The 72,089-nt window shown below is 37.8% G+C and overlaps 2 protein-coding genes across 10 annotated transcripts in view; both read right to left on the reverse strand.

Annotated features, from left to right (window-relative positions):
- Nucleotides 1-5,835, reverse strand: part of PHLDA1 (pleckstrin homology like domain family A member 1) — a 5,969-nt gene extending 134 nt beyond the window's left edge. Inside the window, exons 1-2 of the mRNA XM_028105382.2 lie at nucleotides 4,665-5,835; nucleotides 1-4,218 (exon numbers count right to left, since the gene is read on the reverse strand). The exon at nucleotides 1-4,218 is cut by the window's left edge and continues 134 nt beyond it. Coding sequence (XP_027961183.1) covers nucleotides 4,691-5,824 — 1,134 coding nt within the window. The 5' untranslated portion in view covers nucleotides 5,825-5,835 and the 3' untranslated portion in view covers nucleotides 1-4,218; nucleotides 4,665-4,690. The remainder of the gene's footprint in view (nucleotides 4,219-4,664) is intronic.
- A 13,159-nt stretch (nucleotides 5,836-18,994) lies between these two features.
- Nucleotides 18,995-50,157, reverse strand: NAP1L1 (nucleosome assembly protein 1 like 1). Of its 9 annotated transcripts, none has more exons than XM_028105436.2 (16): nucleotides 50,041-50,155; nucleotides 40,372-40,408; nucleotides 35,792-35,877; nucleotides 34,226-34,328; nucleotides 28,552-28,693; nucleotides 28,207-28,287; nucleotides 27,196-27,324; nucleotides 26,171-26,242; nucleotides 25,233-25,372; nucleotides 24,449-24,594; nucleotides 24,335-24,354; nucleotides 22,608-22,730; nucleotides 21,850-21,879; nucleotides 21,288-21,338; nucleotides 19,857-19,900; nucleotides 18,995-19,112 (listed from the first exon to the last, which is right to left on the reverse strand). In XM_028105436.2, the coding sequence occupies exons 2-15, from the start codon at nucleotides 40,386-40,388 to the stop codon at nucleotides 19,865-19,867; spliced, it is 1,176 nt and encodes a 391-aa protein (XP_027961237.1). In that variant the 5' UTR covers nucleotides 40,389-40,408; nucleotides 50,041-50,155; the 3' UTR covers nucleotides 18,995-19,112; nucleotides 19,857-19,864. The 9 variants fall into 9 exon arrangements, with proteins under 9 accessions (XP_027961237.1, XP_027961236.1, XP_087881400.1 ...); XM_028105435.2 differs by having other exon boundaries at nucleotides 19,829-19,900; XM_088025274.1 differs by adding an exon at nucleotides 36,422-36,606 and having other exon boundaries at nucleotides 18,995-19,900.
- Between the last annotated feature and the right edge of the window lie 21,932 nt (nucleotides 50,158-72,089).

Consider the following 72,089-nt stretch of genomic DNA (forward strand, 5'->3'; position numbering starts at 1 on the left):
TTTTCTAAAGCATTTGGTACCTGGTGATGCTTGGTTTTCAGAAGCCGACATTTGCATATTCTAAAACTAAGCATAAGACTGACAGTGGAATGTAATGGACAATAGTTTTATCTTTCTTCTCAAAATAAATACAGTGATCCAGAAGGACCACCTATTATTAAACCTTCCCCAATGCCTAACTGATCACCGACAGGTCACTTCAAAGCAGGTTGCCGTAGGTCTCACCAGCTTTTATGCAGATGCTTCCAGAGTCCTTCTGCTGCCTTCACTGGACAATCGTGCCCTGCCAGGAAAACCCTGTTGGATTCTATCCTCCATTTGGCAAATGTCCTGCCAACAAAGTCACAGACCCCTTTGTCATCCAATCTTCCGTAAATCTAGATTGGCTGTTCAACACTGCAGATCAAAAAGTCACCCTTCGAATTGTGTCAAGAATTTAGAAAACAGATCTTTAAAACCCATTCAACAGAATTCCACAATTAATACATCTTAGGTTGCTTTAGGTAAACATGCATATTTCTCTTGAAAGAATGGCTGATATACTCAATGTCAAGCTCTATAATTCCCAAGTTTAAATTTCAGGCTGCGGCTGAGGGCAGTTTATTGGTAAAGCAAAAGCAAATTAGCTTGACATTTACAAAAGAGAAGAAGGAATACTCCGAGGCCCATTTTCACCTACAAAGCTTTGAGCTCCATGGGACTGTTCCCGTCTCACTCAGGTCTCAGAACCTCTCTTCAGCCTGCCCCTGCCCAGGACACTGCAAATGACTGGAGCCCAACAAAAACCAAGTCACTTTCTCTGGGGACAGAAAACATGCAATGTGCTTGAACTCACACACTGGCAACAAACTCGTGTAGTGTCCGATTTAAAGTGAGGGGCCTTAAGAGAAACCGAGTGTTGGTGTATGAGGGCAGGAAAGAGTCAAAGCAAGCCTTCCTCGCAGTGTTTACATGGGAAGGGAGCTCCTTTAAGCAATGAGTTGCTTTTTGGTTTTTGTTTTACCTCCACTGGAAAAAACACATGAAGTGAAATTATAAAGTTGGGCTGATTTCTACATGATGAGAGAATCCCAGCTTCCTCTATGACAGAAATGATCACTTTGAAAGGGCCCTTTATAGCCATTTACTCTCTGACCTCAGCACTCCCTGTAGGGCACACACAGATCCAGGTGCATTTCTGCTAAGAGTCTGTCTAAGGAGCTTCGTCATGAGGCTTAGCCTGCTCAGTGGTACTTGTCCTCCGGAACGACATGAAAGCCAGTGAAGGAAGCACTGTGTGAGGCAAGAGAAACCACCTCCTGGATACTGGGAGCTACATATTTTTTCTTCTTTCATTCATTTGTCCCAACAAATAGTGACTGAGCTCACTGTGTCCAAGGCTTGGTGTCAACACAAGTTCAAGGACAAAAGTTCAGTTTCCAGATGGGGACATTGCTTTTCATGTCTTCGTCCATTCCTTTTCCAGCTCTTTACATTGTGTTTATTTAAGGGGTGCATTTTCTATTGAACCTGTCCTTTCCTTTTTCCTTTTCTTGGACTGAAAGAATCATTTTTACCTTTTTCCATGATTTGTCAGGCCTCAAAACACCTTAGGTGGTTTGTATCATTTCTTACAGAATATGGTAGAATTTGGGCACTGACACATTAAGTGATTTGCATTTATACTTTGTTTTGTTGAGTTTTGGTAAGCCTGTTTTTTGATGTTGTTGTTCTGAAAAAAATGATTCAGCCATAATCATTTCAAAGTGTCAAACAACAAAAAACATCCTATTTCTCTCCTTTCTAATTTCTGAGATTTCACAGGTAAATGCTAAGAGGGGTTCAGACTAGAGAGCCACTAAGAGGGTCAACTCAATGTAAACCACAATAACAACCACAGCCATGGGGGGGTGGGGGCAGGAAAAAAATTTCCAGCAGCCAGGAGGGAGCCTGGGCATATTTTTTTGAACACTACCTAGCCTATATGTCAGCTAACAACATACAAATACCTTTTAAAAGCCCACGTGAATCTTCATTTTAAAAATATTTGGTATGGGCGCCTGGGTGGCTCAGTTGTTAAGGGTCTGCCTTCGGTCATGATCTCGGGGTCCTGGGATTGAGCCCCGCATCGGGGGTCCCTGCTCCGCAGGAAGCCTGCTTCCCCCTCTCCCACTCCCCCTGCTTGTGTTCCCTCTCTCGCTGTCTCTCTCTCTGTCAAATAAATAAATAAAATCTTTAAAAAAAATACTTGGTATGGACTTTACTTTTATAGCACAAAAACTTGAAAAACTATGGTTTAATCAGGGGTTATATGATCTGCATATATTAAAACAATACAATGAGACATTATCTAAAAAGCTCAGCAGTAGTCTCAAGAGAGGCCAAACCACACTTCAGAACTCCTCAGCTTTGCTGTCGGAACTGCCCATCATATATACATATATATGTGTGTGTGTATATATATGCTTCTGACCTTTGCAGCATATTTTCATAGCTGTGACTTAGCCACTGGAAGTGGGAGTCCCTTAAGTTTTTCTTGCCATTTGCCTGAGTTTTTGTTTTTCCCCACAACTTTGCAGATTAGAGTTGTGGTCTCAAAATTTCGTCATTTAAGTATTGCACTAAAAAGTAATTAGATCTAAACTCCTTCCCAGGTGGAAGGAGAATAAAGACATCTCTAGCGTTAAATTCTACTTTCGTTTCTGTACTACCTAACTTAGCAATAGCCTAATACTGACCATTCCCATTTGGATGCTGGAAAAATACTATCAAAGACTTTGTGGGAAAGAGAATGGAAAACAGAGATCGTCAGTAAAGCCTTGCAGATAGGAAGTGATTTTCAGCCCCAAGAGGATTTGTTATCAACTATGGCTCTTTTTAAGCTTAAGTAGCATCTGCCCTTGTGGATTTTGATCATCCTTTTGATTTGACACAGAAGACGGTTTGTTCCACCTTTTAAAAGCACATGCTCCCCCCTCCACCCCGCCCCTCAGACTCCTGAACAAGTAGACGCTAAAACAAGACTGGGTTGTTTTCTCACTGAAAATCCAGTGTTTATCCAGTCCTTCCTTTTTCAATTTCTGAGTTTAGTTAACCTAACTGGAAAACATAGAACCCTCAAATTTCTCACAGAGCAATAAAAAGCAAAACAGTTGGTTTCTCTCATCAACATTATTTTCAGTACAAATACAAAAAAGCTATGACTCCTAGTCCTTCAAAATATTTACAAACTGTATTTTAAACTATGAGATTCTAGAGTATATTTCTAGAATACAGTAAAAGGGTCAGAAAATGTGGTTCAAGTAGAGTGTGCAAAGCTAGAGAAGGGTAATCTCTAGTGTGAATAAGAGCACAAATGTTCTCTCAAACAAACTGAATGGTTCTCTTTTCCCCCCATTGTGTTTTTTGAAACGCCTAGTGCATTCATACTCAGAAATCATAGAAATCTCCTTATTAGTCTCTTCAAACGGATGTTATAAGCAAGGCTTTTCCTGCATTACACCAGCCCTACCATATATTCATGGTATGTCCATCCTGCCATCAGTTGGGTTACGTATTAAATATTTGGAATTAGACATCATTACTACGAATTTCCTTTTAGAAAAGCAATTAGATTTTCATAGTTATACAATTCTGAACATTTAGCTTTTTAAACTTCTATTCTACAGAAAATATGTCTAAGAAAAAAAATCTCAAAAAAAAGAAGTAATATCACAGACTTTAATTTCAACCACCTGGCATAACAATGAAAGTGTCAGACCTTCTGAAAATGCCCTAGGAATAATGAATGAATTCTTAATGTTTTCCCCTCCACCACCCTTCTACTTTTTTTTTTCTTTTCCAAGATTAGAATTTACTAGGGAATAGGTTTTTGAAAATAAAGTTTCTTTTTTGGAAAATGGCCTACATTCAGAAATGTCTTAAAACAAGCATTTTTTAAAAAAACTAATAAATAATCATAAATCAAAATACATTAAAATAAAATTACAGTACATCATTGCTCCTAGAAGGTCCACCATACTGGAAGATCCTTTCAAAGGTTCATAAATAAAGCCTTCTGGACTGAAACCGTTTCCTGCATTGTGATGAAGAGTATGCGGAAAACTAAGAGGAATCTCAAGTTATCAGTAGGGTGATGTCCAAACTACTTGATCTGGTGCGGGGCGGGGAGACTTTTGTTTTCGATTCAAGTGAAGACAATAGAAAGGTGCTCGTCCCACTTCCTCAAGTCCTCAAAACCTGGAAAGAAATGACAGGAAATTAAGTCATTGGCTCAGAATCCTCCAAAACCCAGCTCTCTTAGGCCAGTCCGGCGGACAAAGCGCGCTCAGAAAGACACGGGGGTCGCTCCCTCGAGTGTCCGACACTCGAGCGGCTCTGGTGACACGAACAGAGCCAGCAGCGTCGCTGGGAAGCGCACCACCGGACCCGCGCGGGCCAGGGTGCGCTGGAGAACGTCCGCGAGGCTGCCCAGCCTAAACCCAGTTCCTCCATCCTTCCCCTCTCTGTCCGGCCTCTCCTAGCTCCGGCTTGCTTCCCTTCTTTCTACATCTCCAGAAACTTGTAGTGACTTCTCATTTTCCCCTCCAAGCACCACACCCATGAATTAGGCTTCCTACTCCTCCCAACAGCCCGCGAGATCTCCTTGGAAAGGCTCTTGGTAGCCCGAGTTGTCGGGACCTTACCTTGTCTGGCCCGGGTGCTGCCCCCTTCAGGCAGAGTTGGAGGTGCTGCGGAGAAGCCTGTGCCCGTGCGGCTGCGAGAGCGGCTGTTGGTGCGAGTGCGGTAGTTGGTGTGGGTGTGGGTGCGGGTGCGGGTGCGGATACGGGTGGAGCTGCTGGGGCTGGGGCTGGGGCTGGGGCTTGGCATGGGTCTGCGGCTGAGACTGTGACTGGGGCTGGGGTTGAGGCTGGGGTTGGGGTTGAAGCTGCGGCTGCGGGGGCTGCTGCTGGACCAGGTGCTGCTGCTTCTGACGTGTGGACTTGACCGCCAGGATAGCCTGACGATTCTTGTACTGCACCATCTGCAGCGTGATCTCGGCGTTCCAGCCCTGGTCCTGCGGGCACCGAAAGTCGATCTCCTTGCCCTCGGCCATCACCACAGTGAAGTACATATACTTGCCCTTGCGCTCCACGCAGTCCACGGTCTTCATGTTGGAAAAGTGTAATTCCTTGAGCTTGACCGGCGGCTCGAGGCTGGCCACCGCGGGCCCTCCCGGTTGGGACGGTTCGGCCGGCCCCTGCCCAGGCTGTTGCTGCTGCTGCTGCTGGTGTTGCAGCTGCTTGGGCGGGATAAGCAGCAGCCCCTCCTCAGTGAGGATGCAGCACTTTTTCTTCCAGAGCTGCAGCAACCCGTCGCTGCGCTTCTCCAACACACCCTCCTTCAGCGCTTTGCAGCCACTGCTCTCCAACATCCTCCCGGCATAGGGAGGGGCGCCGCTCGGCTCGGCGTCTCCACTTCCAGCCGCCCGGGCCGGGGGCAGCAGCAGCAGCCGCGCGCCGTCCTCGCCCCAGCGGCTCCCGCGGCCGCCCGCCCGGAGCGCGCAGAGGAGGCTAACACGCAGGAAGCAGAGCGGCGGCGGTGGTGGCGGCGGCTCGGGATCCGGGCAAGCGGGCAGCCGCGTCCTGATGCGCCACAAGGTCCCGGAGCTGCGAGCCTCCGGGCCTCTGCCGTCCTCTTGCGAGCGCTCACTGAAGGCCACTGGCCGGGCCCCCTCGCGGCGCTTTTGAATGGGCCATCCCCCCCACCCCCGAGTGACACCCAGCGGAAAAGGCGGCTCCTGGCGCCCGCACCGCGGGGGAAAGCCCAGCTCGGAAAGGCGCTCTGCCGCCGGCGCACGCCTCATTAACTTGGGGCCTCTCCAAAGCCCGCCGCGTCCACGCCCCCCGCATCCCTCGCTCCGCCTCTCACCGCCCACTCGCTTCCGCGCTCCTTCCCGGCGCAGGCTGCAGGGACCCGAGCCCCGGAAACTCCTCTCCTCCGTCTGGGGCGACTGCCGAGGGCGCCCCAGCTGCCCGGCGACAAATGCCGACGCCCAGAGGGCGCCGAGAGGCCATCCTACTGTCTCGCCTATCCCCGGCCGGCAGGCTCTCTACCAGCATTAAATGAGGACGGGGGCTGCGAGGGTGGGTACGGCTACCAGGCAGTGCCTGGAATGCCGAGCTGTCTCGCTGCCCTCGAGAAGCGGCCCCGGGGATTCGCGATGTGCTCCGAGACCCTATGTAAACATCTGAGGGCACAAAAGCCGAGAGGACACGGTGTCTACACTCATGTTTGCTTCCAGTCATTAGCTCTTCTTGGAGCAGAGAGGGCGATTGTTAAGGCAATAGGGCTGCCGTCTGTCCCGTTTGGAAGGGCCAGTAAAGGGTGACCCACTTCAGAGGACGTCTCACCTTCCCTTTCTCGACCCCGGAGCTCTGGCACTAGCCTATCTTCACCCAGGACACAAGCTCTCTAGATTCCTTCTTGGCCCATCCGCACAGCCTGCAACATCTCTCAACAGTAACTCAACTGCAGCTACAGGTCCCGGGAATGTCCAGCGAGACCTCACACTTTAAGGCACAGCTTAGCCCTCCAAACAGCCGAACGGCCTCCGCGGGTCTCTCTCTTTGGAAACGCCTAACGGGCCAGATCGGTTTTGTAATCTCATTCATCTGTGACCTGGGAAAGGTAATGCTGTGCTCGCCCCTAGTTCCCTCCTACTACTCTCGCATCTTAAAAAATTCTGTAGGGGCGCCTGGGTGGCTCAGTTGGTTAAGCGACTGCCTTCAGCTCAGGTCATGATCCTGGAGTCCCAGGATCGAGTCCCGCATCGGGCTCCCCGCTCAGCGGGGAGTCTGCTTCTCCCTCTGACCCTTTTCCCTCTCGTGCTCTCTCACTCTCTCTCAAATAAATAAAATCTTAAAAAAAAATTCTGTAGATATTCTGGGAAGCAAGGCAGAATCAAGAGCACAAACCGAAACCAAACCTGTTGGCGGGGAAATTCATCCATTAGAGAGCCCCGACTGTGTACCGACCCCGAGAATACGAAGAAACACACGAAGAAGAAATAAACCAGAGTTGGCCGAAGGAAGAGGAAAGACTGCTTCTTGTGCCCAAGAAAGGAGGGAGGACTTCGCTCATCTGCTAGTTTACTTTGGCTGAAACAAAGAATTCAACAAGCAAAGAAATGAGCGAGGAGAGCGAGGAGCTTGGGGAGCAAGTCAAATCCTTTGTGTCATGCTGAAAAATTCGAACTCCAGGGTAATTGAAAACACAGAACTTTTAAACACAGGAGGGTCCTGAATCTTAGTATAAGAAACAATGTCTTAGCAAATGGGACCATTCCAGCACAGTCCTGAATCTGAACTGCACTTGGTAGGCTCTGAGAGCCTTCAAATTGTTAATGGATTGGGGCACCTGGGTGGCTCAGTCGTTAAGCGTCTGCCTTCGGCTCAGGTCATATCGAGCCCCGCATCGGGCTCCCCGCTTAGCGGGAAGTCTGCTTCTCCCTCTCCCACTCCCCCTGCTTGTGTTCCCTCTCTCGCTGTGACTCTGTCAAATAAGTAAAATGTTTAAAGAAAAATTAAAAAACATTGTTAATGGATTAGTTTTCTATGGAGAAAGGCAATTATTAAAATCACATAAAAATTTCTAGTAAGATTGTTTTAAAAAATGAACAATTCTATATACCAGTGACAAACCCTGCACCTAACATCTCAGTTCTTTTGCTGTCTTCGTGGGACAAGTGAGCATTCCAGAGAATTTCTACACGACCAGCTGTTCATCTTTTAACAGAATGCCATTCTTCAGCTTATGTGGATACTGTGCAACTCACTCTCTGAGGGCACGTGTAGTTGAGAAAGACATTTCATGTGGAAAAATGACACAATACAAACTTGACTGGGTAAAAAACTAAGATGTAATCTTGAAGTGCAAGTCATTATCTTAAGAGAAAATATGTTCAGTGTTACCTAACCTTCTGCAGTTAATCAAGATGCAGCAGATGCATTCTAAATTAATTCAAAATGTCTGAAAACCAGCACAATTTCCAAATTTCAAAAACCAGCACTTATTTTATAACTAGATACTTTACCACCCGATTTCCACCTAGATATTTCAATGATTTAATGACTTTGTGAGCAGCTCAGAAGTCACTCTACAATATGCCTTCCCTGACCACAGTGCATCGATTATTAGATATCAGGTATGTAGGAATCTTGTAGTTCAGTGACAACTTTGCTCTTTCAACAGTCACATCCAATTCACAAAAATGGCCATGTTGGCCATGTTTTAAAAAGACCATGAAAAAGTTTCACAAAAAAGTAACTGTTTTGCCCAAAATACCACAAACCTTTAGCTGTGGATATAATGAAACCCTACAAAATGTCACAAGTTACTGAAGTTTCAAAATTGAAATCACTGCTTTGGTAAACCAGTTTGAAAAGGCGGATTCGAATTGCATTATTACAGCTGTCTACATCACACTGTGTATCAGCAGCATCGGACAGTTGATTAGCTTTCCCTCTTGGAAGCAGTTCTTCACTTGGCTTCAAGGACATAGCTCTTAATTTTCCTTCTACCTCCCCAGTCACTCTCAGTATCCTCTATAGGTTCCTCCTCTTCCCCCCATCTTTTAGTATTAGAATGCCCCAGAGAGCTGTCTCCTCTTGTTGGTCTCATCCAGTCTCATTTTTAGGAAAATGCCAGAGACTCCCCAATTTGCATCCAACTTCTTGTTGACAAAGAATAAAACAAAGGCTACCGCGTTTTAAGAAATAATATTAACATGCCAGACGAGAACACATACTGGTGAAGATATTCATGGAGTAATTTCACTTCCTCTTCAAGAGGGAGGGCAAGGACCATTATTTTGACGTGTCCCAATCACTTTGTATAATTCTTGGCACATAGTAGGAACTCAATATATGTTTAATCAGTTGAAACTTAAACTGAATCAGAAGCCCATTACCTGTCATAAAAAGAAAATGTGTTCAAAGGCTTTTGACAGATTTTTCACAATGCATCCTTTCGAAAACTTTCAAAATGTAAGGGACTTTATGAAAAAACTCCCCAAACTTGCCATACCAATATGTATTTGGTATAATTTTTTAGGAATACTACACATGCTAGGCCTCTCTCTAGATCTTAAATGCTATATCCTACAGAGGCTATCTAAAATTAAGTCCTATAAACTTTTCTGAGCAACATGCAATCTAATATTATGAGAGGTACTTATACCAACTATCATCCTATTGGTTTTTAAGATAAGAGTAATCAAAAGAATGGAGAAACAATAATGGAACAGTTGATAGCAGTTTCTCCTACTTGGCAAATAGCCAAATACTTGTTTAAAAAGTCCACTAATCAATACTGGCCTAAAGACATTTGACTTAAAAGAAGTTGGTAATTTATTAAAAACTGTTTAACTTTCATTTATAACTTGACTTTAAGATTTAAAAATCTAAGAACTTCCTAATCTGCAATACACAGAAGATGCTCACAGCAATGTATTATTAAAGACTGGGATACAGCAAGGTTCAAATATATTTCAAAAAACAGCTAAAACCCCAGTGATCTTTGAAAATGTTTGGTCACTCTCACGAGCACACAAAGGTCCACATTCACGAGGCAATTTAGACTTTTTAGTCATTCAGTTCATTTTAAAATACTATTCAGCAGAAATACTTTATGAAGACTCTCATCTCCACAATGCCTGGTTGAAAAGGTTAAATACTAACTCATTAGATACAGAACTATCCAGACTTCTTAGGTTCATCTGCCTAGCTGCCTTTTTCACCGCACTAGTTGATGAAGCGATGCCTCCTAGTGATCAGTTTGTATAACACAGCTTAGAACAAGTCAGAATAGTATAGGCTGTTGCTGCTCTCTAGTCTCTATTCATGGGTTAAAACAATTACAACCCACTTGTAGCTGCCAATCAGCTACATCTCTGTCTTTTCTGCCAATAGCCTAACTCAGGTTTTTTCTCTCATCTACTCTTCTAATAGGCTAACCACTTGAATCTATACCATTCCATAAGTTACACTACGGCCAGTTTTACTCCTTGAACGATAGAAAACTTAATTACCTCTTACTGTATAGAACATTCCAACTCCTTAGCTAACATCTTAGATGAATGTTTTTATCATTGTACTTAGTAGCACAGTGGATCATGCTAGAGGTTGGTGATGGTGCTGACAGCACTTACACTGAAGGAGTTTAAATGTTAGTTCTGGTTGAAAATATATTATTCAAAATAGAGAGAACAGGTTGAAGACACTGAAAATGTCCAGCAAGTTAACTGACTTCAGGAGCATTAAGGTAACAGTAGCGTTGAAGTGACAAATGAAAATGAGTGGATGAAATGAAGCTGGGGTCCAGTTCTTTTTTGTCCTAAATTCAGAATGTAGGCGACACATTTAAGCAGAAGAAAGTAGCCCAATGAAGGCAGGTTAAGAGGGTATGATAAACTTGCATGGGTGTTGTAAAGAGTCTCACAAAATTGCTACTACTCGAAAGTACTGATACTCTAGAAGCCTTTGGGGCAGTAGCAGAGAAGCATCAGGTACTCCAGTGACCGACAGTGGGAGCACCGGTGAACCTGTTTTAAATTTGAGCACTGCCCTAGCTGAGTAACACCCTCCACCCCCCACTAAAGAGCCCGTGAGCACCTAATATCCTTTCCTAAGTGCACTTCTCAAACTAGGTAAATGCTGTGGTTGTTCACAACTCAAATATCCGATAGCCACTTGGGCAACTCTCTTCATTTAGACTAGGTTGCAAGGACGACTACCCTTTTTCAGTCTTCTATATACAACAAACACATAGTCTGAGAGACTACAGACTATTCAATTTGATTATTACTCGTTTAAAAAAAAAAATTCAGCAAATGAGCAAAGGCCTTTGTTAGGCATTAGAGGAAAGCAGAAGCAGTGAAATGCTTTCCAAAAATACAAGGATGAAGGAAAACAGATGGTATGATAAACTTGATTGAGTGCTGTAGATGGCAAGGTTACTTTACAAGAGGAATTCAGGCTGTAGGCCAAGAACTGGAGGGCAGAGGTTGTGTCACAGAGGACAGGACTGACAGGATAATGGATGTGAGACAGAAGACTGAAAGGGACAAAATGAAAGAACTCTGTGGGGTAGCCATGCCCCAAAAGGTGGAGATGCTCTTACCAAGAATAGAACCCAGGAAATCTTTTTATGGCAAGTTTCCACATTGCCAGTAAACTTACTAAGAAAATCAAATCTCACATTAAAGGGAACAAATTTGCCACACAACTCCTAACTACAGACTACTTAAGTAAATCAAGTAACAATGACCATCTCTTAATAAGTCAGAAACTAGAATATTCAGCAGCTGTTATTCCCAATGAGATCCCATTTACACTTTTATTTCAGTCACTGTCTCAAACTCATCTGTGTACCGTTTCCAAGGAAAGCATCATGCACGATCAACTGAAAAGCCTCAGATGAAGGACTCTGGTCAGTTCGCAATAAGTCTTTGGGCTATATTCCTAAACCTTACTGGGGCCTGTTTACCTATTTCTGAAATGTAGTTATTTGCCTCTTACGTTCCAGGATATCCTTGATCAAACAATCTTTTTCTAAACCTGAAGATCCTCAGTATATGTGACCAATGTGGCAGTCATCATAACCTCCCTCCTCCCAACTCCTACCAAACTCAGCTTCAGCTCTCGATGTCCAGGTCTACCCTATTTACCAGTCTCCATTTGGTGCTGTAACCAGGAATCACAGGCTCTTCTTTCAAGAGGACTGGATGCCAACAGTCTTTTTGCCTCCTTCAGTCCCACTGCTGCCTAAAAGCCCAGACACGATGGGCAGGAGCTGCAGCAGCCACTTCAGCTCATAAAGCAATTAAAAAAAAGAAAGAAAGAAAAGATGGAAGCCATATGCCATGGGCAGCAAAGCAAAAGCCTCTTTTGAGAACTATGAAGCTCCCAAACGAGCCTGAGTCTAATTTACACATAGAAGAAAACTCCTTTTAACCCACATTGCATTTGGTTTGTTGTTCAGCCAACATGTGCATGCAAAACAGGTGGGGGGCACGGGGCAGCCTATCTGAAGGCTGTTTAAAATTGATCTAGATAAACTCTTATGTACTTTAAAATATTTGATATTCTGAAATCCCTAGCTTAATGAAGGTGCCTATTTAACTAACCACTAGTGCACACAGGAGTATCACCAAGAAGCCAGTCAATACTTCTCTTAGAGTGGGTACGAGCATACGCAAAGACCAAACAAGTGCACACCACACTGGCTCCAACAGAGACCAATGCTAAGGATGTGTTAAAGTTATTCAACTTCTATCTTTATGTATAAAGAGGGTAATTACCATCCTCAGTATAAAGATTAAGTAAAGCATTTTTTTTAAAGACTTTATTTATTTGAGAGAGAGAAGAGAGAAACAGCATGAGAGGGGAGAGGGTCAGAGGGAGAAGCAGACTCCCCGCTGAGCCGGGAGCCCGATGTGGGATTCGATCCCAGGGCTCCGGGATCATGACCTGAGCCGAATGCAGTCACTTAACTAACTGAGCCACCCAGGCACCCCTAAAGCATTATTTATACTACCTTAAATGGGTACACATTTGGCTCTTTCAAAAATAATCAAGATCTATAATGCTATAAAAGCAAAGTCCCACCTAGTTTAAAATAGAAACAGTAGAGCAATGTTTTTCTCTGAACTCCTCACAATATATTATACCTAACCTTTAAAACTAAATCTATACTGGGACGCCTGAGTGGCTCAGTTAAGTAGCTGCCTTCGGCTCAGGTCATGCTCCCAGGGTCCTGGGATTGAGCCCCGCATCGGGCTCCCTGCTCGCCTGGGAGCCTGCTTCTCCCTCTGCCTGCTGCTCCCCCTGTATGTGCTCTCGCACGCTCTGACAAAGAAATAAAATCTTTAAAAAAAATGAAAATCAATCTATACTTAATGGTCACCTTATACTTACCATTTAAGGTTACTTTACTAATCAATCTTGAGATTTTTAGGATTAAGAATGAGCTAATTATGTATGTTTAGGAATCTCAATTGTCCAGAATAGTCAAATGATAAAAGATTCTAATATGATAGAGTAAAACATTCTTTCTCCACTAACAGGCATACAATATATAATTTAAACTTTCTATGTTTCTGGTCATTTTGAAAAACTCTTGTAGCCAACTGTTTTCATAAAAATAAAAAAATTGCGGCCATTATAAGATTTCAGTTCCTCTCATCCAAAATCTTATTATTCCTCCAGGAAGATGTAGTCCCCTTCTGTAATTAAACCTGGGTGGGTTTGTGACTGACTATAACCAATAGAGTAAGTGAGGACTTCCCAGATTAGGTCATAAAAAGGATTCAACTTTTACCTCTTGGAACCCAGCTACACTACTATAAGGCAGTATCTAAGTAGAGATCTGGCTACATCCCAGCTGAGGTCTCATCCAACATCAACCACCTGTGCATGAAAAGCCTTCAGATGAGTCCAGTCCCTGTCTTCCAAACACTGCCCCTAACGATGCTCAGTACAGCAGAAATGAACTATAACCAAGCAGAGTCAACAAAATAAATCTTGTCAATGTCTTAAATTTTGAGAGTGGTTTTGTTATCTAGTACTAGGTAACTGCAACTATTGATACTTTCCATGATCTCACAGAACCAGTGAATTTACAGAATATACAAAACCAAGCATTGTTTTACCATTTCCTCAATATAAACCAACCAGTATGTAGGATTTGACTACTACAAAGGACCTTAGACTATCCTGAACCAACGAGAATCCATCGTTTATCTTGTTACAAGACCCATAAGAATGGTTTGGTAATACGGAAAGATAGAGTCCAGATAAATCCTAACTGATCTACACATACAAAGTCTGCTGTACGCCTGCCATCCCAGTACTGTTAAGTTAGGAAATCCAACAGCAAGCATGCATCCCTAAACCACCTCTTAAAATGGTAGAGCCAGTTCAGAACTGAAGAATCAGAATACGTATTAAATCAAAGAAAAAGAGACTATGTTGAGTAAAGCCATGCACAGAAGACTAGTGGCAGGAAAAAGGTTAAAGAAAAGGCAGCCAAGCAGAGTTGGAACAGTGCAAATCCAAGTTAGACAGGCTGGGTTGTTGATACCGAAGCTGCTCTAAAGGTTGTACACCCACTCACCAAGCCAACTAACAGCAAAGAGATCAGATTCAGCTTCTAGTTTTAAAACTTACATCAACTAGCCTAATCCAAGTCTAAAATAACATCTTCTTTCAAAACAGACACCTATCTCATTGTCCACCTCTAGGTTACCTGTCACAATGTCCAGAGCTCCAGGTAAATGTTAGGGATGGAGAAGATGGGCTGAATAGTGACAACTTGGGTGTTCTGGAGCATTAATATCCAAATACTTCAGACTTAATTTTACTCTAGATTATTTCTGTATGAAAGCCAAGGCCAAAAATTAGCATATGAAAACATGTATAAAAAATAGGTAGAGATCTTTTTAAAACTAGCTGACTTTAGAGAACAAATTATTTTCTATTTTAATTTTACATAAAAAAACTTTCAAAATGAAATACGTTTATATTTCTCATCCAGTCTTGTCTGCTCTTCTGTACACCAAGTAGGGCACCTCTTAGCCAAGAGCCATTTTGCCTTTAGAAACACAACAAAACCCCAACTAGTTCTAAAATTAACTGCCAAAATCGATTTAAAATGTGATTCCAACTACAAGTTCTAGATTTTCTTATGTTACGGAAGCACCTTTACTAAATGCTCATTATTTATATGAGGTTCTAAGTACTAGAAGCATTGTGTTCTCATTAGTGCTCACCACAATCTTCACAAAACAATGAACATGATAGATGAACCCCAAAGCCTGTATTTAACAATTCTACCTCTACCACCAAATTTTAACTATTTTATTCCCACATTTATTTAAAAAATGATAATTCGTCACTTGTTTAGGGGCTATATGGCTTTTTTTATTCATGGTTTTTTATTCCTATAGAGCAACCTCACCCACAATTCTCATTCCTGAGTCCACCTATTTGATGAAGGTAGTTACAAATACGGACTGGAGGAAGGCTAAGAAAAAAATCCTGTGTTGGATTAACTTTGAAGCATTCACTCTGTATTGTTTTTAATCTATTTTCACTGGTCAAAACAAATTTGACTGCACATTCAACATTACTTGTACTGTGATTGTGAGAACGTCTTCATAATGAGAAAAAAACAGCAGAGAGTAAAAGGGCATGATGCCTGCAACTTTGTCAAATAGTTTAGAAACAATGTGTATATGGATGCATAAGAATATAGGGCTATGTAGCATAATCAGTAACTGTATCTTCAGAATCAGAGTTACACTATGTCTTAGTTTAAAAATTGCCTTCATGGAAGGGTCCTCACTTGAAATACTCTCAACAGGTGTTTTTTAGTGTTTTAAACCCTTTAAAAGGACTTCCATGGCTTGGCCTCTTCTATCTCCATCCATTCTTTCAACACCTTGAATGTGCCCCAGATTGTCCTACTTCAGCACTTTCAGTGTGTCTCCTCCAGTACCTTCACCTGAACTGTTCTCTGCTCAAAGGATCCATCCTTCACTACACAAATTCCTACTCACCCTTGAAATCCCAGCTAAAAGCTGTCATGTAAGTTTTGAGTCTTCTGGTAGAAAATACTTCAATTCATAAAAAATTTATCAGAGCCACAACTGCCTAACCTCATTACGAATATCAAAATTATGACTATCAATAGCGTTAACTCTTGATATGAGGTTTGTCAACTTCTGGCACGTCTGATCACTCATCCCCAAGTTCCTTCTTGGTTTTTAAGTTTAAATCACACAAAAACTAAAAACTACTTTTATCTTAAGCAACATTTTCTCCTGAGTTTCAAAATAAAAAAACTCAAAACAAGTAATTAAGAGATCTACAAAAGCTACAAACTGTCAATTTCCAATATGAAAATTAAGCAACTGGATTAATGACTTATGTCCTGCTGGCAATTTATTATTTCTAAATTGTTATGCTCCATTTCTCATCTATTTTACACTTAAGATAGTCAATGCCTTAATTTTAACTGAAAAACCTAAAAGTACATAATGAGGTCAAACGGAAGAAACACAAGATACAAAGTATATTGTATTTTTTGAAAATATAATTAATACATCAATTAAAAATTTCTTATGGATACTCATCCTTTAAGTAATTTCACACTCGAACAAAGATGTTTCCATTTCTCAGAAGTCACATAAGTGATCCCTAAGAACTTGGTTTTTTAATCCAAGTTATATTCTGATACCTGGATTTTTAAACCAGTATACAAAATCACCATTGTACATCTATAAGTTAGTTAATTTCACCATTATCATTTACATTTACTTTTCAGCTATTAGACTTAGTGCTTTAAGTAGCAAATTACCTAAATTATGAACACATATTTTCAAAACAAAATCCAGTTCACAATTACCAAGTATATACAGTGCAGAAGATAAAAAAAAAAACCCTAAAGTAGCATAGGATTTCTCTTTCCTAAGGTTCCTATTAAGAACATATACTTCTAAACTACCTTTATTCTGTACATTTAAAATAACATTTGGCTTAACTTAGTCAAAAAATATAAAGACTAAAATTTTTGTAACACTAACCCTTAATGGACTCAAATTCTAAACCAAGCCCTGAAACCAAGCATTCAAAGAATATCTGAATATTAGTTTAATATTTCTGCATTGTACGATAAGGTTTTCACAAACAATAAAGTTTTTACTTTTAATAATGGTAATGGCCTACAACTCAGATAAACCCACAAATTCATACTGTCTTACAAACAGCAGTAATATGATTAATTAATTCAGTTATCTTAGGGGCCTTATTATATACCAATCAGTATCATTAACTTATTCACATTATAATGAAAATATTTCTATCAAAGCTAATGTCTCCCTTTCAGGTTTGTTTTTATTATATGAGCTAAAAAGGAAACAAGAGGTAGAATCCCATTTTTCTTAAGTTATTACTCTGTAAGCCAGTCCCACACATTTTTATGTCACAAATATTAATACTGCTTCAGTCAACTAGATAAAAGAATTCTGAAAAATTACATAAACTTTCGGACATCTGTGTTAAACTAAAAAAACTGATTTATGAAACTACTGTTCTGTTTACTTACCATATTTGAATGACCATAAAATGACAGAAAAAAAATCTTTGAAGTATTATATAGGGCTGATTATATGAGATTCTGCCATTTCTAGAGAGAAAAAATAGAACTTCTTGGTAATCTGTGCCTGAGTTAGGGGAAACTATAAACTGAAAATGTAAAGACAAAATTCAAAGTGTCTCAAAAATGTCTATAGTTAACTCAGAGTAAAAACCTTTCTAGTCTTCCAGTAACAAACTCCATTTAGCAGGGCTTGGGAGGTTCCTTTTAAAATTATACAAATTTACAGGTCATCCTGGCCTAAGCACAGAATAGCCTACTCTAAACATCTCTACTCTTCAAAAAAAAAGTATATAGAAATATATTCACATTTTTAAAAAAACACCCAAAATATCACCAGTACATTTTATAAAATTAAACGCAAATTTTATTAAGGATTTCAAATTACATATTTCAAATTTCTAAAATGGAATAGAACCATTTTGGAACTGGAGAGATGGCATAGATGAACACTGATATCCCTTGCAATGCCAAATTTATTAAGAAAACAATTCCTCTGCAAACCACATCCCTTTATATAACAAGATGAAATAGTATCTGCCCCTTCACTTTGGCAATAGCTATTACCTAAAGGAATGAAAAAAAAAATAGTGGTTCTGCTACTTAAGTTCATTAAAAATGGGATTCTAGCTTTAAATCTTTTTAAGTTCAGAAAAGGCTGTGATCGAATGAGCTATGGGTACAAAAACAAAAATCAGCAAAGAATGTCTAATCAAAGCAACCAAAAGCATTTTCAAAATAAAGAGGAAAAACAAGGTGTTTTCATGGCATTTTTTTTCCTACACACTACTGCAACTGGTTAAGGATTTCCAGTAGTTAATTAAAATCTCAGAAGAGGAATGAATAGTATTACACAATTAACAAGATGTGTTCACATTCCAAGATCTTTAAATACTAAATTTTCAAAAAGGAAGCTCTATCACTTCTAAAAACAAACAATGTAATTTTATTAAGAGCAGGAACTCTAGGCCATCCTCTAATTATAATCCATTTAGTCCACCCTCACTATCAAAGCTTTTAAGCTCATCACAAAAAATTAACAGTAATTAGCCTGAGGTATTTTAAATGTGGCTCTACAGACTCAAATTTAATGGCATTTCCCCCCAACTAAAAATGGTCTTCTTCCTACGTTAGTCCCATGATCTCTGTAGTATTTTACTACAATATGGTCATAACTAAAATACCTAAAAACAATCCTTGGACCTTTTCAAAGAGTTGCTGTTCTAGCAGCTTCTATTAAGATAGGAGCCACACAAAGATCTGCAAGAATGTTGCCTGACCACATCCAGAACAGAGGTACTTGAACCTGTTTTCCAGTTGAATTATCAAACCCTGGTATGAATAAAATGCTGAATATCATACTTGTAGTACAAATAGGTCCAATTTTTGAGCTTTTAATGAGATCGAGAAACATTTCATAAAATCTAACTTAATATGCCTTAACAAATCTGTGAGGTAGTTAGGTAAACAGTACTACCCATTTTAATACATAGTAAACAGAAGCATGGGTAAATGACATACTCATACTTTAAAAGCAGTAAGAATCAGAATTAACCATAGAAGCTTGGGGCCTTCTTTCTAGCTCTAATCAAAGGAAATAAAATTTCAACCTTTTAATCTTTTAAAAAAACATTACATCATTTAAGATTTTGTCTTTCTTTTTTATATTTTCTTAATTAGCAGATGTAGTACCTCTCCCAAAGTTGACACACTTCACTTCCATAATATGGTAAACTGGGTACAATGCTTAATTCAAGCTAGGCCTCTGCTACTACCTGAATTAGTAGAAAATTAAGACATTATCTTGTGAGAACTAAAATTATATTTGACATTTTTATTTTAAGCTGGAAAAACAAAACAAACAATAACAAAAAAACTTGAAACAGGCTTGTCAAATGATGTAAATTCATCCTTTCCAGGGAAGCAGAAGGTAGACCCTACCATAAAGAAAAGATGCTTAGTTAATGGAAGTTATATTTAAAAGTACAGTTAAAATAATGAGGCTTAACTTCTGAAAATAGGTTTTATTCACTTCCCTACAATAACCAATAACCATACTATGCGTTAGTTTTCCTTACTATGATTTCCTTACTAGGTTTCTAACTACGTCACCTAAAATACAAAAGCCATTAATAATCTAAGTTATCAGTTGTGGTCTTACTGGAAATTCTTAACCATATATTTGTCTCAACAAGTTTTTTTTGTTTTTGTTTTTTAAATGAGGAATTGTCTCAGTCTAAGTCACTGCATTTCTACAGCAAAGTAATGAAAGGCACAGCTAGTGCAAGCAAACGTAAACCCAATTCAACTACCAGCTGAAAAAAAATACTTTGGTTCTTCAGGAAAAAAATTGGCAAAGCAAAAAAAAAAAAGTTTAACAGTTCTGTTCATTTTCATAGCTGTAATCTAAAATCTTTGTTACATGATAAAAATTACTCCAGAAGAACCAAACCATGTAGTGATGAATGAACATGCATGAAAGAATTTGTGCAATCAATAGACCTGGCAGAAAAACTAGAGTTGAAATGATAAGTAGAACAAATTGGTCTTTAAAATTATCAGTTCCTTTCCTTTAAAAAAAATTACTGAGTCTACCAAGAAAATACAAAAACATAAGGCTGTAAGTAAATAATAGTTGTGTTTAGGCTATTACAGTGCAGGTTATCCTCAAGGCCACATACATCCTGCTTCACTGCTGCTTGCACTCTGCTGGGTTTTGATCCTTCTGTTAAAGGAAAACAACAAGTCAATCTATCTTTTTCTACCTGCTTCAGTTAATTTTTAATAGTAATTATCATATATTATCTCAATGTTCTACCAAAATTTTTGCCAAATTAAAGAAATGGTATAGCGAGGATGACAAATTATTTATTAAAATATTAGCAAGTCACAAAAATGCTAAAATAAGGCCCAAATTCTACATTGGGGAATGAACTCCATAAAATAACACACTCAACCAAAATAACCAAGCAATTTATGTTAGTCATATTACCAATTATTTTTGCTTTTTTATATATCAATTACAATTATTGAAACATACTAATTCATACCCTTTAGAACAATTAATTTGATTTTTAACTACCCCTCTCTTACCTGCCCACTAAAGTATCTTCCGGATCTTTTACAGTATTTAGCAAATGAACGAATGCATTTAACAGAAACCAAAAGTTTCAAATGAATCCTAATAATGTACTATATTTTCAGGGAGATAAAGGGCTTTACTAACCCTGATATGACAAATACCCAAGAACGACAGATCAGGAGCCTCAAAGAACAGAGGTGGTTGGGAGAACCTAACAAACAGTACTGCTGCTTCCCTATTCCCAAGCACTCCTGCAATCAGATTATTTAAAAACTGGCCTTTGTTTATAAAGCTATCCTCTGGAGGGACAACCTAAGAACACAAGCAGTTAAGTAATTTCAAATACTTCTAAGGGGGCCTGCCAGAGTTCCGCCCCACCCCGCCCCCCTCCCCCTCAGGCCGTCTAGGTCAGGGAATCTGCTTGAGGATTCCCTGCTTGCTCACTCTCTCTCCCTTTCCCCCCGCCCCTCCCCCACTCCACCTGCCTCCTCTCTCTCTCATAAATCTTTGAAATATAAAATGCTTCCAAAAAACTAAAAAAAAAAAAAAAAAAGCCCAGGGCGCCTGGGTGGCTCAGTCGGTTAAGGGTCTGCCTTCGGCTCAGGTCATGGTCCAGGGTTAAAGCCAGGCATCAGGCTCTCTGCTCAGTTGGGAGCACGCTTCTCCCTCTCCCTCTGCACCACCTCCACCTCCCTACCTCGTGCTGCTCTCCCTCTCAAATAATAAAATCTTAAAAAAAAAAAAAAAGCCCAAGATAATGTACACTAAAATAGAATCCTAGGGTTTATTTAGCCTGAAACTAAAAAAAATACAAAGTCAGAACCAAAAATAAAACTTCTTAGGAAATGTGCATTGAAATTTCATGTACTGTTGAAATGCCAGTGGGGATTCAAGTGGACTATACATTCATCTCCAGGCAATAGGATTTATTAAAGAGTTTAGTGGACAAAAATAAACTTTATATTAAGAAACATCAACTCTTATTTAACCTGCCTTAAATTTAATAGAAAGTAGCACTAATTTTGCTCACCTTTGAGTCATAGTCTGGATCATTTTCCTCATCTCCTTCTTCTTCCCCTTCCTATATTAAAGTTCAAAATGCATCCATGAAGTAGGTACACAGTAGGAAGAAATGGCTCATAACGTACGGAGAAATTTTAATACAAGTTACTCTATGGGTCAAAAGATTTTCATGATTACAGAGTATGGTGACAATGCAATTTAATTGAAAGCTTCTAATATGAAAAATTTCCCAACACAACTTGAGACATCCAGAGAGCTTTTATTGAAAAGATTTACTGCAGCCAACGTTGAAAAAGTTTACTGCAGCTTTTGACTTCTTCAAAGAGCTGATAACCCTGCAGCAGAACAGAATTATTTGAAATAAAAAAAATGTTCTGAGTTTTGCAATTTATTTATTGAAACCTCATACATACATTGTTTGGCTGTAGAATTCTAAAACCGTATTTTTTTCCAAAAGGCTTATATCCCATATCACAGAATAATGATTATAGCAAAGGAATACATAAGTCACTCAATTTGCTTCTCAATGTGTTAAACAGAGAATTATTTGCTCATTTGGTAAACATTACCTCATCTGCTTCTTCACCTTCTTCATCATACTAAAAAGGGAAAAAAGGATGAAGTTTGAATGAAGCTAACAAACATTTGAGAATAGCATTAGTTACAGCCATCTTGTCTCCACTAATAACTAAAAAGAAGAAAATACTTTCCTTAAGGCAATTATAAATTAAATGGCTGCAAAAATCACTCAATTCAGGGCCGTTATCTAAATCTGACAATTTTAGAAGTTAAAATAAAGAATACAGTACAATTGTGCGTGTGATCATACAACTATTACTATAAATATTACTTGCCTGTACTTATGCAAACACACAGCACAAAAAGGCCCTAAATCTATTTGTATGACTGACATTTAGCAATTAAGATAGCCAAAATATTTGAGGGCAGCCTAGTTTTACTTAATTGTTGCTTAATATTCCTTTGGATAAATATTCTATGCTTCCTAGTATTTTTAAAAGTAATAAAAAATATCTTAGACATGTTTTGTTTGGTCAAAAACAAGAGCATAACACATCTACAACACTGACCAAACACAGTAAAGTTGCACTAATTCAGAGCAGTCTCCTATTAGCAGGAAAATAAAAGCTACCAAAGATCCTAAGAGGACATATTTAAAACAATTCAGGAAAGTTATCTATAGAACATCAGTAATTAACCTTTGAATTATTCTGTTTTTTAAAAAATTACATCTGTTCGTTTAACTGCTCACCAGCTGACCACCATACCCTCACCAAATGATTTCACTGCAGGTTTCAGATTCACTCACATCATCATCATCATCTTCGATAGCTTCTCCAGTAAAGTATAACACTGATCTTGGGATTATACGCTCACGTAGAAAGTGACCAATTTCAAAGTCTGCAGCAAGAATAGCTTCAGCATCATCATCCTGTTTTGTTTTGTTTTTTTTAAGAAGAAAAAAAAGGCACAAAACTTAATAACTGTTACTTAATTAGGCACATGCAAGACTCTTGGGTTTAAACTCTATGAAACAACATTCAACTTCACTTTTAACTTTCTGTCATTTTAAAATTAGCTTATGTGTGTGATTAAACAGTCACTGATATATACCTTAGGTTTAATAAAAAGAAAGTTACCAAGTCAGTGTACATACTCAGAGAAATTTGGGAAAATAAAAATCAGAACTGGTTATTGCTTAGTTTTTTTACTTAAAATATAAAAGCAACTTTGTTACATGACTTTAATTTTCCTTATAAATATTCATTATTGAAAACACCAAATGGAACAATACTAAAAAAGAATCTCAGGACTTAAATATTAGGCATACAGCACATAATGAAAGAACATGGAGGATCACTCACATTTCCTTAAAGACAGTACAGAAGCAGTTTTTTGTACATAATGCCAAATGAGATAGAATCCTACTTAATACTAAGTCGATCTAGGATCTCTATTTAATGACAGCACAACGCTGAAATGGTGCTGACATTATTCAAAATTCAAATAATCCCATTTAAGTTCCATGATACCAAACAATGAGTAAACATTCCATGGGTATTTATTTTGATTCATCAACATAATCCACTATAATAAACAGCCAAAAAAACACAAAAGGGGGCAGTGGACTTTGAGGGAAAGACTTGTAATCACAGGTGGAGGTGTTCTAACTATAACTACTCAAGACTGTTTTGTTACCATAAATATTTGACAATAGAATTAAAAAAAAAAATCACTTCAACACAAACTCCCAACCCACTTACTGACATGAAAATAGCATGAAACTCTACCACAATGTTCTTAAGTAGTTCTACCTAAAATTCAGGTGCTGCTATATAGTCCCTTTTTTTGTCCCACAAACAACGTTTTGACGCAAGCCACTTACCACTCTTTACAGGCAGAAATACTTGCCTTTTACAGATCTGGTCTTAGCCTTAGCCAAAACTACTCCAATTCAAAAGTGTTCAAAATAAACATAATTTCTAATTCCGTATGTATAAAACTACTAAACAATCGGAGTTAAAGTTAAAAAATCTGGCCAACAGAAGAGCAGATTCAAAACCTACATAGCTTACATCCTGCCTGCACAGCATTCCAGGCTGTGCACAGGCACCATTGCAGCTCTTGGCTTTTATGGTCACATAACACATGGCCACAATATGAAACCATGTTTCCACTGGAATAACAAATACAGAGAGTTTTAACCAAAATGTGGTTAGGAGTTTGAGTAAATAAATAGTACAAATGATATATTTAAAACATACTAGTTTCAGTAAGAAAACTATCATCTTAAGAACCTGAATCCCCACAATACTTCCAAGCCTCAAAAGAAAAGCCTTTAGCCTCTCAGCATTTCTCAAGGGAAGCACTATAGGCATTCTGAATGAAATAACTTCAGATGCATAAAGGTCTTCCCCGTGCATTGCAAGCCTCAGAACAAAATTCGAGTAGCAACTATCCAACCCCCCACTTCTGAGAACCAGTTCTTTAATGTCATAGTGAACAATTCAACAAATAAATAACAATTTAACTTACCAGATCTCCACTTTCAGGAACTGCAAAATGGAGAAAAGAAATTCAAATGAGTAAGAAATTAAAGAAAGCTTATAATAAAACACCCATTAATACCCAAACGAAAACACTGTTTACCTTCAGGAGGGGCAAAAAAATTAAAGAAAGAGTCGTTGGAAACTGTTTTGGTCACAGTACGAACTGTCCCACGTCCCTTGTGTTTCTGTTTCTTCTTAATGGTTTTCAAAGTGACATTCTTTCCTTTTTTCCAATCTATCTGGCACCTTGCAAAACAAAAGGAAGAATCTATCACAATTATCATACTATGCTTAATTGCAGTAAGAGGGAAGATTTATCTAATTAAGTACTGTATTTTTTAAAAAGATTTAATTTTCTAGAGAGTGAGCCAGAGAGAGAAGAACCAAGAGCACATGCCTGTGAGCAGGGGGAGCCGCAGAAGGGGAAAGTCTCAAGCAGACTCTGGGCTGGGACACGGAGTTCCATCTCACAACCGTGAAATCATGACCTGAGCCTAAACCAAGAGTCGGAAGCTTAACTGAGCCACCCAAGTGCCCCAAATATTACTTTGTAATTACAAATTTTAGAGGGAAAAAATGGCTCACATGCTTTCGATAGCAATATAAAGAGAAAATTTTATTTCTAAACATTTTTCTATAAATACATTGACAATTAGCACAAATTCACAATATAAATAAATTTAAGTGTGTTCTCCTTTGAAGAAATGTAATACTATAAGCCAAGGAGAATTCCAGGAAAATAGGTGCGCTCATCTAACAAAACACTTACCTGAAATGTTTAGAGATAAACTATGTATCAAGTACACACTAGGAAATACCAAATATCACAAATCACAAGTAAAACAAAAAAGAATATTCTGTGAAAGTAGTAAAATTAAACTCACCCTGTACAACCCATAATTTCTGGTCCATCGAAAGAAAAGGGATCAGAATCATCCGGTTCTGACCTCATCCTATATGTCTTTGTCAACACTTCATTTGTGAAATATTCATTGGGTTCAAAGTGAAATTCTAAGACAAAACTCTTAAAAAAAAAATAAAAAAAATAAACACTAATGAAATTCCTACATCACATATATTAATGCTTTAATAGGTAAAATTCAATATGTTGATTTTTATAAACACATAAACTTCTAGGTGTGATAATGCCTTTCCTATTCTGGGAAAGGGTCAGATAAACCCCAAATTATGTTTAAAAAGGCAAAACAAGACAAAATAAAACTGAATAAAACTTAGCTCAGCTTACAATTTCTATTTAGTAACATGTTTATAAAATTGGTTAGAACTGAATAAACTGACCAAGTACTCTTTCCTCCTTCCATCCTCACAAAGAGGACTTTAAATCATCTTCTAACCCGAATTTGACAGAGGAACTTAGTACACACGATAGAAGAGTCTATATAGTAGCTTTGCCCATACTTCAAATACTGATGGTTTTTGGAAGAAGCTAGTAGCTGATCTTTCATCATGGGGAAGAAGGGGCCCTCTAACATCTTCTGTTTTATGTAATCCCCAGACACATGTCTTTTAAGACAGAGTAAGTATTTAGGGTGCTATTATTTTTTATCTATTTTTATCAAGGACTTACTATATTTCAAAAAGTTTTATGTTCAGAGGGAGGAAAAGGAATAATTTCTACATCACAATTACCAACATCCAAACATTTATTGCCTACCAACAATTAAAGAGTACCAAGTATGAATTTTAACTTCTTTCTCACCCATCTCTAGGCTTAGAATATCACCTCTTTTTAGAAAGTTCCATGTATCTACCTATAAACATCTAATGTTACAGAACTAAAAATATTTCAAAGTTCTTTTACCATGGGCTGGCCAGCATCTGAGAACTTCACTTTAATATCTTTCAAGTGCTTCAAAATAGGTTCATCATGTTCCTGCAAATTAAGAAAATATGAAAATGAGTATCTAACATGGCATTTTAGGATCAGTGTGCTGTTACTGGACAATAAACATTTAGCTGAGACATTTATAGTGAGGCTTTATGTAACACTTATGAACCATAAGACCTATTCTCCAGATAATGGCTTATACTAAAGCTAGTTTACTTATAAGGTCTACTTATTTCTACTGGCAATGGTAGAAAAAAAGTGACTTAACAGAGAATTACATCATCATCAGACTGAATGAGCTGAAGAATATAAAACGAAGTCTAACTCAGGCATGTCTGTTTTAAAAACATTTCCTTTCCCAGCTGCTTCTTCTTCCTTTCGTTCTGCTAGGTCCTTTCCTACTTTACCAAAATAGAAATGCAATAAGCAGTCATTGTTTTGAGATTTCTTTTTCTTGACTTTAACTTTCAACAATCACACTATAAGGCAACAAGTACTATAATGCACATAGTAGTGGCTCAAGAAATGCTTCTGATTAGGACACAAAAAGTTTCCCGGAGAAAGTGACATCTGTATTGGATTCCCAGAAAAAGTGACAACTTTAAGAGTTAAAGATCTTTATGTTATTCTTTTAAAATGCAAATGTCCCCTGGAATATTTGTTTCAGACTGAAAAGGTCTTTTTGGGTTAAGAGAAATGAAATTTTAAGTTTCCTCTCTCCAATCTCTAATACCAAGCACTTTAAATACAGAAGACATAAGACTACGACAAAACACTGCTCAATGATAAACTGTCAAAGGGCCATTTCATTATCTAATTTTTGAAAATGAATTAGAATTTATTAATCAAAGATGCAATTTTCCTTCTACAGGTAACAGGTTTCAAAAGACAGCAATCATTCTATAGAGGTCAATGATGAAGACTAGTCATCCCAGCCATTTAAATTTCAAAGGTTTTTACCCTTTAAGGTAAACTGATGTTTTTATGAGTAAAATTACCTGAACCATATCACTGAGCAAGTCAACGTTCTTAAAAACAGTCAACCAGAATTCAGGAATTCCCTTGGGGTCTTCTTTTTCTTCATCCTTTTTCTCATCTTCAATCTTGGCTTTTTCTTTCAGCTCCTCCTTGATAAATGACAGCATTATGTTACTGAATTCCTAAATCAGACCACTTGATAAAACCTTACCCATCCCCTTAACTTACACCCAGCAGTGAAGTACAGAAACCAACAAATCCTCAATCACCAATTGCAACTTTCAATCAATGAAGTTCTAGTCCAATGTGTAAACACTGCTGTTATGCACATACCAAACTGTACTTCTGTAAATATTGCTACTACCATACCCCTCCAAAGAGAGAACCTATGAACTACAGGGAAAGTTTTAGAGGAAAACATTTTAAAACTTCAGGAAAAAAAATAATAAATATAAACCCTGCCCAATTCCTTACCCCTTGGTGTTCTTGATCAAAACATTATGTTCTCTGGGTTAGCCTGGTGATGGGTATTAAAGAGGGCACGTTCTGCGTGGAGCACTGGGTATTATGCACAATGAATCATGGAACACTACATCAAAAACTAATGATGTCATGTATGGTGATTAACATAACAATAAAAAATTTAAAGAGGAAAAAAACCACATTATGTTCTCCTTATCAACCAACATTAAAATAGCAATGCTGGGGAAAGAGAGTCATGTAACAGAACACAGTATTTGTGTCACAACCCTGCCATTTATTAATTGTAGGCAAGTCATTAGAAGCCTCCATTTCATCATGTGAAAAACAAGAACAATCCTTTGCAGGTCATCATCAAGTTCAAAGGAAAAGTTCACATAATCTATAAAATTTAAATACTAAAAAATGTAAGGGAAAAATGAATTTGGGTACAGATGGTACCAGGGCTAACAGTGGCTCATCTGTTCTGATTATAGTTAACTCACCATGAATCTTACAATAAGATATTTCCAAGGTATAAACACACACTAAATTATAAAGTTGGTACCAACCGAAATTTCATCCTCCTCATCTGGTTTCCATTCACATTCTTCTTCCGTAGGTTCGTAAATTGCATTAATGATCTCAAATCGCTAAAATGATTAAGATAAAAAAAGCTTGCATAAAAACACTGACATCCAAACCAGAAACTAGTTGTTCCTCATTAAAGATGTGTATAGATTTAATGAATGCATACCACAACTTGAATTGCTATTGACAGTTTTCCCAATTACCTCTAATAACCATTTTGCTGAGAGGTCTAAAGACTAAACTACCTGCAAGTTTGTTTATGTTTCCAGAGCTTTATTATAATCTCAAATTTTAGATAAAGAAAATAAAACAGTAGAAAGCATTACCTTATCAAATAGAGGCTGATAGAGAACAGCATACTTTCTTTCAAGATCATGAACTTCCTCATAGAATTTGGCTTCTATCTGTGCACATTTAACTTGAAGATTTTTGAGAGCATTCACTCGTCTTTTAACTACCCTAGGCAAGCTGAAAGGTTGGAACGCACCAGTTACACAGCATCACAGTAAAACACAAGTCACACTTCTATCATATTGAAAAGTAAAGCATAAAAGTTAGTGAATGATAGGTTTCCTATTTGAAGTAAAAGGTATACTCATTCGAAGTAATTAAAATTCAAGAAACATAAATACATGGACTTCTTGACTATAAAATAGTTCAAAAGTGAACATTTAAACAGATACAGTAAGTTGTGATAAGAAAATGTAAATCATATCAACACTAAATCTTTCATTATAATCAAGTTCAGCATTTGACTTGTCAGTGCTGGCATTTAAGCTGTAAAACGGTATCTTAGGAAGTTAAAAGGTCATGGACTGATGATCCTGAGAATAAGGACAATAACCTTGATTAGAAAAAAAAAAAAAGTAGACATTATCTCACCCATACCAGCTATTTTTAGGGAAAAGATATTATATTAGAAAAAAGGATGGTATCCTACACCATTATTTTCTATTTTAGTCTCTATTTAGAATTTAAATTTATATTAAAAAAAGAATGTTGTATTTCATGAATAGATTTTTCGTAACAGCTTTGAGATATAATTCATAAATCATACAATTTACAATAAGGTATAATATAGGCCCCTGAGTTATGATTCAACTTATGAATCCCCCTACCACCCAAAAAATGTTCACTCAAAATTTATCTAACTTCAGGGATCTGTACAACAGATACAGAATCCAGGTTAGAATTTCCTGCCATAGGCAGATTGCTGTAAATCAAATAATTTTCTTAGTTAACCACTACTTTATAGTTAAGATAATGAGAAGTAAAAAATTATCTGCAGATAATTTTTTTTCCCTACAATTAAAAGTAAAAAGTTTGTTTTGTCAAGGTAATAAAATAGCATGGGGTGCTGCCCACCCCCACACTGTATCTCAGAAAAATTCAACCCTAGAAACTTCAGAACCAAGAAGAAAACAACTATTTCAGAGACTCACACACGCTCACAGGCACACACATACTACGAGCAACTTCTGGTAAGACTAACAACTGTACAGAGTGAACTGCAACCTGGAAAAGGGAGGGAATGGGCAGAATGGGTAGCAGTGAAGACAGGCTCAAAGAAAGCTTTTCAAATTCTGCACTTGCCTTACAACACTGAGTGTCTGGCTGAGAGCCTACAAGCACTCATTCCTCCACCCCGCCAATCCAGGTACAATGGATTACGACCAAAGGAGACTGCCTCCTCCCCAAAAGCAGCAAAAACAATTGCCTGGAATTGACAGCAAACTTAGTCTGAAGTAACTGGAGCTCTCCTTAGGTTCATTCCAATCCCTTTTCTTAAATTCCACTGGGACTGTCACAAGCCAGAGTTTGATCTTTATTCCTCTCTCAATAATCATTACTGGGGACTAACTGTTATCAACCAGTGAGCCTGAGCTCTACAGCCAGAGTAACTAAACCCTTGAGGAGTGTAAATTTTAATGAAAGAATGAAATATTTATCATCTGAAGCCGTATTATTAGACAAAATAATATAAATATATTTAAAGAGATGAGAGAAGAAACAAGACCAAGAAATAAATCTAAAACAAAGTAGAAATATTAAATATGAAAAATACAGTAGCTAAAATCAACCAACCAACAGGATAAACAGGATAGGTTTAACTTAAGGAAGTCCATTAACGTTCAAACGCTCTCCAGAAAGGCTGCAGGAAAGACAGAAAAATTATGATTTGGACGACAAAAGTAGCAATAGCTGAAAGAAGGGAGGCAGATACCTGAATAAATGAATAACAAATTTCTCAGAGTTAAAGTAATATGGAAATCCTTACTCTAACCCTCAGAGAGGTTACTGAGATTCATGAATATCAAAGACCAAAGAAAATCCTACATGTGTTTAATGAAAAACCTACACAGGAAAAGGAATTTGACATCGGGCTTCAAAAGAAAACACCATATACAAGAAGAAATGAACTTTTATTTAAGAACTCTGCACTACAATTTTATAAGCCAAACTATTATTCAAATATGAAGACAAAATAAAAATTGTATGAGGCACATCAGGCTTCAGGAAACATGCCAGAGATACTCAATACATTCATTAAAAATAGTTTCTGAGAAAGTTAAAAACATTAAGAAATTACTGTATAAATACAGGTGGCCGAATATCTTGGTAAATCTTACTGTTGCCTTGATGGAAAAAAAGGTGGACTAGAGAGCGTGTATTTATAAATAATACAGACATCACTAAATTTAAGAAATCAATATGGGTAAATAAACTTAGGTATTAGGTTATGAGCCCATTTAACATAGTAACAACAGAATGCAGTAACTTTGATACCAGAAGACAACTTCATTTATTTAATGAAAAGCAAAAAAAGAGAAAAGAAACAAAGTACAATAAATTATAAAATAGCAATTAAGTCCAAAAACAATACTGCTTTCAAGGGAGGCAGAGTTTAAAATCACTAATGAAGAAGCAAGCTTCCATACTAGAGATAAGATACAAGAATGGAAAAAGACATGCCAGGTAAATAAAAACCAAAAGCAAGCTGCAACAGCTATCCTAATACCAGACAGAACAATTTACACCACCACCACCACCACCAGAGAGGACACCACACTGGTAAACAGGGACTAAGGGACAAGACACATACATCACACACAGCTAATAATACAGCTTCAAAATATATTAATCTGTAACCAATAGAATTACAGGGAGAAACAGATTTAAGTGGAAATTTCTAACACTTCTACCCAGAAACTGTTAGATCAAGCGGTCAGTCAATAAGCAGAAATAAGAGAACCTGAACAACACAATTAATAAATCTAGGCTACTAATTTCAACATATAGATCTTCACACTTAACTTTCATAGAACATTTAGAAAAACAAATATTAAGGCCATAAAAGATAATTTTTAAAAAAATCAAATGAACAAAGCCTCAATTCAAGAAACTGGAGGGGAATGGAGCAAATCCAAATGAAGGGTTCTCAAACTCCAAAGGCCAAAGTCCATTTTTAGAAGAGTTCTACCAACTGTTCAAGGAACAGTGAATTCCTATCCTATACAAATTGCTTTGAAAACGGGGAAAAGTAAAGCAACCCTGTTTATTCATTAAGCAGCTGAAATCTTGACTCTAAAACCAGGGCATGGAATTACCATCCCATGGAAGTTTCTATATTGTACATACATGCACACATGCATATACATACACACACACACAGGCACACATATTCAAGTACATTTCACTAACAAATAAGGACCTTGAAAAAGATATTAACTACTTGACTTAACTGTAATAATATATGATTAAATTTATTCCAGGAATGCAAGGCTAGTTTAGTATCATGTTTCCAAAAATATATTTAGTATGTACTTAACAGAGTCGAAGAAAAAGTCAAAAGACTGTCTGAATACATACAGAAAAAAAGGTCATAATAAATCTAAGCAGACACCAAGTTTAATGCCAAGATTTTATATCCATTCCTGGTTAGGACTAGAAATAAGATAAAGATGCTCATGTTTAATGCTAATTGTTTAACACAGTACTGAAAGTCCTGGCCAATGTTATAATGAAATACAAATAAACTTGGTGTGCTGTAATGTGAAAGATTAGAGCTCAAACTGCCATTATTTGCAGACAAGATCTTCTGCCTTTGGGAGAAGAAAAAATTACTATAGTAAGTGTAGCAAGGTTTCTGGATACAAGATCAACAGCAAAAGAAATAAAAAATGAAAATAAATCAATAGCACTCTTCTCTACATCAACAACAGCCAACCTGATAATACAATTAAAAAAAAGATACTATCCACAATAGCAACAGAACTAAAGTATACAGGAATTAACCAAGAATAGACTATGAGAAAAATTTTGTAATAAAAGAGAGTATGATTTCAATAAATACAAGGATATGGATGAGACAATTTTACATTAAAAGAAAAATCCCCTATCCATGTTAATCAATAGATTCAATGTAACTCCTATCAAAATTTTAGTGCGGGGGGGGGGCTGTTTTGTTTTGTGAAAACCCCTCTAAACTTACTATCAACCATATGTGGGATAAAGGTCTACATATAATTAGGCCAATCTTAAGAGTGTATTCCATAGGGGAGGGGGGAAGGGTAGAAGAAAGCAAGCTATTACAGGGAGAAACAAATTAATAGAAAGATTAAATTATCACCCTGCTAGATATTAAGACATACTAAAAAGCCATATTAAAAAGAGTGCTGCTCAAAGACAAACATAGGTGTTTATAAGAAACTGATATGCAATAAAGGTGGTATCACAAATAAATGAGGAAATAACGAACTGTTTAGTGAAGTGTTATAAAAATAAGCTCACTAAAAAAAAAAAACCAACAAACAAAAAAAAAAACCCCTGATGCATAGCTAAATACAAAGGTGGCCTCAAGAGCGTTTATTAAAGACCTAAAGATGAAAGAACTAGTCAACAGGAAATGCAGAAGGAACTAGGAAGGACTTCTGAACTTGAAAGAATAAACCACAGGTCAAAAAACTTAAAACACAAAAATTAAGGACTTCTGTTTAATGGAGAATGCTATGGATAAAGTTAATAAAAATGACAATAGATTACTTACAAAGTCTAAAACTGGTAAGAGATTAACACCTTCAATATACAAAAACTCCTGCAAAACAAGACAGTAAACCCCAGTAGGAAAATGGACAATGAGAGCAACCTAAAAGGCTCACAATGATGAAGAAAAGCTCAAAACTCATTAGACAACAAAAGTACAAATAAAACAAAATAAGCCTGCACCTCTTAGATTGGTAAAAACAAAAAACCCATAAAGCTGAATGATGCCAACTGCTGGCAGAGATACAAGGATGAAGGTTGCCTTCATGCATTGGACACAGTCATTCTAGAAAGCAAGCTGAGAAGTACTAAAAGCTTGCATACCCTGTAACTAACAATCCCACCAGTAAATACATATCCCCCCAAAATTCTTACAGTTCTTTAAGAAGGCATGCTAAAAGAGGACCATTACAACGGAATTTGTGTTGATGGAGCTTAGAAGCAATCAAGATACCCATCAAAGAAAAAGCATATTAAAAAAAGCATGTAATAAAACATGGTGGACACAAATCACTGTTAGTGACAACATTCAGAAGCTAAAAACTACTGATGAGAGATTACATACAGATAGCAACATGGATGGCTCTTAAAATCATAACAATTATAAGCAGAATAAGATATACGGGCTATTGCAAATGATTCATAGGACCAGTGAAATAAGTAAGAAATCTGTATTTCTTCTAATTCTGTGCATTTCTAGCAAACCTCCAAACAAATCTCAGAAATGGTTAAGATCAGTGTACTTTTCCTGTGGAGAGGAGTCAAACTTCAAAACACCAACTCTAAATTGGTGGTACTCAGCAAAATTTTTAAATTCCCAAAAATCCTATACTAGATACTAACAGACATTAGCTTTCCACTATTACATATCTAAGTCCTAGATGGTCTTAAAAAGATACACCTGCAATGTTGATTACAGAAGGCTAAATAAGGACTACAGAAAAGAAGAACTTGTACCTTTCAATGTATCCTGTTGGTGTTTCTACCAGACCATCAAGTCTTTCTTGAAGGGCTGCAAGAATCTGAGGATTTTGCATCATCTGAACAGTCAGCTGACGCGCTTAAAAAAAAAAAAGGGCATCGAAAGGATTTTATGAAAATATATTATGCTATTTTAATAGGACAATCCAATCATGAAGGTTTCCTGACTAGCCCATAATTCATTGGTCTGAGTAGAGATGGGCAGCAAGCTGAGGAAAATCCACTCTAGGAAAACCTGACATTCAGGAAAAGTTCAGATTCCTAATGATCTTAACACACGCCATTTCTGAAGACCATTGCCACAACTACTATTAACAATAAATATCCTTTCTCTTCCTACTGTCTTGTGTTTCATCCACCTTACATTTTTAAGAAGCTCAAAGCTTCACCCAGATGCCTACCTATGACTCTAGCTAACACTCTGAAGGCAGATAACACATTATCGGAAGTACAGTGAGTTTCCACCCTGGGAGAAAGACTGTGGAGTAACCTAAATGTTTGATGTTTATAGTATAGTATATTTCTGTTTATCAGAATAGAGAAAGTTAATAGTTGAGACAATCAAGGTTGTAACTAAAGCCAAACAAAACGTGGTTGTTAATGGTGTCTAAAAATTATACTCAATCCAAAACCAGATTTAGGCAAAACAAATTATTTTGCTATTATCATCTCCTCGTCAACAGACATTACACAAAAATGACATGAATTTTCCCAGTTATGTTTTTAAAGGTCAATTCCTAATATTAATTTGATTACTGGATGATGTACAGTTATGATAACCAACATGCCTTTAGAAATGTCAATACTGGCCACTAAGGATACCGACCTCTGTATCTTTTAAGACAATGCTGCAAGATGAAAGCTGAAGCTAAAGTTCAGTAGTCTTTTCACAATTAACCTCCCTCTGACTTAACAATAGAAAGCTCAGTCATCTAGTACTTTAATATTCTTAGCCCATACCTATAGGGCATAACCTAAAGCAGTACAATTCCCCCCCTACCATCACTACACCTCACCCTTTACAATTATTTGCTAAAAAAAAGTATGAGTGATTTTTGTTTACATTTAATAAATGTCTTTTTTGTCATCTGGTTGGGAAGGATTAAAAAAGGTTGAAATACACAAATGTTTTCTACATATGAAATACTGAATATTTCCAGTAACTCTAAGCTGTTTAGAACGACCACCAAAAACAACTCCCACCAACACCTGTAACATTTCTAAATTCAGACAAAACTCATGGGCAGCTGTTTGACATAGTTATGCCATGTCACTCCAGCATTAGAAGCCATACAGAGTAACTTCTGATAGGTCACTAACTATATTCATACCTTCCTCCCTTATTACCACTCTATCTCCATCTCCCTCTTCCCCTCCTTTCTTCCCCCCACCCCAAACATACACAAATTGTTACTGAACTAGAGGTATGGTCGCATGGGTAAAGTGTCTAGACAAGGATCCAAAAGGGAACAGTATTTGTTACTACCCTCTAGAAGACATGTGCCAGCAATCACTGGCTCCTGAAGTAATTTAAAGTAATACCTTTGATTTTTGTTTCTTCACCAGTTTCTTCTTCTTCTACTTCTTCAACATCATCCAAATCTTGATCAAGTTCAGACTGTTCTTTGCTACAATATCATAGTATCACACCAAGGTTCAAATGTACCAATTACCAAAAAATAGATAAAAAATTATAAAAAACTTCAATTCATTTTCTAGGTTAATATGCCTCTTTCAAAAATATGAAATAGGAAAATTCCAAAGGTAATTCAGTTTTCTTTCTAACTTCATATATAAACAAGCACAAACTGGAAGTACGTAAAATTTCATTTAAAAGCACATGGTCAAATATAAAATTTCCATTTTAAGCTCATTTTCCCCCAAGATTTTATTTTTAAGTAATCTCTAAACCCAATGTGGGGCTCAAACTAAGAATGTAAGACCCCAAGATCAAGAGTTGCACGCTCCACCAACTGAGCCAGCAGGGGCCCCTCTATTCCAACCAAGCTTTAAAAATGTGGTTTGACAGTGTTGGTTCCAGGAACGTGAGGTCAGGAAGTATGTGCTCTTTACCCAATATCCACTGCTTTCACTCTTCTTGGTAACAGCACCCTGATTTTATATGAGATGGCAACATACCAAGCTTTTAAAAATCTACATTTCCCAGCCTACCTTTTAGCTAGGTGTGGTTATGTAACTCTGAGGTGGTGAGTTAAAAAAGCAAAATGTATAGAATTTTGAGTAAGCCTCCTTTATAGGACAGTGGACAGCTGGGAGGCCTTTTTGATCTTGCTCCCTTCATAGAATAGGGATGTGATGACTAGAGTTCCAACAGCCATGCTGGACCAGGAGGCATCCTAGAGAATGAAAGTCAACAGAATGAAGGGAGTTTGGAAGAACAAGGATCCTGGATCCCTGATGGCTATGGGGCAATCACATCAGCCTGTACTCACTATCTTTGGACTTTCCTCCTTTTTCTTTACTTCATAGTGGAGATGGGCAAAAAGTTAAGAAGACCTGAGTCTACTTCATACTGAGAGCAAAGCCAGGAGGATGGCACCATTGAAAGGAAAAAAGTAGTAAGATAACACTCTCCCCATTTCATCTTAAAAATCTAGTTTTTGCACATGAAATTACAATGAGAATTAAAAAGGGAAAATAAGGTTATCTAAGTCAACATATAGGTCTTCATATAATTCCTTGTGTGATTTTACATTTTAGTATTTGGTTTACACATTTAGTCACATTTATGTTTAGAAACAGCATCTGAAGAATTAACTTTCATATAGAGACAAATACTATCTAATTTTCATATAAGAACAAATACAGAAAAGGTCAACTGTATTCTGCCAGCAAAATTTATGTTCCTCTAAACTAAGGAGAAAAAACTCAGCCTTCCTGTCAGAAACAATAGACTGTTTCTGAAATTATCTTTGATTTAGTATAAACTTAAGCATACTTAGATTTAAGGGCCATTAACTAAAGATCACATAGCACAGCTGTTCCTCCAGTGTGATTTTAATCATTTAATGAACATCTACATCTTAAGGCTTTAAAACAGGGGTCCACAGACTATGTCACATGGTCAAATACAGCCCACTATTTTTGTAAATAAAACTTTATTGGAACACAGCCACGTAAGTTTATGTACTGTCTATGGCTGCTTTCACACTACAACAGCAGAGTTGAGTAACTGCAACAGAGACTATATGGCCCCAAATGCCTAAAATATTTATAATCAGGTCATTTATACAGAAAGTCTGCTGATTAAGGAGCAAGAATCCTCCCTCCCTCCCACCCTCCTAGGGCTGACAGCCATCTAAAATTAAATAAGGGGATGGTGGGGAATCAAGCGGTCACAACCAATTTATTCTTTTTTTTAAGTTTAAAACAAAATGAAGTTTCAAGGTTAAGATGGCAGATTGCACATACTCCTCTGATTGTAATCCTTCCAAAATCTCTACTAAAATTACGATAAAAGGGTTTTTTAAACAGACAAACATTAAAGGACAGGAAGACAAGAGCAGCAACAGCAACGTCATTGAGAACTGAAATCTAACAGTCGGAAAAGCTGAAAACTAGACCAAACACAGAATCAAAAAGGACACTCCTGGAATTTGGGCTGGGGGAGAAAATAGGGAGGACTAAACAAAAACCGATAAAGCAGTTAAATCCCCAAGATTCTCTCCCTCAATCCAGCAGCATAGCAGTTTCTTCTTTGGAAAGGGTTAAACTAAGAGCTCAGACTATAAGACCACAGATACAGCCCAAAGTCTCTCAGATATAAGGACTGTATCACGCTAGAATGTTGAATGTAATGGAGAGACCCTTCCCTGGCCACCTTTTCCCAATTTGGATTCCACAACACTGAAAGCCAGATCTTTACCCAGATACTCTTCCTTGGGGTATCTGACCAGCCCAGAAAAAAAACATCCTTCTGACAATGGGGATTCTCACAATAAACAAGCTCCCTGATGACCTTACATTACAATCTAAATTAAAGGCCTCCCTCTACCCCACAACACTCAAATTCTCTAATCAACTTTTTTCTTAAACATCTCTCAACTGCATGTTCTCCCCCACCCCAATCTTAGTGAGCAGACAACCAAGTATTACCTCCTATTTGAGAAAATGCTTTTACATGGAAACGAAAACAAATAGGGGAAAGAAAAATTTAAGAGCAAACATACAGGGGAAAAAACATCCAGAGAAAAGATATTACAATTCAGAGAAAAGACATTACAATCAATGAAATAGGAACAAGATGCTATAAAAAACAGGAACAGAGAATAAAGACACTCCTGAAAACTATACAACAGAAATTTAGAAACTCAATACAAGAGCTGAAAGATAAAATTTCTTCAGCTTTGCCCAGAAAGAAGAGCAAAGAGATAAAGATGGAAAATAAGACAAAAGATAATTAGAAGAACAAGTTCAACATATAACATAATAGGAGGTCCAGAAAGAGAAAACGGAAATAAGACAATCAACAAAATAAGTCAAGAATATTCCCCAGAACTGAAAGCCATCGAGTTGCCAGACTGAAAGGGCCCACCACTGAATGCCTAACACAAGAAATTTTAAAAATACATATAAACAATGTGAAAATTTCAGAACTCTGAAGCCAGAGTGCTTCCAGAAATATATGTTTAAAACAAAAAGTGTCACATACAATGATCAAGAATTATAATGACTTTGAACTTCAACACAGCAATATTGGAAGCCAGGTGGTAATGAAGCAATGCCTTCAAAATTCTGAAGAAAGAGGATTCCCAAATGAGAATTCTACACTCAAACTATCAAACATAAGGATAGAATTGTCATTTTCAGTCATTTATCTCAAAATAATTTGTTTCCCTTGTACTCTTCCAAGAAAGTATTAAAGAACCAAAAAAGAAAATTACATGGGATACAGCAAATAGCAAACCCAAGAGAAGCAGCAAAAGGAAACCCCAGGAAGATAATAAAATAGAACCACAATGATAGCTATATAATCAAGGTTAAGCAATCCAGATTGGAGCAGTAATAAAGGAGGCAATCACTTTGAAAACCATTATCACTAAAATACTTGCTCCCCTTCTTTTTAAGCATGGAAGAATTAGCCAAATTCTTCTATGTACTTGAATGTGATGCCCCTGTGCTAAATTTTCCTGCCTTCCCACCTCCATGCTCTGCTGCCTACAACCTGCGGATGGTCGTATCGTACCCCTAAATCCATGTCCAAGTGTTGTTTTAACCTACCCCTAAGTTGTGTGAAATCATAAGCAACAAACAATGCAGCTCACCCATTCTCCCTTACCGTATTTCTGCAAAACATCCATCCACACTAGAACCCTGCCAGAAGTCAACTTCATTAAACTGATCTTTCTAGAGTGTATGACCTTGCCCAATAAACTCTTCAGGAAAGTTGAAGCTAGACTGTGACCCAGATAATCTTTTTGTTTTTTGTTTTTTTTTCCTACCTTAGAGACTTCAACTGATAGTGGTAATACTGCTTTTCTTTTTAAACACAGCTAAGTTTGTGACTGCTATTCAGATTTTCAAAATTAAACACTGTTTAATGTGCAGGTGCTAAAACTCTTAAAAAAAAAAAAAAAAAGGAATAATTTAGACAAATGCCAAGACAGTGCTTACACGTCTGGAGAGGAAAGTTGGAGGATGCAATGGAGAAGAGGGACACTGGGCTTCTAATAGTAATGTTTTACTTTTAAAAACTCATAAATTATAAGTATCCTATTACTCTTTAAACTCTACATATAGATTTCATATACTTTTTATCTTGTATGTATGACACCCTAATATGGAAGTAGTAATTACCATACATGTATGGTAAAAATGAATTCTGCAAATATTTCTGATTCATTACTGTGCTCAGCACATTTCTAAGAATAAACACTGGCAAATGGTTTACTGTATTTAAGACAATGATTATATATACTATATTTTATCTTGGATACACTGTACCCAACTATTCTAACAGCAGGTACTAAGCATCAGTCTTTACCATACATTTTTATAATATGTTATTATTATGACTATTAATTACATCACAGAACAAAGTGAAGCCAAATCTCTGGGAAAAGAAAAAAAACAAACAAAAAAACCAACTATCTAGCACTTACTTGTCAATGTCTGCCATGTTGTAAGAATTCCAAATATCTATGGAGAGAAATGTCAGTGTTAACAAAATATACATGTATAATGTATTTAAAACCATTAAAAATATTTGATGCCCAAACCCTTTAAATCAGTAACACACTGAGAATCATCACACAGAGGAATGTATACCCCCATTAAAAACACATCAATGTTAAGAAGAAAAATCGTGGCACATGTATATGGACTTTCATACTAGCCCCCAAAGTAATTTTTCAGAGGATACTGCTAAAAATAAGCAAGTTATTACTAGGCTTTTAGAATCTACCATGTAAGGACATTTTTTCATAATAGCACTACTGGTAAAGAATCTGATGTATGCTAGTATCACAGAAAAGGAACAATACAAGAGTTATTCAAATTCCTTTAACAACTACAAATGGTCAATTTTTGCTTAAATTTTTAGACTACTTAGTACCTCACAGAACCCACTTCATTTTTACCAGTATTAATTCTTACCAAATTCATGTTAAAAAGCCAAAATCTGCCACCATTATGCCTCTGGAGATCTTTCTAAAAAGTTTAACAATCCTACCAAATGTCAGTCCTTTAAGCAACTTAATGGCAGTTTTAAAGCTCTGGGTCCCAATCTATATCAAGTAAACCTTCCCCATCTCTTCAAATGTACATGTTTTATCACAGGTAAGGACCACACCCCCAGGTTACCCTGGATATGCTGTCATATTGTCAACAAACTTGGTTACCTGACATCAATACTGTTAGAACTGATCTGGAGAATATCCTAAATTCTTTCCCACTATAGATAGATTAGTATTGACTTAGAAAATACTGCTTTTAGAAAAAGAAAACTGAAGGTAAAACGTGTTATATTCAGGCAGGAAAATGACTAATGCCACATATAATGAATGCACAGACTACCAAAAAAAATAATCTAAATCAAGCTTAGGATCCCACATTAAAATTAAGCTTTTATCTTTTAGTAATTAAAACCACAGACTATTAGTAACTCTCAGAATGCTACAAGATGTCATTCCTCATCTCAACATGTTTTATATGATTATTACTTGAATAGTTAAGAAGAGTTACTGATTTCAGCAGTCAAGTGCTAATATGTGGAATATTATTACTGATCTAACATGCATCCTTTGAACAAATTGTGAAGAAAATATTTCTTCCTAATAATGTATCCTATTCTACTTTAAATATTTTTTTTTGCTTTAAATAATTTCTAATAGCACTGATAAATTTTTCTGGTGATGCTGGGTAATTTACAAAATTAACAAAATACTTAGCAAACAATTATGAAGAAATATTAATTCAAAAATAAAAATACTGAATCTTAATCATCAAAGAAATGCAAGTGGAATTCTAGTTTGTCTATCAAATCAGCAAGGTTCTTCTTTCAATGCAGGGAAAACGGTGGTGAACATGCATTCTTAAATGTGGCTTGTGTTCCTATAAACTATTTTCTCTCTGGAGACTAATTTGGCCATAGTAGTATCAAAAACCTTAAATGTGTGTATCTCCAGCTTTAGTTATATTCACTTGTGAGCCTCTAACATGAAAAAAAATACTATGAATCTAAAGGCTTATGCTTTTCATGTTTGCCTAGAAGGTTCTTCCAAAATTCAGTCAACATAACCTTTGGCTCTTAGCTCAAAGCTTTACTTTTTCAGAGAGGCTTCTCCAACCTGTACATTCTGGCTAAATAAGATCTCTTGGTTATACACACCTATAAAGCCCCATTTCTTTCCATCGTAAGATGTCTCAAGTTTGTAATTACAAATTAGTGTGATTATTTGACTAAGCTCTATCTTTCCCAACTAATCACAGCACAAGATTCATATTACAGGGATTATATGTGCTTTTGCCAATCGCTGCATTGCATCCTTCAGAGCAGTAATACATAAAGCTTATACAGAGAGAGAGCAACTACAAGTACTTATCTCATCAAAAATAAATTCAGTATTAGCATGGAATGTGCATACAATGAAATGCTTTGCAGCAAAAAATGAAGCAGATATGAAAAAGCACAGGGCTTATGGCAAAATCCAATCTGGACAGGAATATATATATATATATATATATATATATATATATATATATATATATATATATTCTGCCACATCTTTGCATCCTTCATATACATATATGAACATGCATGCTCATGCACATACTTTACGAATAAGGCATTTCTGTACAGATACACCAGAAACCTAATAGTAATCACCTGTAAGAAAAGACTGGGAGAAATGAGAACTTACATTTCATTCTGCATTATTTGGCTTTCCCATATACAAGTACATTTTGCTAACGTTTTGGAACTTGCTCGGTTGAACACAGTCTAGTAAGTCCAGCAATTATCAAAAATAACTCCCGCCAAAACTTTTAAATTCAGATTTTTCTAACATTTTAACATGTACTCAGAAGAAAGGCTACACTGCGACCTTCCCTGTCCATTTCATGGGGTCACATTTAGAATTCAAACTCTTATATAAAATTCTTTTGACTCTTTATTAAAGATGATTCAAGACAGAACAGGATGGCATTTACTTCTTCAGAGATACCCTCTCCAATCTGCCCTGCCCACTCTAGCTAAATTAGATTTCTTGGCTATACACACTTCCGTTTTTTAAAGCAGGCCTAATTTTGTAGTCAGATCATTTGGGTTGACACCAGCTTTGTAAAAATCTAGCTCAGGCAAACAACTTCTGGTCTTATTCACCATCTACAAAAATACATAAAAACTGTTTCTTCACTGGATTGCTCTTGTTAAGACGCAAATTCATAAAAGACTTAACTTGTGTTTGATAACTACTGAACATTCAAATAAACAAGCTTTTTAGTTCTGTTTTTAATTATCTTAGCACAGGGTCAATATTTCTGCAAAATAATTAGCTGAGATGACTGTTAAAATGTATAGACTAACCAGTAAATGTGCCATAGTAACGTTAAATGTTAACATTAAGGAAAACTGGGTAAGGGGCACATGGGAACTCTCCAGGAGTTATCTTTACAACTTTTCTATAAATCTAAAATTACAAGTAAGTTCATTTAAAAGAGAGAGATTAATTCCCATGCCCAGATTCTGAAACAAGAGGTCTGAGAGTGGACCCAAAAATCTCCATTCTAAACAAGAAACCCAGCCCTTGAGGCACGTGGTTCTCAGACAATCAGATCACACTGAGAAAACACAGATTTCAGTTAATACCTCCATTAGTTTTCTGTTTTTGTTTTTTACTGCACTCAACATTAAATAAAACCAATGAGAATTTTTATTTATCAGACATGAAATTGCTTTCTAAGAGATATGAAGAATTTCCGTTCCTGGTAGTGACAAACTAAATTATGCAAACCAACTCTGCATAAAATAATTCCAAGTCCAAAATAAATATTTGCTAAAATCTTAAAAGCAAGGTTTTAACTACCGAGGTAAAATCAAAAGCCCCAGACCTATCCAAGATGGGAAATCTTTACAGCAACCCTCCACATTAAGCAGGAACCCCCCAGTGCTATATTCTCAGGGATAATAAACCAGTTCTCTTGGACAAATAAACTAGAAATCACTGATCAGTGTTGTCCCAAAACCTCAAGCCATGAGCTTAAAATGGTCTGCCTGATAGTGTTCCTAAGCACCTACATATCCAAATGTGAAAGGCACCTTCATCCTAGACCTCAAATAATTTATACAAGTAGTTTTCAAGAGCAATAAGGGCAACAGAAATACAACAAAAATCTGTCCCAAAGACTTAAATATTGTCAAAAGTACTGTAAATTTATAAACATAAACACTGACAAATGACAACCACGCTTACTGAGTTTGAAAATACAGTGTCTGCAGAAGCATCTGCAAAGAACAGCCATCTATTAAAGGTGATACAACAAATTCAGCAAAGAAATAGAACTTCGAGAAATAAAAATAATGTAAATCAAACAAATGAGCAGGTTTATCAGCAGACTAAACACAGCTGGAAAGATAATTAAGCGAGGGACGCAAGCTTAGAATAATCTTTCAAAATATGGCAGAGACTAAGAGAGAAAACACTAATGTTAAAAGATATTTGAGGATACAATGGAGTCTAACAAAGATTTAATACAAGTTCTAGGAGTTAGAGGAGAGAATGCACAAAATATTTGAAAAAAAAATCAAAAGCTAAGAATTTTCCAGAACTGATGGAAGATAGCCCTACAAATCCCACCAGAACTGATGGGAGTTAGCCCTACAAATCCCAATCAGAATAAATAAAAAAGAAACCTACACTTAGATATATCAGTGAAAAGGCAAGACATTAAAGACAAAGAAGTCACCTGAAAATCACAGAGAAAAGACTCAGGTTAAAGCTATAAAAGACAGCTATCTTCTCTTCAATAGACACCAAAAGACAAGAGAGTCTTCAATGTGCTGAAAATAGCCAAGGATCTTAGAATATTATACCCAATTAAAACATCTTCTAAGAACGAATGTGAAACAGGTTTTCTGGAAAAAACGCCTCCAGCACTCTAATAAATTCTATTAAGTATATTCTTCAGGCAGAAGGCAAGTGATCCCAAATAGAAGAACTAATTTCCAAGAAGAAATGAGGGGCAAAAAGGATAACTGCATATACCTAAATAAACATTTTTAAGTATCACCGCGTAGTGCGTTAAAAAATTAAAACTACCACATTAAGTCAACGGTGAAGGTAAATCAACTAAAGGCTCCCACTAAAGTGTCAGGCAGGATTTAAGAAAATCCAACTACATCCCATTTATAAGAAAGGTATCTATAACATAAGGATATATAGTTTCCAAGTAAAATATAGCCCTAACCAAAAGAAAGCTGGTATCACTGTATTAACATCAAAAAATAGTTTAAGGATAAGCATTACTAGAAATAAAAAGGTCACTCTATAATAAAAGAGTGAATTCATTACCCAGTATATGTAATGTACAGAAGATCTCAAAGACATGATTCATAATGTGACTGAAGGCAAATCTTAAACCTGAGAACTTGTACACAAAAAGAAATCTTCCACTGAAGAAGTGGAAACAAGTCACCGAATTAAACCACAAACTGATTATGTTTTGTGCTCTTGTAGTAGTTAGATGTCCAGACATGTGTTAGCGAAAGCTTCCCACCATTCCAGAAAACCTGACTCTGAGTAAGTTCTCCTGAGAACTAATGAGAAGAAAGCTAACATTTATGAAGCCTACTCAGTAAGGGTCTATTATAGGCTTTCCTCCTATCTGCAGATAAAATACTAAGCAACTTGCTCAGCAACACACAAATGGTAAGAACCTAGTAATTAAAATATGACTTCCAAAACCCATGTGGAGTCCACTATCATCCCAAAAACCAAAGTACCTGCTCTATCAGCCTACTATTACATAGATTATACAGTAATACACTAGCTGATATTCTTTTACATAAAATGACTTACTTCGTGGGGAAACAACCAGTCATTAAAAATTACAAATGTTTTAGAGTTCAAGGGAACCAATAATAACCCAAAGATAAGATTTCCCTTTACCTGAGACCTCACATCTCCCGCCAAATTAAGCAAATCTATTTTTAAGACACTGCTGTTCTATTAATAATGTTTTCAGTGGTCCAGGGGCTCAATACTTTATTTGGCTCCAACACAACCTCATAGTTAGAACGCTCACTTTTTCAATTCTGGGGTGTCAATAGCCAACTTGGAACTGACTTCTTAAGAGTCCCAAGCAAAATGGACTCCTATTTGAGAACACCACATACCTTCTAATCCAAGGGAGCTCATTATCTAGATTATCATCTCATCCAAAAGCACATAAACATACCTGGGTTGGAGTGAAAATCCGTTGAAAATTCAACCAGCAGTAACAAACAAAACCAATTTATTCACATGAGGGGGAGGGGAATTACACACACACCCACCCACCCCAGACAAAAAGCTTAGGAGCCATCACTCAACTATACGTAAACAAATTCCATATTGGAAGAAGACTCCCTGACCATAAATACTGTTGCTTTTCCTTAGAGCGCAGTGGAACCCAAGCAAGTATGCTTCTGAATTCCAACCTGATGTATAGCATAACAGTTTAAATCAAGGGAACTACCGGGTGGCTGGGAGATAGACACTGGGGAGGGTATGTGCTATGGTGAGCGCTGTGAATTTTTTAAGACTGTTGAGTCACAGACCTGTACCTCTGAACATACATTATATGTTAAAAAAAAAATAGTAGGAAGGGAAAAATGAAGGGGGGGATATCGGAGGGAGAGACGAACTATGAGGGACTATGGACTCTGAAAAACAGAGGGTTCTAGAGGGGAGGGGGGTGGGGGGATGGGTTAGCCTGGTGATGGGTATTAAAGAGGGCACTTACTGAATGGAGCACTGGGTGTTATATGCAAACAATGAATCATAGAATACTACATCAAAAACTAATGATGTAATGTAAGGTGATTAACATAACAAAATTAAAAAAAAAAGTTAATGAAAAGTTTTCCCAGGGCCACAAAATGTGACTTAAGAGCCACATACCTAAACAATGTAAATTCCGATTTCTTTCACCAGAGGTACAGACTTTTAAATCTCCAACATTAAAAAAATGTTTTTAGCATATAGTTAAAAAAAATACAAAAGCCTCATCATAACTCATCATTGCTCAGTTATTGGAGAAGTCCTTTAACTTCTCTGTATTTCAGTTTCCACATTAAAATGCTGATACTACCTACTTCTAGGAGCATTAGTTAATAACATAGAGTAATTTGTGCTCTTACATTATTTACTCCTGTTATGTTCTTCTGTACCCTTTACCTTAGAAAATAAGTGTAATTAATTAAATGTAATAGGTTAATTAAATGTAATTAATAGGCTCTTCAAATTACAGCCCCCTTTCCCAATAAAAATTAAAAGGTACAAAATTTTTGAACAAACAGAAATGTATCAAATCATGTAGCATAAAAGGCAGAGTTGGTAACCGAAAGTACAGAGGCCACTTCGGATGGCAAGTGCAGTAATGTGATCTAGTGGTCTGGTATCAATGTACTAAACAACTTACAAGGATGGGTGAAAGCAACAACGCTCACCTTTCTAAACCCTATTCTGCCCAGCAAGGAGGACTTCTTACTCAGATGAAATCAGTATGAAATGCCACTTAAAATCACCATTAAACAGGTCCTTCATGTAAAGAATGTTATAAATACTACTCTGTCCCCCGCTTTTTCTTTACAGCATTCACCACAATTTAACATTTTATATCTAGCTAACCAATATGCTTGTTTTGCTCTTGTTATGTCCAAATAGATGCTAAAATATTTACTCAAAGAATCAAGTAACACAAATAATTACAGGTTTGATTAGACTTGAGGATCTGAATGGACTGATTGTCAGTTTTCAAAACTGATCAGGATTCATCCTCTCTAATCTTATTTTAACATTTCAAACTTAGAACCAACTAAAAAATGAGCGAAGATGTAGTATTTGATTTTGATTTCTTCACCCTTTGAAGTCAAACAGATTTTGCCTCCTTTAGCCCCTTTTCCTACAAAAAGGCTGTTTTTAATATAATTTTGGGGGTTTAGAATCCAGTTAGTAACCTGGAGACAATATAGGCAAACTGAATAAGTAATAAAATGACCAATAGCATTTTGGATTAAATTAATTCTGGTAAAAGTGTTGGGTTTTGGTTGTTTTTTTAAATCTCTAGAGGACAAGAACAGTCATATGCCACATTTAGCATTAGCTTCATATTTTTGTCAATAGGCCCAATATCAAAAATAGGTATTTTGCAACAGATAAAATTTACAGATTTTTCAAACTGGTATGAAATCTTTTAAAGTTGTATTTATCAAATTAACGTAACACTGACCTGATACGATACTCTATGAAGTCAAGGTTTCATGACCAATGTTTGATTCTATCTATCCTCCAAAGGACCAGTCTTCTTAGAAGTAAATTAAATTGCACATTTTAGATTTGGACCATTAATTTGAACTCTTAATTTTTTTAAATTTTTACTTAATTTGAACAACTTCCAACAAGCATGAGACATACCAGAAGATCACAGTAAACCTTATTTACCTCAACAGTTTAAAACAAGTTATTCTATATAGATTTTCCCCTTATCCAAAGGTAACGTGTATTACTTCCTAAGTAAAGTAAGTACAGAAGTGTTAATGTAGGCTGACAAGAAAATAGGGCTTAAATATTAATTTTAAAAGATATTTTGAGGCTACCTATTTCCAAAAAAACAGCAAATTCCGTTTTACAGCTCTTCTGAAACCAGGCAGTGTTAGGAGATTTTAAAGGGCAGTCCTTACAGAACTAATTACTAATCCCTTTTAAGACAGCGATGATCTAAAATAGGGGCTCCTTGAGGACATTACGTGCTGGGTTCATTCTTTCTGTACTCTCAAAGCCTAGACCTCCCAAACAAGACTGCATTCCCCAGGCTCCCTTCTCTGCCTCCTTTTATGAGTAGTAGGGGCATTGACAAGACAACAGGCTACAAACTTGGCCCATTAAGTGTACATTAATGCCTCATTTCCACCCATACTTCCTCCACCCAGCCCCCACTCATCTTAAAAACAAAACAACTAGTTAAGTAATCTATTCTGGGAAATTCAATAAAGGAACCAATTTGTAAGAATGTTAAAGAAGTCCTAACAGAATTAAAGACATTTCAGGCCAAATCGTTTATTTTCATCTTAAAACCGTTTACAGGATTAGATTAATTAGGATCAATTCTCCCCAAATAATGAAATCCTGGTCAAGACACCCATCTAAATTCTAACTGTACTGGAGGTACACAAAACAATCATGTGTTAGTAACAGCTAACACGACCCCTTTACAAGTGTTAATGCTTTAAAATCCTAGCAATAGAGGCCATGCTTCACCACCCATCTCCTAACATTCATACTTTCCTCTGGTACCAATAAAAAGATTTAAGACCAAAGAGAAGCAGGTAGGAGTTTGAAAGCCAAAGGCTAGTCTTATTTACCGTTAATTTCCAAATCCCACCATCCCTACAACTCTCAGTGAAGTGAGGACAACCCAGACCTCGGTCTCCAGTCAAGCCCAGGCGGCGGCCACGTGTCTAGGGAAGCCGCCGGGGTTTCCCCTCCCAGCCCGTCGCCGCCTCCAGTGGGCGGAGAGCCCAGGAGCCTCGCAGCCTCCCCGCCCCCTCCAGGCCTCGTCCCTACACATCCCCTCCCTCCCATCGGAATTCGCAGCCTCCGCCGTTCTCTCCATCCCCCAGCGGCCTCCCTCCGGGGATTATTTTTCAGGAAGCGGGGGCGTCTAGGAAGCGGTGGGCTGCGCCCTCGAACCCGGCCCGCACCCCGGGCGCCCTAAGGAGACAGCCGCTGTGGACCGGGAGGTGAAACCGCGGCCTCGCTCCCGTCCGCGCGTAGAAGCCGGTGGGGCTCAGGGAACCTCGGCGCACACTAGCACGGACCCCGGGCCTCGCAGGCCGCACCGAACCCCGCGTCCCCTCAGCCGTTCCCGAGTAAAGCGCCAGCCAATCCCGGAGGCCCTCTCAGGCTACGGGGACGAAACTCCGCGGACGGCTCAGGCTCCGGCCTCACGGGACGACCCGGGAGGCCCCGAAGGCCAGCGGCCCCCACTCTCATTTCCCCGTCCCTTCCCTCCGCGCAGGCCGCCTGACCGACTCTGCGTTCCCCTTTCCCTTTCAGACCCCCATCCGTTACCGGTGGCTAGCACGGGGAGCCAGGCGGTCGGAGCTGCGCAGGCAGTGACTCAGGGCGGCGGCGGGAGGAGCAGGAGGCGGCGCCGCGAGCAGATGGCGCTAAAAAAAGACCCGAGAGCCCGCCGCTTGCGCTCATATACAATTAGCGTCAGCACGTAGGGCCCGCTCCGCCGCCCCCCCAGGCCTTGCCGTCTCCTAGCAACGCGAGCGGGAGGCGGGCCCAGGAGAGGTTGCCTAGCAACAGAACTGTCCTTCTTCCCCGAAGACCTCCACACCCTCCGCGCGGTGCTTGGGGTCCTAGGGTTCCCGCCTCCGCCCCCTGCTACGCGCCGCGCCATCTCTTCTCTCCCCGCTGCACATGAAAAGAAATCACAACCCGTTACGTTCCCGGGAAGCTCCCTGACCCGCTCGCCTCGCCCCTGGCCCACCTCGTCCTCTTCGGCCTGGTGCAGGGAGGCGTGAGGGCGGGGTGGGGCAGCTACCGCTTGTCCTTATCCCGGCCGAATTCCTTCAACTCCCCGGTCCCCGGTAACCATTTTCCCTCCCCGCCCATATTTTCCCCTAAGAACAACGGTTCTTTCCTCCTGACCACCTTGGCGGCGTCTTTTGCAGGTTTTGCGTCTCCTAACTTGGTGGGTCTCAGTGGCTTCCGGGGCTGCCTCCTCATCCCTACCCCTCCATCCTTTTACCTAACGTGCGATCCCTCATTTCTATTTAAGTTCTTTTGATGGATGAAAATGGCAATGTTTGTTTATTCTCTGAATGCTTTATAATGAGGACACTGTTGTTTCATCTTGCTGAAAAAATAAATTTATGTAAATCCTCAGGCCTGTGAAACATCATGGCTGTTTTTCAACTGATGCTGGATCGACTGATGTTAACTCTTAAAACAGTGGTCCTCAAAGTGTGGTCCCCAGACCCTTTAAAGGGGGAAGTCGAAAGTATTTCCATAATAATATTAAAACGTTATTTGCCTTTTGCATTCTCATTCTCTCACAAGTGTACAGTGGAGTTTTCCGGAGACTACATGACATGTGATACGGAAACATTTGAAAAAGGAAGCAGATAATAAAATCCAGTCATCTGCAGTTAAACCAGACATTAAGGAGATTTGCAAAAACGTAAGACAATGCCACTCTACTTAATTTTTTTGTTTTGGAAATTTACTTTTCATATAAAAGATTATTTTATGTTAATATTTAATTGATTTATTGTTTTTAGATGAAATAATAAATACTTTTAAAATTTCTTAATTTCTGATACACTAAATATCAGGACCTAGAATGCACAGGATAGTTCTCTGGCGTCCCTAAGTTTTAGAGTGTAAAGGGGTCTTGAGGCCAAAAAGTTTGAGAACCTCTTCTCTACATGCTCATTCCTTTAAATTTCAAACTGCCTGGAGTCATCTATTGTAATGCTCACGTTTAACAATTGTATTCCATTTTAAAGGATCTAGATTTTCTTCTTGCATCCCCAACCTCATTAAAATTAGTTGCCTTTCCCATTCTAAGCTACAGATACCTCAGTGTACCCACTTACTTTGGTTCTTCATATGTGATTCTTTTGGTTTTTTTTCAACCTACTCTCTGTATTCGACAATGATGTGAAGTTAACAAGTAATTATAATATCTGTAATGACTCCTCATGAAGAATCCACAAGACATAAACTAGGTAGACGAGTGCCCAAAATGTACATACACTTGGCACTAATTTCAATGGAAACCTCAAGATTATTTTATTCTAATTAAAGCTATGCACAATGCGAGGTAATTAGCATACTAGAAGTGACTTAAATTACTTTCACCTCCTTTCTTTAAATCTTTGCGGTTGTAGAACTTCTGAGATCAAATTGAGAAGTTAGCCTTCATGATAATTTCTATCCCACTCCAGGAGGCCTCATCAATTTGAGTCACTAGTCTAAGGCTCCTAATTTCTGATGCTTCAACCCTCACCCCCATATTTAAGGGCTTATCATTACCAGTTTATATTCTTTCCCCTTTTCTTCAGCCTCCTCCTCCAGCTCCTTTGTCCAGCTTTCTCCTTCCCTTCTTCCAGTGTATCTTAGCCAATCTAAGAAATGAAACACTAGTAAATTGCTAATAGTGCATGTCTTTTAATATAATCTTTTAAACCATTGTTTGTAAATCTAAAACTCTACCATTTAAGTCAAGGGAAGGTCATTTATACATTCATTTGGGATAGTCCCAAATATATGTTGTGAACAACTTAAGACATTGGAAATACAACTTTGAATAAGAAAAACAAGTTTCTTGGTATTACCGAACTTATGTTTTAGTGAGGTAAGTCATGAGACAGACAGTAATGAAATAATTTTATTTTTTTAAGATTTTATTTATTTATTTTATAGAGAGAACCGGAGCAAGTTGGCGGGGGGGGGGGGCGCTTAGGGAGAGGAAGAGGATCTCAAGCAGACTCCACACTGAGCCCAGAGCCTGATGTGGGGCTGAGATCACGACCCGAGCCAAAACCAAGAGTCAGACGCTTAACTGACTGAGCCACCCAGGTGCCCCTGAAATAATTTTAGATATAAATAAGTAAAAGAGCTATGAAGAAAATAAAATGAGACAAAGGGTTAGAAGGTGACTGACCTGAAGACACCATTTAGTTTTTCACATTGACTCCTCTTAGACCCTCAAAACGCATAATGCAGTTAATCAGCTAATTTAATTACAATAAATGGTGGTCCTGGTCACTGATCATGAACCATGCTAAACTTTCAGTTAAAGTTCCTTTTTTCTTCATCCCCTCTTATCTTCATTTGGTTGATTTTTAAGGCATTGTAGCCTAGTTGTTAAGAAGTGCAGCTTTGGAGTCAAACAGCCCGATTTTCATCCCAATTTTGTTGTGAACGTTTAAACAACATGTAAGTTGCTTAACATGATACCTGACATAGAATTAACACCCAATAAAAGTTAAACATTATAAACTTCTTACTGAGGGTTTGTTTTGTTTTTGTTTTATTTAAAGGTTGAGGGAATTCCCCTGAAGTCTTCTAATAGTATCTCACACGATTTTTGTGAAATATTTTATCAACAGTTATCTTGTCACAAATTTTAAATCATGTTTTCCTGAGCTGAAATAATCCACACCAATAACCACAAAAGTATATTCCACATTTCTAAATTAGATACAGACACTATAGAAATCAACCAGACAAATCAATGACAGAGATGATTTCTTAAATGTGTTTACGTCTGTATTTCAACCCCTAAGTACGGAAAAGTGCATAGGCTTGAAAGTCAGACAGGCATAGGTTCATCCCAACATTCTGTGACCTTGCAAAAGTTACTTACACAGTCTGACCCTTAATGCTTCTCCATCTATAAAATGCATTAATAATTCTAATAAAATCAGCCTCTTCATTAGCATGAAATAGAGAAATATATGTAAGTCCCCAGAGCAATGACTTGTACTTTAAGTACTCAATAAATATTTATTTTCACCCATCTCAATTAATCAGCATGTAAAATGTCTAATGGCACCAATAATAATTATCATGTAAAAACTGCACAAGATACATTTAAATAATTGTTATCTTAGTTGAATCTGGATAGTTTTATTTTTTCCTTTTTCCCCCAAATTATATAAATGAAACATAAAATCAAAATTCTAGTGGGAATTTTTTGACAAGTTGCCTTAAATTTCTCTCTCTACATCCAAAAACAGATTAATGGATTTTCATCTGAAAATATCTTTATTTTGCTATCATTTTTAATTGAAATTTATGTTATGAATATAAATGAAATTTATGTTAAAATGATCATAGAGTCATACAGTTGTACAAAATAACACAGAAGGATCTGTGTAAACTTTACCCCGTTTACCACAATGGTAACAACAATTCACAATCTTAATTCAAATGCCCCCAGTTTCACTTGGAACCACTTGTGTATGTGTGTTTAGTTCTATACAATATTAGCATGTGTGTGTGTGTATCTGTCACCACAGGCAAGATACACAGGCTCCCCTTTTATGTTGTCCTTTGAGGGTAGTTTTTATTTTCTAATTTGCATGACAAATATGATTCTACCTTCCCAGATTTTCCTTTCTTTTTTTTCCTGCTTCACAAATAGACAACTTAGGCAGAAAATAGGCCATTCCTTTGTGTGGGTCTTCAATAACTCTTACCTTAACTATTTGCAATAATAGCTTTGCAATTGGTCTCCCTAATAATGACCTCTTATTCCTCTCTGATCTGTATTGCCAAAGTTATGGTTCTAAATACAAGTCCAGGGATGCCTGGGTGGCTCAGTTGGTTAAGCGTCTGCCTTCGGCTCAAGTCATGATCTCAGGGTCCTGAGATCGAGTCCTGCCTCGGGCTCCTTGCTCAGCAAGAAGGCTGCTTCTCCCTCTGCCTGCCACTCCCCCTGCTTGTGCTCTCTCTGTCTCTCTCTGACAAATAAATAAATAAAGTCTTAAATAAATAAATAAATAAATAAATAAATAAATAAATAAATTCCAATCAAATCTACTGTCCTAAAACCTGCAATGGCTCTTTGATGTCACATGACAAAATAACACCTACAAAGTCCATCTTAATCTGAATTCATCCTATTTTTCTAGCCATACCTCCCACTATCCATTGTCATGAACCCCATACATTATGACTTTGAACTACTCACCAGGCCCACAACACACCAAGTATTTTTATACCTTCTGCTCCCCCCTTCAACTTTTCTTTCAAAATCAAGCCCAAGTTTTTATCTTTCCTGGAGAATCTTCCCTAACTCACCAAGGCAGATCTGGTTGCATACTCTTGTCTGTTTTCTGAAACTTTTTATGTATACATGTGTGTTCCCATGTTTCCTTCTCCCCGAACACACACTACACTAGATTATTAGTTAGTACAGGCAGTGTCCTTGTTTTTGTAAACTCCTGGCTTGGATAATGACTAGCAGGGCAAGGACATTCAATAAATACTTGTTTGATAGAATGAAGTGGAAGGAAAGAAGCAAAGAAGAAAGCTAGTGAGGGAGGGAGAAAGGAAAGAAAAAAGTCATTGAAAAACCAGAAGTCATAACACTTTATTAAGTGATCCTTTTTTGAAGACAATTGCATCAATTCTACATTTGTCTATGTGAGAAAATTTGACAATCTACTCTATGGAAGAAGATTTTTGGATATGGTTTAGATCTTGTTTGGATATTTGTTTAGATATTATTTTTCCTCATCTATGAAGCAACTTGTTGGTAAAAATAAATATTGAAATCTGAGATCATAAAAAATAAGGAAAATAAATTATATGATATTATTTGGAGACAATTGCAGTGTCCACTATTGGGAGAATAGTGAAATGTGGTGGATGCATAATCAGAATATTAGGCAGCAGAATGTCAAATGTAATATGGCAACAGGGATAGATCTGTAAAATGCAGTGCTTGCAAAATAAAACCACAATTAGATATTATTATACACCTATTAGAATTGCTCAAATTAAAACAAAACAAAACACCTGCCTGATGCTACAAAATACTAGTAAAGATGTAGAACAGCAAGAATTCTCATTCATTGTTGATCTGAATACAAAATGGTACAGTCATTCTGGAAGATAGTTTGGCAGTTCCTTTTAAAGTTAAATATACACGTACTACATGACCCAGCAATGTCACTCCTGGCTATTTACCCAAGTGAACTGTAAACTTATGTTCACACACACACACAAACACACACACCTGGAGGTGAACATTTATGACAACTTATTCCTAATTGCCAAAACCTGTAAGCAATGAAGATATTGTCCACAGGTGAATAGATAAATAAACAGTGTACAATGCAATACTACTCAGAAATAAGAAGGAACAAGCTACTAATATACTCAACGACATGGATGAATCTCAAATACATTTTTGCCAAGTGAAAGAAACCATAATCAAAAGGCTATATATTATATAATTTCATTTCTATGACATATGGGAGAGGCAACATTAAAGGGATAGAAGACATATCAGTGCTTGCCAGGGGTTCAGGAGGGGTGAAGAGTTGATTCCAAAGGTGCTACAGAGGAAGAGAGTTTTTAGGGTAATAGAACTGTTCTACACTCTATCAGTAGTGAATACTTATAGACTTTATACATTTCTCAAAATCATTTATTGTATGCACATTTTAAAAAGTCAACCAGGAGCACCTGGGTGGCTCAGTCGTTAAGCGTCTGCCTTCGGCTCCGGTCATGATTCCAGGGTCCTGGGATCAAGCCCCACATTGGGCTCCCTGCCCCATGGGAAGCCTGCTTCTCCCTCTCCCATTCCCCCTATTTGTGTTCCCTATCACACTGTCTCTCTCTCTCTGTCAAATAAATAAATAAAATCTTTACCAAAAAAAAAAAAGTCAACCAGGATGTTGAGGGATCCTAGGATGGAATTCAGTCTGATAAATTAATCTAATTGTATTACAAATATATAATATAACCCCATTAGAGGTATAGGTAAAAAAGGAACTTACTTTAGAAACAGTATTTTGACTAAATACTATAAGGCTAAAGGCAAAAACAGCTATACATAAACCCTGTATTCTATTTGGTAAATTTGTTTCTCATAGAGGTAAGTATTAGAAGTTCTGAAACTAATCTGTCTGTATACTAGGTATTTGTATTCACTTGCCAGGGCTGCCATAACAAAGTACCAAACTGGGTGGCTTAAGCAACAGAAATTTACTGTCTCACAGTTTGGGAGACTAGAAGTCTGAACTCAAGATTTTGGTAGAGTTGGTCCCTTCTGAGTGCTATGAGGAAAGGATCTGTTCCAGGCCTTTCTCTTTGGCTTGTAGATGGCCTTCTTTGACCAAGATCTTCATATTGTCTTCTCTCTATGCGTGTGTTCATGTCCAAATTCCCCCTTTTTATAAGGACACCGGTCAAATTGGTTGAGGGCTCATTCTAATGACCTCATTTTATCTTGCTTTCCTCTTACCTCTGTAAAGACTCTCCAAATAAGGTCACATTATGAGGTACTAGGGGCTAGGACTTCAACATATGAACTTTGGGAGGACACAATTCAACTGCAGTACCAGGGTCAAACAAATAAGTAAATAATTGTAGATAATGGGAGCAGATCTCTCATTATCAGAGGAAAAAAATCACAAATAAGCAAGAAGGGAAGGCTAAAATGAGCCCTGCAGTACTGGATTGGGGCTAGAAATATCAATATGAATTCATGTTTATAGATAGATGATAGATGATAGATAGATAGATAGATAGATAGATAGATAGATAGATAGATAGAAGGTAGATAGACGTGTGTATACATAGGTTTGTATATATACATATATTTCCTAGCTCTGTCCATTGAGAGGGCCTAGAAGTAGTGACATTCTAGTAGCAATAAGCATGCCCATCACCCAGATTTTGATTTCTAATTACCATTTTTCCAAGAGAAGGAGATATAGCTGATTCTAGGGCTGGAGGAGGGAAAATACAAGGTAAGTCTAGAACATCTTATATTACTATAAGTTTGAATAAACATAAAAGTGATAGGGACATATCACAAGGACACAGAAGTCAATCTGAAAGAGCTCCCAATGGCCCCCAATGGCCAAAGCTGGAATAATTCAGTAGCAAAATAATGATAGGATTGGATTATAACCCAAAGAATAAAATAAATATCCATGAGTCCATATTGATATAAAAATTATTGAGTGTGGGGGCGCCTGGGTGGTTCAGTGGGTTAAGCATCTGACTTTTGATTTCAGCTCGGGTCATGATCTCAGGGTTGTGAGATCAAGTCCTACATGGGGCTCTGCACTGGCTGTGGAGCCTGCTTAAGATTCTCTCTCTCCCTCCCCTTCTGCCATACCCTCCCTTCAAAAAAAAAATTACTGAATGTAAAATAAATAGTGGAGAAAGGACAAATCCTCCTTATAGAAGAATCCAAAGAATATATGTAGATATTCCCCACTCCAGGAGGTGAAGGTTACTTCCCTCCCCCTTGGCTGAGGATTGGATTTAATGATTCACTTCCAAAGAAGAGTAAGGAAAGGGAAAAATATTAGCTTTATAGTAGAGAAACCTGACCAATATCACTTTAACTAAAATGATCAAGGTTAACATCATCAGTTATAAGTCATGTTAATATCGAGTACTCCCTGATAGGATGAAGCAGGAATTAATATTAAATAGATATATATTAAACACATTATAATGGGGGGGTAGAAGGGAATAAAATGTAGTATAGAAGTAAAAGGGAATCAATTTATTGACCTAGAAAGGCCTTATCTGGGAGTTAGGAGGAGTTACAAGATAAGTTTTAAAAAGAAAAAAAAAGACAAAAAAATAAGACGTGGAATGTGGCTATGCATCTTTTGCCAATACGAGACATTCAGTATCTTTCATTTCTCAATATTCTATCTCTGCAGAATCAAACTGTGATTCATATTTTGGAAAAGTTAGTTCCTGAAGCTAGAAGAAGCAAAAAGCAGTAAAATTAGATTTTCATCAGTTGTAGCAGAGTAAATTTGAACAACTGCAGGACACTAGAGATAAAATATGGAAATAAATTAAGGAAAAATCAAGTCAACAGTAACAATAATAGTAATCATTACCATTTACTGAGTGTCTTCTATGTGCCGGATACTGTCCTATAAAGATTTGTAACTATTAGCTCATTTAATCCTCACAACAACCCTATAAGATAATACTCTATTTATCCCTATGTTCTAGATGAGGAAATTCAGGTCCAGAGACATCCAGGATCTGTCCCAAAGCCACACAGCCCTTAAGTGGCAGGGTCTGGATTTACATCTGCAGAGCCTGGCACCAGAGAATCCAAGCCTGTAATTACCTCATTTCTAGTTAAATGCATAAGATGTCCCAGAATTAAAGGAATTCACTCTGAAAGAAACAGACATGTAACCAAGCAGCTACAATTCAATTTTAAGTGCTAATAATAGAGAAGTAGGTACCAGAAAAGATGTCACAGAAGTGACATCTGAAACCAAATCTTGAAGGGGAGGTAAGAATTTGCTGTGTGATAAGAGCAGGACAGTATTTCTGGCAAGAGAACGACCATGTCAAAGATGTTTTGGTCTAGTTGTTCAAGGTCATTTGAGAAATACAGTTATGGAATACAAAAGCACTCAAACAATGACTTCCACCTTTGAGCATGGATTTCATATACAGAAAAACTCCAGCCAAGTCATGTAATATGTTGGTACGTATTTGTCCATTCAATTTGGGCCTATCACTCTCACATACTTCAGGTATCAAACTGAACCTCTATTTAACTCCAGAAACGAGACTTCTTAGTAATGAAGAAGGTGCATTTACATAGTCTCAAGGATCAAGGTTGTATTCTTTACAGGTCATGAACCAGATTAAATCTATTTTCCAAAATCTTATAAAACAATCTCTTTTAAAAGCAGTTTTGAAAAATAGGTCACAAAAATCCAAGAGAGAGTAACAAGGAGTCGGGGCTGAGGCAGCAGACACTATGGCTTCATATGTGTTGGGCATTGTTCTCAGTTGCCTTCATGCTTTAGCTCATTTACCTCTCACAACAGCCCTGTGAAGTAGCTACTTATTGTCACTATTTTATAGATGAGGTCACTGAGATACAGAGAGGGTAAGTAACTTAGGCCAAGTTGCAATTAATCTGGTAACCGGTAGAGCCAGGATTCAATAAAATCCAGTAATTCCAGCCTGAATAGAAAAGAGGGATGCTATCTGGTTCTTGAATCCATTTCTCAATACAACAAATGATCTAGTATGACCAGATCAGTGGTCACCAACTCGAACATCCGCTGTTGCCAGGCCAGGGATGGATCGTGTGAAGTCAGCCAGGAGTGGAAGGGACTGTGCGCAACAGGAGCCCAGAGGCAGCTACTCCTCGGCTCCAGCCAGTTGTTGCCCCATGGCTTCGGTATCATCAGATTTTCCAACTGGTCCAGAGAAACTGACTTTCATATGAAATCTGCCAATGTGGGAGCAGGAGTGCACAAACTGAGTTTAGTTCTGCACATTCTGTGTTTGAGATGGCTCTGATGGCTCTGGCAGTTAGGAATTCAAATGGGTAGTTCAGGAGAATTGTGTGGGAGGCAATTATGGATTTAGAAATCTTCAACACAAGGCACGCAGATGCGGATGGCCATGGAAAAGGTAGATAAGAGGACCAGGAACTCCAGCATTTAAAAAGCTGGCAGAAGATAAAGGGTCAGCAAGAAAGACCTGTAGTAGAAGGAATGGCAGAGGAGACTAGTATCTGAGATGCCAAAGGAGGAAGAGCAATCAGGCAATATCTATCAGTCTAATCTTGTCAAGAGTCAGTGTACTGATTTCCTTGGGTAGAAGGTATTTCAGATATCAGTAAGAAGAGATACTATTACTAAGTTCAAAGAATAATTTTTTAAGGCCCAAGTGGGCTATGACTTTCTTGTATCAAAAATTAGCGCTAGGGGAGCATCCCAGCACTTTCCTATTGCAGACCACTCCGATGGCTCTAATTTAAAAGGCAGAGTATTTTACTTCCATTTTTTCCCCCAATTTCTTTGATATTTTGTTAGCGTAATATTATAGTTCTGTTTCTTTGGGTATTCTTTCTTTGTATCTGGTATGCTCTTAAGACATTTTGAAACTTCTGAAATACCAGATTTCAGCAGAACCACCAATAACAAAAACTGTGATTTTGTGGGAAAGCAATACCCATTTAGATTTAACAATTACATAAAAGCATTTTTCACACTTACAAGTTAAAACTTGGTTCACACATCACAAATTATTTATAACTTTGCTCAGACATAATTTTACAGTGAATTTAGGACCCCTTTGTCTATGAACAAAGAAAGTAAAGGAACCTGTCTACTTGGGTTTCCAGGGAGCCAGTAAATAAAACCCATTTTCCCTGCCTGAGTTAGAACCAATTGAAAGAGAGATGGAAGAGGCAAGCAAGTGAACATCAAAATAGTTCCCTTCTTACAGAGAAGGTAGGCTGGGGAACATAGTTTTATATCTGCAGCATATGGCTGGCTCTGCTCATACTTCACCTCTGACTAACACAGGTCTTCCCGGCAGTCACAGGCCCTTCCATACCTTTAGCAAGGCAGAATGCAGACCTGGACTGACAAGTTCTGAAGAAAATAAGCCCAAGAGGGGACTGGGCTTGGCTTGCCCAGTACTTCCTCCCAGACTCCCCAGTCAGATACATCACTCCTTCTGCCCTGGGGATAAACAATCCAGAGGAAAGAGCAAAGCAAGTTTTTCTGGTGGAGGTTCTTCCACACTGAAGCCTGAGGCCAGAGAAATGGAAGCCACTCGTAATACTCCTTACTGCCTTACCTCCTTTCAAGTTCATCCTGCAAAGCATCTCCTATTATCCTCACACAGCTAGCAAATGACTAAACCTGGACCCAGAGCATATGATTTCAGAACAGGGACCTTCATATACTGGGAGGCTATGCCTCAGAGGTCTGTGGTTAAAAGGAACAATCCCGTTTAAATTCACTGGGTGGGCAGTTAGGGAAGAGACAATAATGATATAGCCCAAAAAGGCACTGTGCGGGGATTCAGAAGACCTCAAATATGGTCGCAACAATGTTACCAACTGGTTGCTTGGCCATGGTTAAGTCACTACATTCTTTATAAGCTTAAGATTCTTCATCTGTAAAACCAGTTCAGCAAGTCCTGCCTTTCTACCAACCTGGAGGATCAAATAAGGTATCTCATAAAAATATTTTAAACAAGCATCATGCTATGCTAAAAGATATAGTAGTTACTTGGGATAAAATTATTATTTCAATAATATTAAATAGAATAGGAAAACCGGACTGTTTTTCTGAATGTTTACATTTGAAAAGCAGATGCTGTAGAGGCAGGCAGAGGTAAATTTAAATCCCAGAGTCCTCTATATACTAACTGAGTAAACCTGGACAAGTAATTTAATCTTTCTGAATCTTGAAGGGGATCAGAATATGCTAGCCCCAAATACTCCACTTTGACATAGGGATTATTTTGAGTAAAAGTCAACTGAAAGCCAGCAGATGCAGGAAGAGTTCTCTGCCCTTCCCTGATTGCCTAAAATCCAGGACATAAATTTCCCTTTGAGGAAGGTGCCCCTCCTGTATCAATGAGAGAAGAATGGCTCCTATCACCAAAGATAGGGAGCTAATACCAAGATGAGTTTGCATAAACAGACCTTACTAAAATAGCCCTTATCTTCCATTATTTTCCCTACATATTTCCCCACAATTTATCATCCCTTGAAGCCAAAATTCTCTTCCCTTAGTTAAGAAGAGTATAAAAGTTCCCAAGTATAACTGCTTCTTTGAGAGTTTTGCTGTAAACTCCTGTGCATGTAAATATTAATAAAAATTGTCTGCATTTTCACCTGTTAATCTGTCTTTTTTTTAGTTTAATTCACAGGCCACCACGTGCTGAACCTAAGAGAGTAAAGTTTTTCCTCCCCGACAAAAGCTTTTCCTCTTCGTCTGCATATATGAATGCTTATATCCTTTTTACCTAATAGGGTTTTGTGAGGACTATATAAAGGGCCTATCACACGATTTACTCCATAAGTGTTAGTTTTCTTCCTTTTTTCTTGTTCTAATCTAAAGATGGACCTTAACTACAACAGGCTTTATCTTTTAATCAAGTGATTTTTATGTGTATAAATCATTTGACTGAACTGTTAAAAAATTCACTTTTTGAGTAGTTTTTTTTAAATGTTGGATTGATGCCCTAATTAAATAAACACAATTCCATGATTCAGCATTGTAGAAGAAATTAGCAGCCATCCTTGATACTCCTAAGTAGTTTTTTGAGTATCTGAATTTTAAAACATTAGTTCTTATCAAAATAATTTACCTGTGTAGCAAGAAATCTGCTTCTATTAGTTTCTAGCATCAGCACATAAATATATATTCATCATTAATTTAGTTACTCAATTAGCAAAGCTTTATTAAGCAATTGCTATGTCTAGATGTTGGATTTTATAATGTTGGGAACATGATGTTATGATCTAGTTGGGGATATAGCCCAAAGAAACATAATAAAAGGAAAACTATACTATAACAAGGAACAATTATCTGTGAAAGTTGCATAACCTAATGCCTTAATTCTCTCATCTGTAAAATGGAAATAAAAACTTTTGACCCAACAGGACTGTTAAAATCATTATATAAGATAATGAAGCTGAAATTAGAAGAATGATCTCCACACTCACAGCCCAGTCACCCTGGGAAGGAAAATATCCCTTGGTGGAGACTATTATTTACCCACTAAACTTCATTCTCCTTTCCTTTCTAAGTACATGGCTGCCCTCCTAAACTAAATTCCTTAGGCTTCTGCACAAGATGAGACATAGTAAGAGATACAGGAAGACCAAGATGGAGAGAGAAAGAGAGAGAGAGAAAGAGAGGAGAGACAGAGAGACTCCGGATCCAATAGTTACTTTCTGGATAATTGGACAAAAAAGTAAAGAGGAGGATCTAGAATTCATTCTGATGGGAAACCTCACAAGGTAACAGATTTGGAGTGTGCACACATATTCTGGCTGTCCTTTAGAACTTGGGTTGCTGGGTGATTCTCTGGGGACACCACTGTAGGCTGAATGTTTGTGTCCCTTTGAAATTTATATGTTGAAACCTAACCCCTAATGTGATGGTATTTGGAGGTGGGGCTTTGGGGAGGTGATTAGGTCATGAGGATGGAGCTCTCATGAATGAGATTAATGCCCTTATAAAAGTGACTCCAGAGGATCCCTCACCTCTCTGTCATGTGAAGACACAGAAATAAAATGGCAGCCTATGGTAGTTCTCATCAGACACTGAATCTGGTGGCACTCTCTCTTGGACTTCTCAGTCTCCAGAACTGTGAGAAATGAATGTTTGCTGTTGAAGCCACATGGCATATGGCATTTTTGTTATAGCAGCCTAAACAGACTAAGACAGACACCAACCCAACCTGCAGACATACGCACAGTTCTGTAGGACTTGGAGTGACAAAGGTTACCATGGGCAGCCCCGAGGCAATGCCTGAATGCTGCTCTATAGTAAATAAGTCAAACTCAGGGGAAGGATTAAGGATGCTGGAGCAGGTTGTGTGGATAAAGAAAGAGTATGCAGATAGATAAACCTAAGAAAAGGGAAACCAGGTGAGTAACTAGAGATACCTATAGAGTCTAGAGCTGCCCCATCCAATGCAGCAGCTACTATTTCATGTACCTATTGAGCACCAAAATGTGGCTAGGCTGAATTAAGATGTGCTTTAAATGTGAAAATACACATCAGATTCCAAAGACAACACAAAGAAAGAATTGGAAGATGCTTCATTAATATTTTTGAATGCTAATTACATGTTGAAATGATAATATTTGGGCTATATTGGGTTGAATAAATGTATTATTCTGTATTACCTGTTTCTTTTTACTTTTTAAGATGTGACTACTAAATACTTTAAAATCATGTTTGTGGCTTGCATTGTGTTTCTCTTGGGCAGTACTGCAGTAGACCATGGGTCGGCAAATTTTAGTTCACAGGCCAAACCTAGGCCAAACCCTATTTTTGTAAATAAAGTTTTATTGGAGCACAGCCAAGTCTATTTGTTTGCATAACACTTATGGCTGTTTTCCCTGCAATAGCAGGGTTGAGTTGTTGCAAAAGAGACAAACTGTTCAAAGCCTAAACTATTTACTCTATGGCCATTTACAGAAAAATTCTCCAACCTCTGGTCTAGACTATGGGAAAAGTTTTATTTAGCATACAGTTTAAAATTATTTTCTCTTGACTCCTATAATTTCTTTTAGTAACCCCAACTTTAACTAAAACCTGAAACAACTATATAGGCTGCAATGGAATGTAGGGAAAAAATAAAGTCAAGACCATAGAAAATGTGATTCGCATCCCCTATTCATCTTTCTGCAGACATTTGTGCAGAGGCAGCTGTACCCTATCAAGGAATTTTAGGTGGAGACCAAGATCAAAGTGTGTGTGTGTGTGTGTGTGTGTGTGTGTGTGTGTGTGTGTCCCCAGATGGTGTGAGTCCTGTTTGAACTGAAAATGATAGGGAGTGACCCCATGCTGACAAAGTTCAAAAGAAAAACCTCAAACGCAAACTTTTCTATTCTTTATAGTAGAGGGCCTTAGCGTGGCTGGTAATCAGGGGTGGGGTAGCAGATATGCTACTTTGCTAGGATTACCCACTATACACAGTGCAGAATATTATGCCAGTGCAACACCTGGTTAAAGGGTGGAGCAATGTGCATTTGTAATCCTGGTTCCGCCACTAACTAGCAATCCTGCTCAAGGGCTGGGAAGATGATGTGAAATCACGCTTAAGTGGTGTGCACAGTGCCTGGCACATATCAAACATTTAGAAGCTTATCACTGTTTTATAAACACAATACAGGTCAATTTAGAGAGACAGTAGAAATAATCTTAATTTTAAAAAGTGATAAGAGTTTTAGAGAAAACTGGAAAGGCAATAAGGAGAAAATACAATTTGGTTTTGTTCCTAAATTCTGTCTGACTTAAATTAAATGAGGCTGTTTAATAAGAAATGGTTTCTTTGCTAATGGCCTGTGCTTTTGATCCTGTCTTCCTGTCCACTTGCCTGCAACACCTAGGTGTGCAGAAGGGATGGTATGATGAGGACTAGCCCTAAATGAAAATGAAATGCTGCTTTAGATTTGCCAAAAGATTTCCACTTGTGAAATTCTCCCTCTCCTCCACCAGTCTACTGCAAGAGGCTATTCCACTTCTGCTGAGCCCAAAATCTATCACCATCCCCCATCCCTAGAATTACTCTTAAGAGTTGAACCAAATAATTGACTCCAGAAGGCCACAGCTACAGTACTTTTAAGGAGGAGGCCTGGATATTTATTTTGGTGGGTATGTTTTGGATTTGGGGGGAGGTTGTTTTCCTGCTATTGGAACTTGATTTGTTCCCTCTTCCCTGAGGCTTGGGCTATTGCTATTGCCTGTGTGTGTGTGTGTGTGTGTGTGTGTGTGTGTGTGTGCATGTGACCACCACCTTTAGAGCCATGCGGGCATAGTTTATTTCAATCTTCTAGGCAGGTATAAAATTCAGTCTTCTGTCCCGAGTGGTAAAGGGGTGCTCAGCTCTGACATTCTGCTTTTCTGCCCCAGTTCATGAAAAATATTGCCCCCATAACCCATCAGGTTCCCTATGTTTATGAATTCTGAATCCTACCTCTCAGGAGCCAATGAGAAAAGCTCTCCTAGAATCTTCTGAGATTCAGACCTGTAAAATTAATACCCTAAGTAAGCTTTGCATTTGACCACAGTACTCACATGGTCCCTTATCTGACAATATTCTTTCTTTTTTTTTTAAGATTTTATTTATTACTTTGAGAGAGGGAGAGAGAGAACACAAGCAGGGGGAGAGGCAGAGAGAGAGAGAGAGAGAAGCAGACTTCCCACTAAGCAGGAAGCCTGACGCGGGGCTCCATCCCAGGACCCTGGGATCATGACCTGAGCTGAAGGCAGACACTTAACCAACTGAGCCACCCAGGCACCCCTGACAATATTCTTTCTACCTAGTGTTCCCAATCCTGTGTCCCTTTCTTGCATTCTCCAAAAAGAAGGTTAAATGAAAATAGACTCTGTCTAGGTTTTGGGTAAACTTCTGAGCTCTGAGGATTTTCTGCTATTAAGTTTAGGCTTTTCGGAGAAGAGTCCCTTTTTTGTGATACCTCAGTATATTGGCTGACGCCAGCCCACCTTTTCAGGGTGGACATGAAGGAAATCCTGGCCATCCAACCTCTTTGTTGGAGAGCTTGAAAAACAGATACCATTAAAAAGAGTTTTTCAACCTAGTTATAAATAATTGCAGTTGAAACTATTAAAACCTTTTTCTCAATCTCTTTTTTAAAAACACTGCATTAGATAATAATGGCAAACATTTATTGAGCTTACCATGTTACAAATACTTCATATATGCCTACCTGATTTCCACAGCCCTTTGAGCTGACTACCATTATTATCACTCTCCCTTTACAGATGAAGAAACTGAGGCATAAAGAGGTTAAGTTGTTTGCTCAAGGTCACACGGCTACTAAGTGTGAGAATCTGGCTCAAGAACCTAAAGTGGCTAAGCTTGAATTCTTATTTTACCCTTACCAGCCAAATCATTTGGGAAAAGTCAATGAATCACTCTTAGCTTCACACCTGCATTTTGAAAACAATACCTATCTCATAAAAGTGTTATGTAGATTAAAAAAAAATAAAACCTAGAATAGGTTTTCATAGAGACACTGGAAACATAGCATTATTTTTGGAATGAGAAACTATTCTCAGCTGTCCAGACAAAAGCATTTGTGGCATGACATCTGCAAGAGGAATTACAAAAGTATACATTTCCATTGATAGCTGGACAACTCTACCACCACAGAATGATGTTGGTATTTTGTAAAGTTCTAGGCACCATCCCAAATTTACAGCCAGTAATTTTAATCATTCTAGAGCAGTACAGTCCAATAAAACTTCCTGCAATGGGAATGTTCCATATCTGTACTGTTCAATATGGCAGCCATTAACCACAGAGTAGCTCTTGAACACTTGAAATATGGCTAGTGTGATAGAGGAAATGACATTGTAATTTTATTTAATTTTAACTCATTTTAATTACTTTTAATGTAGATAGCCACCTGTGGCTGGTGGTTATTAAATTAGACACCAGAGCTCTAGATTATCTAATCAACTACTTTCATCTGAAGAAAAACGCCAGCAAAGTCTCTTGGTATTAGAATTTTTTTAAAGATTTTATTTATTTATTTGATAAAGAGAGAGGGAGCACGAGCAGGAGGTGGGGCAGAGGGAGAGGAAGAAGCAGACTCCCCGCTGAGCAGGGAGCCCGACATGGGGCTCAATCCCAGGACCCTGAGATCATGACCTGAGGCGAAGGCAGACACTTAACCAACTGAGCCACCCAGGTGCCCCATAGAATTTTTCATTTTCTGTCCTAAATGCAGGATAGGAAATAAAATTATGTAACTGTTTATTCTAATGAACCATACAGGTATGGAATCAAGGTGTGATCTGTTCTCACTCCTCATTCGTAGATCGATCAGTGCTTTGAACTATCTCAGCTTTCCTCCATAATCTGTTTGCAAGTCTAAGAAACATGTATTCCTTTATCATCACTATAATGCTTTATTCCATCATACTGAGAATATAGGTAGGAATAAAAACTGTATCATAGACCCATTTCATTGTAATGATTTATAGGTGATTTGAATACTTTCCTACTATAGAAAACAGAAAGACAAACATCCCTCTATTATCTGTTTCTTGTAGCAAAAGCCATCCTAAGAAATGATCACACACCTAGTGAGTAGTTGATGTCAAAGGTCTTTGGTGGCCTTAACCCCAGAAGCCAAAGAGCTGTACCTGTAGGCAGCTGCAACACTTTAGCAGAACGCCTGGACAGACTTTTGCCTGACCGATTTGGCAGTCCAGGATGCCGTGTGTTCTGCTGCTCTCTTTTTATGTGGCATAAGATGTAGGACTCTCAATCAAGTACTTACTGACATTTTTTATAAGAGTTTGGTAATATCTACAAGCACACCTGCTATCTGCACTTCTAATCAGCTGAGTGAAAATTCTGTCTGGGTAAGAATATGAGTTGGGATCTTTTTCCTGGCAGAACAAATTTGCTCCCTACAAGCTGGTATCTAAAATATGACTCTCCCTGTAACCATCAACACAAAATTTCTTCATTTCCCACATTTACTAGAAAAATTCAGTCAAGGATTGATTGAGATTTGTCACTTCATAATGCTTACTTAAGCTTCTGAGACTGGGAGAAACTGTTTTATCATTATGGTCACTATTGATTCTTTTAGATACCCCTAGTTTTGCTTTAATATTGTTAGCTAATAATACTTGCTGTCATTTATTGAGCATTTACTCTTTGTCAGAATTGCATAAATTATCTTATTTAATTCAAAAACAAATTTATGAATAGGGAATAGTGTCACATCTCACAGATACAGAAACCACGGCTCAGAGGAAGTGAGTAAATTGCTCAGATCACACAGTTCATGTATAGGATACAGCCAGCATGCAAACCCAGATCTTTTTTTCTTTTCGTTTTCTTTCTTTCTTTCTCTTTCTTTCAGAGAGAGAGCACATGAACAAGGGATGGGGAGAGGCAGAGGGATAGAGAGAATCTTAAGCAGGCTCCAAGCCTTAAGTAGAGCCCGCCATGGGGCTCAGTCTCATGACCCTGAGATCATGACCTGAGCTGAAATCTAAAGTTGGATACTTAACCCATTGAGCCACCTAAGTGCCCCTAAACCCAGATCTTTCTGACTCCAACGTTTGAACAATTAAATACCGAACTGTATTTTGTCTTGATTAACTGATATCAATGTCCCTGGGCCATGTAATCTGTTATCTACAAAAACATTCTCATTAGTTAAATGTAATGTAAACTTTCAGAAAGTGTCTGTGAAATAATTCATTCCAAAGCATTTGCTTGTTCTGCAAAAACACAGATGTGGTCATTTCTGTTACTTGGTGTCTTTGAGTTCAATTCAAGGAAAATTGTTTTGTCATGTACATGCTATTTTTAGTTAGAACAAAAGCCCAATATATGTCATTTGGGCCTTAACTGCCAAGAAACTTTGCCAAATTCATTGCTCAGCTATCTCAGTGAACTTATCTCAGGTGCCTAACAATATCATTTGTTTACTCAATATATAATTATTGTATTTATGACACCTATTGTGTGTCAGGGGCTATAACCACACTGGGGATGCAAATTATGGTGGTAAAGTTGACAGTAAGTTCCTCAGGTAGCCCACAGTTGAATAGGGAAGAAAGGGCTTACATAAACAACAACACAAACAAATAATTATAGCTGTGACAAGAGCCACAAAAGGTAAATGAATGATGGTATAACCTTGCCAGTCAATAGGCCTAGCTTAATGGGCTAGTTAATAAGAGGAACCTCTAAAAGTAAATTTTGTGATCATTGGTCAGCAATTGCATTATGCATTATTTCATTGTATATAATTTAATAATAAATACATTAGAAAAATCACAAGAATAATAAGAGGCATAAACATCCTTCTTACTTATCTAACAATTATTCTTGCATTTATTTTTCTTTCAGTAAAACTCCAATTTTTAAAAATTCTTCTGGAATGTATACAAAGCAGTTTGCAATAATAAAAATGGAAATTGAGTTGCAATGATGTCATTGCTTTTGGTACCTGCATTAATAATTTGGAGAAGACAAAGATTAATAGGGTCTTAGCCTTCTGTTCAGAAGTTAAGAATGACAAAAAAGATCATGTCTTTGTGAAATAATTAATTCTTACTTCAGATAGTTATATCCAAAAGATGACTAATAAAAACCAGGATTTTCTTCCTTTGAAGGCTTTAGTCCACTATCATAATCAAGAACTGAGATTAACAATAACCTGGGTTAAGAGTCCCAGAAATCAATTTAGGACATTCCTTTCTACTTAGAGCTTGCCTGAAAAAGGGTAAATGTAAATTAATCTTTGCATGGGTCAGCCAACGATCAGCAGATGTGCATGTTAGCACATAACCAGAGTAACAGGACACTTGGACCCAAAGAAGACTCCCATGCTTTTAACAACATTGCCTTCACTGCTCATGCCTTGGTATGTTCTGCAGAATTTAAAGAAGCTGAGTTTGCTAATTTATCTTTCCTGGTATTTTCCGCCTGTGTTTTTCTTATGTTCAGAAGTGAAGAAAGGAAGATGCTCTAAAACAGAATAGCTCTGAGTTACAGCCTCCATGGACTTTCTCTTCAGAAGGGCCAACCCTTCCACTCAGTAACCCAGAATCATCTCATGCCTGCCCCTCACTGCCAGACCCACCTGCCTGAAATACCACCAGAAATGCATTTGATTTATGAGATTTCCTCTTTGAAAATAAAAGCATCTCTGGAAAGTTTCTTCCTAACATGTAAGATCAGATACACTAACATAATGGTTAACTGTTTATTTTAATTCCAGTATAGTTAACCTGCAGTGTTATATTCGTTTCAGTAAGATATAGGGATTCAACAACCCTATACATATACAACCTCAGTGTTCATTACAACAAGTGTCATACTGGGAATTTTGATGACTAGGGATTGGAAAATAGGGGATTTCGGAGCATGGAGCACCTTGGGCTGTAGATTGGCCAGGGCAAAGAATGCAGGACAACACGTGTCTCCTGGTGATGCTGAGAGAGGTGCTCAGAGAGTTGAGAAGGGGTACAGAAGGAAGGTGGGTGACAACACAAAGCAAAACATATTTGTTTAAATGAGTACTTTATGTACAGCATTTAGAATAGTGGTTAGGCCCAAATAATATGAAAATAGTGAGTACTTACTAATCATTGGTCCTAGGGCTTTTCAGTTCCCACAACAGGGAGAAATAGTTCCATTCTTTCTCCTTCTGCCCCCTCATCCTTTAATATTACATGCCTGTTTTCCTAGAGCTCAGAGATATGACTTATACAATTCCTAATACAGTTCAGTTCCATGGCTCTGAAACCCAAAGAGTATTCATTCTATTTTGTTAATGGAAGAAATGTTTAGAGCACAGTAGGTTCCTAACCAATGTTTGCTTTATGCAAAAACATGTTTAGTGTTGATGGGGTTCAAAACATGCTCTCCCAAAATATGGTGCCTTGACATATTGAATATTTTAAGTTGAAGGAATTTGAGAAACAGTAGGTACAAGAAGGACTCTCTGACCTTCCCCTAAAGAAGGTCATAAGACCCTCCTGTGAAAGGTGCCCTTCCTGTACCCACAGGAAATGATCATTCTTTTCTCTAAGACCTAAGACAGACAGACAGACAGACCTAGAGAGGTATCTGAATGAACAGGCCTTGCTAAGTTTCCCCCATTTATTGGCTTATACCTTTAGCTCAACCTTGTGCTATCACATTTTCCCATGACTTTCCACCCTTCATCAAAACTAGTATAAAAACACTCAGATTTAAATGTTTCTCCAGGTCTTTGTTTCATTATGAAGGCTTCCATGTCACATGAAAATTATATTAAATAAACTTATATGCTTTTCTCTGGTTAATCTATCTTCTTTCAGTCTAATGCACAAGGC

Source organism: Eumetopias jubatus, unplaced genomic scaffold (genome assembly GCF_037043125.1).
Source record: "Eumetopias jubatus isolate StellerSeaLion01/CBP00866 unplaced genomic scaffold, mEumJub1_p1.0 scaffold_8, whole genome shotgun sequence".
In the NCBI taxonomy this organism is placed as follows: domain Eukaryota; kingdom Metazoa; phylum Chordata; class Mammalia; order Carnivora; family Otariidae; genus Eumetopias; species Eumetopias jubatus.

Coding starts and splice junctions, on each gene's coding strand:
- NAP1L1 (XM_028105436.2), bottom strand. Junction 24,355..24,448: donor TTTTTTTGCCCCTCCTGAAG/GTAAACAGTGTT, acceptor TCCATTTTGCAG/TTCCTGAAAGTGGAGATCTG. Junction 19,901..21,287: donor ATCCAGACTATGACTCAAAG/GTGAGCAAAATT, acceptor TTCCTTTAACAG/AAGGATCAAAACCCAGCAGA.